The 72,089-nt window shown below is 31.7% G+C and overlaps 2 protein-coding genes and 2 non-coding genes across 5 annotated transcripts in view; all 4 read left to right on the top strand.

The window, feature by feature from the left end:
• Positions 1 to 1,876, top strand: part of LOC114181880 (phosphatidylinositol 4-phosphate 5-kinase 5-like) — a 4,420-nt gene extending 2,544 nt beyond the window's left edge. Inside the window, exons 4-8 of the mRNA XM_028068514.1 lie at positions 1 to 98; positions 318 to 511; positions 774 to 904; positions 985 to 1,072; positions 1,243 to 1,876. The exon at positions 1 to 98 is cut by the window's left edge and continues 19 nt beyond it. Coding sequence (XP_027924315.1) covers positions 1 to 98; positions 318 to 511; positions 774 to 904; positions 985 to 1,072; positions 1,243 to 1,522 — 791 coding nt within the window. The 3' untranslated portion in view covers positions 1,523 to 1,876. The remainder of the gene's footprint in view (positions 99 to 317; positions 512 to 773; positions 905 to 984; positions 1,073 to 1,242) is intronic.
• An 11,596-nt stretch (positions 1,877 to 13,472) lies between these two features.
• On the top strand, positions 13,473 to 46,541 carry LOC114186821 (ferredoxin-dependent glutamate synthase, chloroplastic). Of its 2 annotated transcripts, none has more exons than XM_028074860.1 (33): positions 13,473 to 14,009; positions 16,468 to 16,795; positions 19,896 to 20,338; positions 20,416 to 20,547; positions 21,288 to 21,386; positions 22,830 to 22,900; positions 23,347 to 23,443; positions 24,023 to 24,115; positions 26,201 to 26,346; positions 28,704 to 28,863; positions 32,511 to 32,621; positions 32,726 to 32,941; positions 35,012 to 35,169; positions 38,523 to 38,652; positions 39,372 to 39,430; positions 39,592 to 39,697; positions 40,340 to 40,436; positions 40,613 to 40,728; positions 40,813 to 41,010; positions 41,159 to 41,269; positions 41,848 to 42,087; positions 42,160 to 42,258; positions 42,371 to 42,466; positions 42,562 to 42,759; positions 42,847 to 42,921; positions 43,077 to 43,205; positions 43,303 to 43,401; positions 44,033 to 44,175; positions 44,256 to 44,349; positions 44,727 to 44,965; positions 45,197 to 45,275; positions 45,742 to 45,825; positions 45,961 to 46,541. In XM_028074860.1, the coding sequence occupies exons 1-33, from the start codon at positions 13,749 to 13,751 to the stop codon at positions 46,120 to 46,122; spliced, it is 4,869 nt and encodes a 1,622-aa protein (XP_027930661.1). In that variant the 5' UTR covers positions 13,473 to 13,748; the 3' UTR covers positions 46,123 to 46,541. The 2 variants fall into 2 exon arrangements, with proteins under 2 accessions (XP_027930661.1, XP_027930670.1); XM_028074869.1 differs by having other exon boundaries at positions 13,474 to 14,009; positions 16,483 to 16,795.
• Positions 46,542 to 60,416: 13,875 nt separating this feature from the next.
• TRNAT-AGU lies at positions 60,417 to 60,490 on the top strand. The gene has a single exon. It is a non-coding gene; the product is annotated as a tRNA-Thr (tRNA).
• Positions 60,491 to 60,560: 70 nt separating this feature from the next.
• TRNAT-AGU lies at positions 60,561 to 60,634 on the top strand. The gene has a single exon. It is a non-coding gene; the product is annotated as a tRNA-Thr (tRNA).
• The last annotated feature ends 11,455 nt before the right edge of the window (positions 60,635 to 72,089 follow it).

Consider the following 72,089-nt stretch of genomic DNA (forward strand, 5'->3'; position numbering starts at 1 on the left):
CATCCTATTACAATCACTTTCGAGACTACAAAAATACTCTTTTGACAAAGTATTATGGCCTGCATTGTGTGAAGTTAAATGGGCCTATTCAGAAGAAGGTACATTCGTAGAAGTCCCTTATAACAGAAATTTGTATGGAACAACGATGGCTCCTTTGCTTCCTTTCTAGATTGAACTTTGAATATATTTTATGTTGTACAAACTCCAAACTTTTGGCATTCACTTAACTAGTGTTTATTCTTTTAGGAAGATAGATATTTCTATGAAGTTTCTATAGTTTGAGTATAATAAGCTTCTTAATGTGTTTGGTTTTCCAGGTTCGGTTTATCATAATGGGCAACCTCTTCCGTTCTGAGTTTATCACCCATAGACGCTACGATTTGAAGGGTTCTTCACTTGGACGAACCTCAGATAAGCCTGAGACAGAAATTAGTGAAACCACTATACTTAAGGATCTTGATCTTAATTTCATATTTCAACTGGAGAAGTCCCAGTTTGAAGAGTTTTGCAGGTGATAAGGACTGTCATACCTTAATTTGTAATGTGTTTGGACTACAATTGTGGGTTTTGAAAATCAGTTATTTCAATTGTGATCAAATACACGTATATGTTTAACAAAATAATGAAGTTAAAATTCAGTCACTTGAATTTCCAATGATTGATTATAATTTTGTGTAGCATATAACTGGCTAAGTTAAACAGTTTCGCAGTTTTCATTCGTTGTCTTGTGTCAAATTAAACTAAGCATGTTAAGCATATATTTTGATCTGCAGACAAGTTGATTTGGATTGTGAGATTCTGGAACAGGAGGGAATTATGGACTATAGTCTTCTAGTGGGCATTTATTTCAAAGATATTTCGCCAGAAGGAGAAGTTATTCCTATACAATCTCGAACTCCTGCTGGTAATTTTCTTACCCTAAATTAAGTATGTCTAACCTTATATGAGCTTTGACAACCCAATGAAGACCCTTTTGCTCTCCAGCTTCAGCTTCAGGTGATTTAGAAAATGAAGAAAATCCCGACACCACAAGTGAAGCCAAAGATGAACCTCCTTCTGATCCTCCTCCTAGGTGAATGTTTATTTAAAGTTGTTTTATCACAGTGTTACATGGATTTAGCCTTATACTACGTTTCCATGTTATGTATGTGACAATTATATCCAAGAATTTATGACTCCTTCATGATGAAAATCTGAAAGCTTATTATGGTTGTTTGTGTGTGTGTATGTGGGTATGTGCAGTGTGACATTGGGTATGAACATGCCAGCAAGGGTTGAAAGGACAGTGAGAAGAAGTGGTTGTGAATTACAGCTTATAGGAGAACCAATTGGAGAGTTCTATAATGTTTCGTTGACTTTTGGCATCATAGACATACTCCAAGACTATGACATCAGCAAGAAGCTTGAGCATGCCTACAAATCCATTCAATATGACCCGACTTCAATATCAGCCGTTGATCCTATACAATATTCAAGGCGCTTTCGTGATTTCATACTTAGAGTATTCACTGAAACCTCTTGAAAGGTATACATGGTTCTTTCTATTTCCTTATCAGCATGGTTGCAAATATCCACTGCAGAAAGTGCTGCAAGTTTCACTGCTGGTTGGGAAGGGAAATTTTGGTTATACGATCGAGATTAAGATGATTTTGGACACTAATTGAACCCTATTCTTTATTGTACCTTCTTAATTTCCTACATTCTTTGTATAGTTCGGACGTACAGTATAAATAGCATAAGTGAATACATGATGGAGAACACTGTAACAAGTAGCTAGAATATATTACTGTATCGTTTATTAGTAATTCTTTTCTAAGAGAAGGGTGACATGGAATTCCTATTTCATTGGAATGTGTATACTATATAGGTGAATGGAAATGGATCAATGTATATGTTTATTATTTTTGTTCATCTCAGTTCTGTTTCATGTCATAGGATTTTTCTGTCAGAACAAGGTCCTCATACTTCTAGACCATGAATATGATATCATACCATCAACATGAAATAATAAACAATAAATTTGTAGTTCTAAAGTTTTATAGTAAATGACTATAAGTAATAAGAAACTACATTTAAATAGAGATGTTCATGCAATTATAAAAAGTAAGTTCTTGAGGAAATAATTGAATAACTAAAATTGAAAAAATGTTTTCAAATTTTTGTCTTCGATTATCTAATGACATTATTTATAAAATCATTATGTTCACCATCAAATTTTTTTCTCATATATGCATAAAGAAAGTTAACATGAAAAACAATCGCTGGTAATAAATACTTTTCTTGTGGTAGAACTTATCAATTAAAATCATTTATCCAAAACTCTCGTTAGCAACTCCTGCTTGTTATCAAAATTGGAATGATTTATGAAATAAAAATATACTGTAATATATAAGACCAAACATGTAACTTGTTCGATTAAAAATTTGAAAACAAATAATAATATGCACGACTAAAACTTGAACAATGCATTATACAACTAATCCTAACTAAAATGACATTTTACGATAGACAAATGTTTTGCACAGTAACTACAAACTTAAATATTTTTTATTCTCAGTCTCATAATAATAGATAACCAATTAACATGGATTCAATATAGATAAATCTAGTTAGAAACTCTTGTCCCGAAACTAGAGTTTGAAAAACCAAATTCGAACAACTCTTTTAACTAAAGCTTTTAAAGGTAAATCAACTTTGACATTGATTCCCGCATCCCATCAAATTTCTTTTTACACCTCCCACACTACAAAGAAAATATTTTAAAATTTAAATACTCTTTTGGTCTTTATTTTGGTTCAATTTATTCACTTTGGTACCTTTATTTGTTCTTTCAATTTGATCTGTTTTGCTAAATTATATTCAATTTTATTCTTTTAGTTGACATTGTTTAAATTAATAACTACAAAATGTATTGACATTGTTCACATTACGTGGATTGTTTTAATTATGATTGTTAATATTTTGTTCAAATAAGTTCTTATTTTAATTAAATTTGTTCAATTTAGTCTCACCATCCACTTCATTACCCTCAACTTCCACTTTTTCATGACCATCACCATCCACTCCTTCATCACCCTCTCTCTCCATTTCATGACCTTTCACCACTATCGTCGTCGCCGCTACTACTAAAATCACTACCACCACCAAACTAAACCCACAACCACTTGCAACCACCACCTCAAAAAAATCACCACTACCTCAAAAAAATCACCACTACCACCTTTACCATCACACTAAAATCACATTCACCATCATCACACTAAATCCACCAACAATAACACTCATGGTGGTAAGAGTTTTAGTGTGATGGTAGTGAATTTTATTTTAGTGTGGTAGTGATGGTGGTAATTTTAGTGTGATAGTGGTGGTTGTAAGGGGTGGTTGCGTTAGTGGTTGCAGGGTGGTTGTGGTGGTTATGGTGGTGGTGATTGTGGGTTTAGTTTTGGTGGTGGCAATGGTTTTAATGTGGTGGTGGTGGTTATAGGTTAGTAGTGGTGGTTTTAGTTTGGTGACGGTGGCAATGGTGATGGTGGTGGCAATAGTGAAAGGTCATGAAATGGAGGGTGAGGGTGATGAAGGAGTCATGGTGATGGTCATGATGAAGTGGAGGTTGATAGTAATAAAGTGGATGATGGAACTAAATTGAACACACTTAACTAAAATAGGGACTTATTTGAACAAAAACAAAAATAATCATAATTAAAACAGTCCACGTAACGTGAATAGTGTCAGGTGTTAACCTCTACACTTTGTCATTATCAATCTAAGCGACGTCAATGAAAAAGATGAAATTAAACATAATTTAGCAAAACAGTGACCAAATTAAACACAAAAAGGGGACCAAATTAAATAAACTGAACCAAAATAGAGACCAAAATAGTATTTAAACCATATTTTATATCATTTATCTTTGTATCACACCACCACCACGTCATTGTCACTGTGTTGTCACTGTTGCCACCACCATTGGGCCGCTACTACAAAGAACAAAAGGGAAAATAATAAAAGAACTCATTCTAAAAATATTTTTCCGAAAAATATTTCATGTGTTTAGAAAAAAATTTCCAAAACATATTTCATGTAGAAATATTTCGAAAAATTTATTATGGAAGATATTATATGCATTTTGGAAAGTTTGTTCAAGAAATATGTTACGAAAAATGTGTTTTGTACCTACACCGTCCGATAGATGATGTTAAGTAATGTGGTCTAATAAAATCTCATTAGCTTCATTTCCAAAAGACTACAAAATATTCTAAGATACATTTATTGGAGTAAATATTTACATATTAATAATCATTATGACAAATTTCGATAATTTGATTACGTCTTGATATTCATTGATACCAAATATTTACATAATATGTATATCGTATAAGATGTCACATTGTTATTATTTTATTTTATTGTTATCATTTATCTAAAATACCCTATTAATACACATGATATTTTGTCATTTGTTTAGGATTCGTCTCAAAATACATTAAGAATATGTTCCTTAATTATTTGATGGATTTTGAAAATTTTATTTCGAAAAATTTGTTTTCAAAAATTTTATTCCGAAAATATTATTTTAGAAATTCTGAAAATTCTGCCTGTTCCGAAATTAATAATTCGGAACTGACTTTTATAAGGATACGGATAGAATTTATTTAGAAAACTAATGGGGTGCAAAAAGAAATTGATGGAGTCTAGAAAGCAATTGTCGGCTCAACCTTTCAATGCAAAGTGTATTAACATGGGCTAGGTAACCTTATCTTATCACCACTATTTATTAAGTAAACATGAGTACATCTAACAGGTAAATCATAAGGGACAACTTTTTCCTGCACTCTATAAGCCTGATGAAAACATATTTTTGTTTTTAATAGAAAATATACTTTTTTTTTTTTATGGAATCATTATGACGCTTGGAGAGGTAGATTTCTGAAAATTTTGCAATTTTGACTTATTTTTAGGTTTATTTTCTGGATTGGATGATTCGGTAATGTTTCAGATGCACAAAAATGTGTATAAGTTTTACAATAAAAAAAAAGTAACTTTATTGTGTGAAATAAATTACAGATGTTCTCTGCAATTATCTATTTGAGTCTATTACAAACTTTCTTTACTGGTTACAATAGAAATCTTCTATATATATTGAATCCACATGTGTAATATTAATTGAGAGATTAAATTTGGCAAAAACATTGAGATAGCATGAAAATAGCATAGAGATATATAGTTCATAATCTTGATGGAAGGATATATACCTTTCAAATGTGGGTTGTGGATGAGGAAGGAATGTATTGTTATGTTCAGATATAAGCAAAGGACAAATGTGTTGGCTTTAGGATGCTGGAAAAGCCACTATATATAAACATTTTTTTGTTATCATTTCAGAAGGGAAGCCATGTCCACACATCACATAAATTGCCAAAAAAAATGTACAAAATTACATTAATTTTAAGTGTTTCACATGTATAGTTTTTTTCTTAAAAAAGATGTAACTGAGTGTACTTTGATTGCAGACTTGTTTTTTTTAGCCACAGAATATATTTATTAATGAAAAAACAAATGAAGTTTTTGGACTCCTTTAGCTAATCGTTTTGATTATTTTGAATTTTAATATGGTATATATGGTTTAAAATTATACCACTAAAATATATTATATATAAAAATATCTATAATGATAATAATTTAAACAAAATATGCTCAGTTCTTTATAATTATGATTATATGGTTTCTTTCATCACTTTTGATAAAATTGATTAGAAGATATTAATATTAAATTGAAATAACGCAAAAATAAGATTAGTAAAAATCTTTGAAAGAAAATTGTAACTAAATCATATATTATGTCTTATGGAAATTATATCAATAATTAGTTTAGTGAACTTTGCTTTTACTTATATATTATAATATGAAATTATTTTTATTTAATTGATGTGTCATATTTAACACATCTCTTTTATACAGAGATATGTAAATATTATTTCTGAGAAGTAGTTTAATAATGGACAATGGATGATACCATAAACATAAATTTTTTTGTTAAAATAAAATTTGATATTATTTTAAAAGTTAATTTTTGGTATAATTCATTTTCACAATTGAAAAAAAAAAGTTGACCCTAATATATTATAATTATCTAATGCTATATAATTGATATATTATTTTAATAATAAGTTGTGGTATGATGCACCTTTTAACAAATCAAGTCATAATAAAGTTAACTTTAGTAGCTCTTTAAGTATGATTATCTTTCATATCATATCGTCTAGCATATGAAACCTCTTCGACTCACACCACCTGAATGTCTCACTCTCTGTGAGTTAGATATTAGTTAAATCAGGATAGTCTCACTCCCCGAAATCTCCTTTAATACACTCGAACTCAAGCTAAATTAAAATTTCTCGTTAAAAATAACTAATTTGATAGCTATATGACACTAAATTTACACCAACAATCATACATTATCAAACACAACTCGATACAATCATAAATATAATTTGTAACATGCGAAGAAAAACTATTTAGTAAAATATCAACCACTTCTACTAGAAGAAGTTACATAAACTTATCATTCAGCATCCGATAACTGCCGCCTAGCGATGAAGTAGCATAAACTAATTTTAGTGCAGTGTAAGACATTTTCATCTAATTTTATGTAATTTTCATTTTCATCTGACCATCAACCACAATTTTCCAAATCATAAGTACAATCACTTTACTACATTAAAACACTTAATCAAACATTATCTAAAGAAATCATTAGTCATATAATCACATAATTCATGCTCATTCATCAAAGTTTCTACTAAAGTGACTCTTCAATGGCCACTTTCATACCAATTTCATATTAATAGTATCAACCACAATTCAACCAGTCCAATACAATAATTTTACCTACACTTTATAATTTTAGAGTAAATACCAAATTTCCTTCCTCTCAAATTTCTTAGCTTTCTTTTACAAAATGAAAATATCATAACTACTAACATTATTTCTTACACTTATCGTAAGAAATTCTCATACTTCAGCAACATTCTTTCATTATAATCATACTACCATTCTATGCTCCATTCTAGTCAGTATTAGTATTTTAATTAAAGTTAATAATTAGAAAAAAAAATTATTATTTTTAGTTTTAAAAAATAGTTAGTTATAAAAGTTTAGTAACCAAAGAATAAAGAATAAGATGGTTTAAGGGAATTGATTTGAATTAAATTTTAGTTAAAATTTTATTTTACTTTTCTAACTTATTACAAAAAAATTATTACACAAATTATTTTAACCAAATAAATATACATTTATCAAAATTAATTTTACAAAAAACAATCATAATTGTAATATTTTATTATGATAATTTTTCTATTATTACAATTATAATATATTTAAATTATCTTATATATTGTGATCATTCTTCAAAATTTGTATTCTCAGTTAATTTATAAATATTAAATGAAATATATTTTTTAAATTTATATTCACACGAATTTGTAAAAAGTTATAATTTTTAATAAAATAATTTATTATAAATAAATATATAAATCTATAAAATTAAAAAAGAAAATTGGTAAGAATTATTTCGTCAGAAAAACACAATCCTAGCCGTGTAAGATTAGTGCTATTTTTTTACTGGTATGGAAGATGAGGAATGTTAAGAGATTTGGGATCCCCTGTCTCTAAATTATGTTAAACCCATGTTTTGTGGCAGTTTATTCTTATACCCTGAAACATGTTTAGAGGGATGGTGCAGAATTAAATTGATGATTTTGATGTTTAAAATATTTCAATATAACTTCTCATCTTAGAAAGTAGCCTAAAACCATATCTGTAGCTTAGATTTTGTTGGTTTATACGGTACTACTAAAATTTGGTATATAAATTTTTGTTGGGTTTTCTATATTTTGTTTATATATATATAATTTTTTTTGTGTGGTATAAGTGATTTAAAAATATATTATTGTTTACATTTTAAATGTCAATCGTACGCAAATCTTATAGCTATGATTTCTTGATAATTTTATATAAACAAAAAGAGAAAAACGAAAAATTGGTACATGAATAATAAAGTGTACGCAAATCTTATAGCGATGATTTCTTGATAATTTTATATAAACAAAAAGAGAAAAACGAAAAATTGGTACATGAACAATAAAGTGTTTTCTTTTGCAGTGTTGTTTGTGTAAAACCATCGACGGAAAAGCTATTTTGATCTTACATGTATAGATAAAGTAGAAACAAACGAAAACCCCACTATAGTTTTTTTTTTTTTTATTACAAACACGTAATATGTACATGTCATTGATTTTCAATTTAATATTTATATATTAAAAAATTATTAAAGAAATCCTTAAATGTGTAAATCACTTTGTTTCTAGTTATGATGTCGTCATTTTCACATTTTTAGTTAAGTTTGTATTTGACTAAATTCTTATTTTTCTCCATAATTAATTTTTCTCTCTTATTTACCAAATCATTTTAGCCCTTAAAGAGAATTATTTTAGTTCCTTTTAGTGCAAAAAATAATAGAAAAAAAATAAAGTGCAAATTAATAAAAATGAACAATTTTAGAGAAGATAAAATAAAACCTTTGTCAATGACTTATATTATTATCTTGAAAGTATTCTGGTCGTGATGAACATTTTCATTTTTTTTTACTGTTAAATCAAATCATTCACAAGTATATTAATGTATAAATTAAGAAGGAACATTTCATATTCTACGCACTGACATTTTGCCGCATCAAGACCAGTTATAGAATTTAGCCAGGATTGTCCTTTTATTGGTGTTTTATAAGTTCATCAACCACTTTCAATCTTTTATTGGGTTTGAAACTACATCACATCACAACGTAACTTGTATAAAGAAACAAAAATTATTAATACTATACTAATATCACTCAAGAAATGAAAGTTACATTTTAAAAATTATATATATATATATATATATATATATATATATATATTACAAAAGTTGTAGGACCATATGTCATTAAATTAGATGTATGAGTTTCATACATTTTATGTGCTTTTCTCTTTCATACATTAAGTTATACTGGAGTTGTATTATTATTGTGAATGTGAATATTATAGTTAAGTTAATAGTGGATGATAAATAATAATTAATTTATTGAGAGAATTAGGAATAAAACATTAGTAAAACTTCAATCTGATGTTTCAAAAATTAGGAATAAAGAGTTAGTAAAATTTCAATTTGATGTTTCAAAAATGTAAAATTTGGTTACACAAGTATTAGTTTGGTTTATAAATTTGAGTTCCGTGTTGAACACAAGAACATTTTCTACTCTTTTATTAGTCTGTGTGTGTGAGATATGTAACTCAATCTTAATATTTGTTTTTTTCAAAACCTTATATATATTGAAATGTTTTAATATCTTTTTAAATAATTTTATAATTTATGTCCAATTTTGGACATAATACTTCTTAAATGTTAAATTAATTATTAATATAACTTTTGCTGTAATTAATTTTTGTTTTTGTTTCGAATCTCAGTTTTAGTTGCTTTTAACATTTTCTTTTGATATTCAATTTTCATTTTGGTTTCCCAATCTGACCCTTATAATACATAAAAATCGTTTATACGTTTTTGAAAATCTTGTTTTTCCTAAATAAAATTGTTTATATTTGTACTCATTTGGTAAGATTTGTTCGTGTATGTGGTGTGTTACTTATTTTCTAGTTGAAATATCTTAACATCTTACGTCTTAATTATATTTTCAGAAAATAATAAGTATTACTAGTTAACACTTTCATTCTAAAAATAAATAAGAAAATGTACATTACTTCTCAACCTAACTAAAATTGGTTATATATATATATATATATATATATATATATATATATATATATATATATATATATATATATATATATATGGAAGTAAGCTATTTTAAGATTCAAACACTCTGATGATCATGTTAGTTACATTTCGATATAGAGTATATATTAAAACTTAGTTAATATTAGTCCCCTTACCTTTGGACCCTGAAAGTAATTTTGTATTACCTGACTTTGGTCTTTCAGTTCCTTTTGGACCATTTTCATTCTTTTATAAATATTAATAAATATCACAAATACTCTATTGTAATTGTAATTGTCAATGCACCTTTATATTTTCATATCCCGCATGAAATTTGGGGTTCCTACCTGTATATCCTTGCACTGGGTCAAAGTGTGTTTGCCCCTCTGGACTGAGATATACTCGGCCTTCATGATCCATGATGTACTCGACCTCCTTGGATCGAGATGTTTTCAACCCTTCACCAGCCACTATCAACTTAGGTCCTCCATATGCCAAAACGGGCCACTTGTATCCTGAGCCAACTGTACCTTGAACCGACTGTACCATGTTTCATGTTTTCTCCCTACACTATTAACATCGCTTCCTCGTGTGTCATTGGGTTGAATACACCTCGACTTCCCTATACAATATATATATATATATATATATATATATATATATATTATATAAATTAAAAATCTATAAATAAACTATTATAGTGTGTTATTTATTTATTTCATTTAAAGAATTATATATTCAAGAATTTTAAATTTTAATTTATATTTCATTGAAGTTTTTGACTAAGAAATTATAAAATATATTCCTAAAGAGATAAGAGTTAATTCATCAAAATTTTGGATAAATTATTTATCAAAATAATTTCTCAATATTTTCATGTTGTTTTTTTTTAATAAAATGAAACTATGGTTCTATATAAATTAAAAAAAGAGATGAAATAGTCTAATTGGAACCTTATGGTTCTTTAGGTTTGGTGTGTCATTTCTACTGAAGGAGAGTTAATTATAATATATATTTCAATGAGATTTTGATTTAAAGATGTAATTTGTATGTAGTTCAATAGATGCACATATTTGTATTGTGGTTAATTATAATATAATTTTTAATTTATTAAATTTTTAAAAAATATACTTTTTATTTTTCATCATTTTTTTTATTTTTCTTTCCATTTATATTTCCATTCCCAGTCCAAACAATGCACATAAGATTTTATAATTTTTTTTTCTTTGTATTTTAGTCCTTACCGAAATTTTGATTCTAATATATATATATATATATATATATATATATATATATATATATATATATATATATATATATATATATATAAATTTTAAAATTACTTCTTCCGAACCCAAAACATTTTAGATAATTAGCTTAGTAGAAAAACAAATGGTTAAATTTATAGAAGATTTACTTTTGGGTAGAATTTTATTTTGAAATCAACAGTGTATTTTTTCATTCAAAATATATTAGGTAATTAACAATTATATATTGTTATTTTTAAATAAATAGTGCATTTATTTTTAATGATAATTTTAGATAGATATGTAAAATTTATTTTATAAATTTATAAATTATTTAGAAATTTATAATAGTTATTTGACTTTTCACTAAAACACATAAGTCCAGATTCAAGAATTTAAAAGTTAAAAGTTAAAGAAATAAAATTAAGATGATTTGTTATAAATACTAAAAATATAGTTTCATGTAAAAAAAAAACATATATTTATATTCCAATATATCATAAGGTAGGAAATAAAATAATTAAAATTTGTGTGTATAAACTAATTTCACACAATTTTTTTAATGAATAACTAAACACATGATTTGAAAATACTACATTTAAAACTAAAGTATTCTTTATATATATACACTTCATTCAAATATACTTAAAAATTCTTGATACACATATCACACAGACTCTGATAGGTTCAAAACTCTCATTTTTTCTCACATCCATCTAACAGTTTTTAATATAAATAAATATTTTAATAATATTTTACATCATTTTATAAATATACAATTTGTTATATACTTGTTTGTTAAAATATAAAGAATTGCTTACAACTTCTCACATAATCAACGGCTTTTTTTTATTTTGGGGTCTATTAAAAGTTAAATTTGTATAAATGGATTCCTTATTTTGTTTTTGCAAAAATGAATCAAGTCGTTGGGATGAAAGATGACATTGGAGGTGAAGTCGTCCTCCCCGACTGGTTTCTTTATTTCTTTTTAAGTTAATGTCGTCATCTAATATGATGTTTTCTTTTATTTGAAAAAAGTGAAGTCGTCCTTCACTTTTTCAATTTTTTCAATTTTTGTTTGTTTTTTTTAAAAAATAATAACTGATAAATTTTAAAAAGAATAATGAAACTAAAAAATTTTAAAAAATTAAAAACTGAAAAAAAAAAAATGAAAACTGAAAACTGAAAAAATTTGAGAAAAAAGGAAAAATAATGAAAAAATCTGAAAAAAAAGAAAAAATAAAAAACTGAGATATTTTAAAAAAAATAATGAATAGTGAAAATTTTGAAAAGAAAAATTAAAAATAAGTAAAACTGATTTGAAAAAAAAGTGAAAAGTGAAGTTGGTAATGTTAGAGGACGACTTCACTTTTTAATTTAAACAAAGTCGTTATGTCTAATGACAACATTACTTTGAAAAAAAAAAAAAATTCGGTAGGGAAAGGATGACTTCATCATGAATGTCGTTCTCCTCGTAACGGCTTGATTCAATTAAAAAAAAAAAATCCAACAGAACCTATTTTACAATTTTGTGGTGAAAGAAACCTAAAATAAAAAAAAAAATTTCATAATCACACCGTATACTTTCTCTGTTACTGTTACTCCCTTCCAGCAAACAAATTGTAATCTATGTTAACCGGGAAATGCAGGTTATTCCTGCTGTTACATTTGCCCGTGGAAGTTTAGTAGGCATCTTGTGACGTTATCTTTTTTCTTTTCAAATACAAAATTAAACAAAAAAAGGTATCCTATCATTGAATTATTATAACAAAGGAAACGTGTGATCGACAGAGATTCTCCGATCCTAAGGTCTTCCCTTAAGAAAATAATCTGGTGCATCCGATACCATATTGTGCCCATATATCAATCTTATTACAATAATTTCATTTTTTTTTTATTTTATGCCATTGCAAAGTGATTTTTTTATTGTTATCAACTGAATTCTACTTTCTTCTTTACATTTCTTTATCTTTCCATCTCCGTCGTCTTCATTAACCTTTCCAAATAAACAAGTGGTATGTATTATTTAAAAGTTGAATAAACTTACCTTATTTTTATTGTGATGATGTACACAGTTTTATGTATTTTAACAAAGAAAAACAAAATCATAATATATTTTTTTCTTATAAGATCTACAATATAAAGAAAATATTAAAAATATATTTAAAACTTTATTTGTTCATTGAATGTAATAAACTATTAATGAATATAAAGTCAAACTATACTGTGGGAGAACAACTACATTGCTTCTTGAGTTTTCTTTTGTGGGAATAAAATAAACCTCATGATTCATGATTAGGAATTTGAATATTTGAATTTAATGGCACGACAAAAAGTGAAGAAGAGGGAGAGAGAATCACGTTCCTCCAATAAGACTGGAATCTAGGAAGATGGGTATCCCACGCGCGCACTGCAGGGAACCCAGGAAGTAAGTGTGGAACGCAGCACAGAGTGCAGAAACCCAGCCGGGAGAGTGGCGCAAAGAGAGTGCGCACATTTGAGATCAGGTCCAGAGAGGAAGAGGAGAGTGAGGTTTGGAGTTGGTGTCGTGTGTGTGATTCAGACACTTCCCCTGTGACTCAGCGTCTTCCTGACCTCTCCCTCTTTTCCCTTTTATCTTAATTCTCACTCACCCACTCTATTCCATTTCTATTCTCCACACACTCACGCTCTCACTCTCATCACTCTTTCACCATGGCGCTGCACTCCGTCTCTTCCGTCCCACACGTGCTGCGCCTCTCTGAGCCATTCCCTTCCCTCCACAACGCTCATCTCCTCCTCGACCTCGTCCCTCTCCGCCGCAAACCTAAGCGTCGAACTCGCAAACTGAGAGCGTTCCCCTCGCCGTCACCGCTTCCTCGTTCAGCCGTCAAAGCTGTTCTCCATATCGACCGCACAACCGACAATCGTCTCCATGCTTCGTCTGCTTCCTCGTCTTCTGATTCCAAACCGCAGGTCTGCTTTTGCTTTCTTGTAGCATTTTTTTGATTACTTTCCTGTGTCCTACTATTTCCTGAGGAGATGAGGAGTTGTGATCGGAAGATTGAAAGGTGGAGGAAAACACTGTCAGATTTGTTCTACAGTCAATCTTGTCATCGCAATACGCAACACTGTAGAAAATCTCGCGAGAGACTGAATCTGTTAGAATCAAAATCGAAGTTGAACGAAGAAGAACTCTAAGTAACTATATACAAGCTCATTTCACTGACATGATTATTCACTATCATCTTGATATGAAGTTACTTAGTACTTTAGGCTATAAGCGGGGAGGTTTCTATAGCAGAATGCCATGGCTATTTAGTTGACTGGAGAATGTTTTGTGTAGCTAATTTCTTTGACGTAATTGCTGTTCATTTAGACGAGGAACAGTGTTTTGTAGGAGCTCTTTGATTTCTTTTTACCAAGAGATAGGTTCAGATAACTTTGGAATGAAAAGACCATTCCAAAAGTGATTTATCTTCGTCTAGAAAGAGAATTTGTATTACCTGGAAACTCGAGGCCAGAGACCTAGTCCTTAATTGAATGTTCTTAATACAATCTCCGAGGAAAACATCTTAAAGCAAACAAACAAAGAGACATCATTCATGAAGACCAAAGCAAGGAATAGAGGTTTCCTTCATCTTATTAGTCACCTTGAAATGAAGACTTTGGAGACTTTTTTTAGAACTCCAATGTCTTTATTCAATGCCAAATATGTAAGAATATTCCCCAACTTGCCTAGTCATATGTAACTCGCATCTCATAAATAGTGTGTCACCCTGTCCGACACGTAGACATGACACTCATACAAGGTGAAGTGTCTAATTTGAAGGCATATTTTTTGCCTGTGACATAATTTTGACATGGTTTCACCACCACGTTGATAATAACGACAAATATAATGATTCTCTAGAAATTCCATAAACTTGTAAATTTATTGTATAAGTCTCTAAAATGATTATGGAAATAAGGAACACATTATATTATCACTACTTTTTAGATATGTGTTTGGATTATTATTTTTGACTAATCTTGTTTGTTGATGATTTTTAGTATGTAGATACATAATGATCTAACATGTAGATCCGTTCCCTTTGTCCTAGATTTTGGAGACTACATGTGTTAGAGTGTCCATATTCGTGTCGTGTCAGTATCCGTGCTACCTTATAAGCTTTCTCAAATGCAAACCATGATGTTTTGCCCTTTCTATGTCTTCAGCCACTTTGTTAATAAGCAAGACTATATCTAAATTCTAAAATCTGCCTGCCTGCTGTGAAGACACTTTAATTGTCAGAAACTGTGTCTGGAAAAACATAGAGGACCCTGATGGTCAGTTTGTATTAGCTAGTTAGTTACATGACTAATTGACCGATTATGTTCATCCTTAACTTTGTATTATATCCTTCAGTGGAACTGAACTCATACATGTACAGTTGAATATCTGCCATTAGGTTTAAATTATCCAACTCCCAATGAAGTTGCACTTTTAAGAAATTCCAATAACGTGGGAAGAATGTAACAGTGCAGCTTCCAGGCTCTAGAGCTTACCACTGATGAAGTTTTTTTTAGTTAATTAAATTATTTTATATATATTATTATGGAATGCGTTCTACAATATCAGATTACTAGTTGCATTTTCTGGAAATGTACTGGAGATGTTAATCATATCATACATAGAATGATAGCAAGCCACCAGCCGAGTGTGCTCTTTTAAATGTATCCTTGTTTGTCCTTTCAATTTTGTTTAAATGATGCTTTAGCAAATGTACAGGAAAACAAACGTTATTGTGAGTGTCATTTTATTAATTCATGAATGTGTAAAATTCCTTATCGACTTTTTGGTCAAAATCAAATCCATGTGTACAATGGTAGCAATTGGTTGTACTTGAATGTACCCTTGTTTGTTTGTTTGCTTGTTTTTTAATGGGATATTTCTGGTATTAGACCCTTGGTTGGAAGCCACATTGGACCACACGTCTACAACTAATTTGAGTCACTTTGGCTTGACCCATTTAACAGTAAAAAGCTCTCCCAATACATATTTTGTCCACTCACAAGATACAACCAAGATCCTTATCCTTACGACTTGAACCAACATATGTTCTCCACTTTCAATTTTGTTTAAATGCTGCTTTAGCAATGGACAAGTAACAAGTATAATCTTGTTTAAGTGTGAATTTGGTTTAACTATTCTATGAATCATCATAACTTCTAAATAAACTGGAACATAGAATGAGTGTTACATCTTTTTCTTGTTGTATTATAGTTTTTAATTTGCAGTTTGTTTCTCAATTAGGTGACTCTGGCCTGATGCATAGAAGTTCCACCATTGTGGGGTCTGAGTTATTTTATAACATAATTTTTCAAATGTTTTCTAATCAACTGTTAGATATTGTGTAATGTAATCCACACGATAACATGTTGAGTATCCTAGTCACTTGTTGGACAGGTTGCAAACTTGGAGGACATACTATCAGAGAGGGGAGCCTGTGGGGTTGGATTCATTGCCAATTTGGAAAATAAGGGATCACATGAGATTGTCAAGGATGCTTTAAATGCTTTAAGTTGTATGGAACATCGTGGTGGTTGTGGAGCTGATAATGATTCTGGGGATGGTTCAGGGCTGATGACTGCAGTTCCATGGGATCTACTTGACAATTGGGCCAACAAACAAGGGATCGCTTCCTTTGATAAATTGCATACTGGTGTTGGAATGGTTTTCTTACCCAAAGATGCACAACTTCTCAATGAGGCGAAGAAAGGTTAATGTGTTACTGTTTTGAAATTTTGATGATTAGTTGAGCTCCAATAATGTCTTTTGTTTGTGGTTTACCTGAGATAAGCATGTTTAATTGTTTGTAACTTTTGTTGACTCGTGTTGCATAATGCATGCTGCATGATGTTCTCCCCTTTTTTGTGTAACGAAAATTTCCTTATTTCTTCTAGGAAAAAATCTAAGTTTCACCTCGATTATAGAGTCTATAAAGAGTATGTATGACTGTTGAAACACAGTAAGCTAATGAGTCGATTTTGTAGGGCTAAATTGTACCAAACTCATATTACAAGATGGTATCAAAGTCTATCTCATCCCTTACAAAAAAAGTTGCCTACCATATTATCCACACACATGGGCATTGATGCTGGACTGCAAGGAAATATATTGGGAAAAATCCATTGACTAGAAATAGAGCTCGAAATGAGTATACAAATAGGGGATAACCCTTATCTTATAAGTTTTTTTTGTGGGACTTATTTAGATTCAAACTCATTATAAGATTTTTCATTGATTGAGCATGCTATTCTGTAATTTACTTAGTCATTGATGACGTGTGAATGTCATACAAGCCTATTGTTAAAGATATGACTTGAATGTCAAAATAACAATCAATCTTCAATATGCTTCGTCCTTTTAAATCATATCTTTTAACACTTCCCTTCAAGCTTATGTATCATATGAGTCAAGCTTGTTAAAAATGGTCAGAGAGCATGACGGCTACTGAAAACAAAAATGGATTAATGACACAGTGGCTGCTGGAAAGTGAAAAATGCTCAGGGGACATGGTAACTTTCAGAAAGAAAAAATGACCAGAGAACGGTGCTATTTCCTGAACGTGACGTTCTCTTTGTTAAAGTGACAATCAATCTTCAATGTGCCTCATCCTTTCTAATCATATCTTCAACACCTATGAACCACAATCTTTGTAAAACTTGTAGTTGAAGCATGTTTCGATCAAGACATTGAATAAAACAAATGATAAGAGTTCATACATTGTAAAATCTTTGTTGCTGCATCATAGTTTGTGTAGTACAGCATATGCTGTTTGGTATCACTTTACTTTATGTATCTTTGTATTTCAGTATAATTACTGTATTGAAGAGGAACTGAATTTATATAGGAGCTTTATTTTCATTGTTAAACATGTAGTTGTCTTAAACCTTATATTTATCATGTGTGGTGCTTTGTAGTGCCCTTTGGCTATGGCATTATAGCATGGATTCACCAAAAATATAAGTCGTAAAATCAGTCATACCCATAGTTTAATTGAAACCATTTCAAATGATGAAACTCTCAACATCATATTTTTCAAATTCATCTGTTCATAAAAGAATTCTATTCCAACCGTATACGCTAAATAATTGTAAGTTGAGAGCCAAGAGCTTTTTGTTGTGCAGTTTTAAATCCTTCCAGATTAATGAACAAGAGCTTCTGAATATCCTTGAGACAAACCCAATATTAATTGAAAATGCCAAAGTTTTTCCAAATAATGGAAGCTTCTTAACAATGGAAGGACCTTGAGGTTAGCAATATTTGCACCTGTACCCTGCTTATTTTAGAAATAACACTCACCTCCCTTACATCTTCCTAACTTTGTTACTTTAAAAAATAAGGGACCAATGTCTAATTAAAACTATATTGGATATCCTACATCGAATTGACATATGGATAAATTATAATATATAAGTGAGTCTAAACCTCATCTTGGAACCTTATCTTGTAAGTCAGTTTTGTGCAGTTGAGTTAGATTTAAAGTCCATTTTCTAAGATCTTATTTGAACCTATCCTAGTAAGATTTGTTGGGCCTATTATGTCACTTGCTATTGGATCACCCACAAATATCCAGTCCTAAGCTCGAAATATGTGGACCATGACGCTTAGGTATGTATTGGAGATCACATGTCAAATGAAGATATAATCAAATCATAATATATAACATATAAGTAGCTGTAAATCTCATCTTATAATTAAGCTATGTGAAGTTGAGTTAAGTTTATAGTCCATTTTCTAAAATGGTATCAAAGTCTACTCTAGTATGATTTGTTGGGCTTGTTATGCCACCGATTATTTAGTCACTATCAAATAACTTACAAATATCTAGTCTCATGTTCTAGATGTCTAGTTCTTGGTGTGTGGGAGAGTTGTGTTGGAGATCCCACATAAACTAGATATAAGACCAAATTATATATAAGTTGGTGCATACTTTAACTCGTTAGTCAATTTTGTGAGGTTGAGTGAAACACAGTGAAAATCTGAACATAAGATTTTTAATAAAATAAAAATATACAAAAGCTTTTACATTAGGGCCATTATGCTAGTGTATAGTTGGAAAGGATAAAGAGGGCAAGAAAATGATAATGAGCCTTGATATAAAAGACCTGCTAGTGTATGAAAGTAGAAAGAAAAAGGTTGAACAAGAAGAATCGGTTGCGGGAGGGATACAAAGGGCAATCATGTTTATTACTCTAGTGTTATACTCCCTCTTTGCCCTATTATTTATTGCTTAAGCCCATGACTGCCTCTATATAGAATAAACAAAAGATATGAGCATGTTAAACTTCTGACTAATTAAAAAGTTGAGTTGAAAGCGTTAATGTTTTAAAAAACGATGTGGGCAAATGCTCTTTCTCACATATATTAAAGGCTATATACAGCTCATGTGAAAAATTTTCATGGAGTAAGCATATATTTGCAGACTTGGTAAATTTTCTTAACCTCTTATTTATACTAAAATGTTCAAGGTGGCCACATGAAAAAATGGTAAAGTTTAGGGATGTCTATATTAAATTTTGCTGTTTATTTTGTTTCTCTCCCTCTTTTTTTATTTTTTAATTCTGTTAGGACTTTTGCTACCCTTCATTCTTGTTATTAGTTCCTCTTTGAAGAAAAAGAAGCCTGTATATGACCATGCAAACATGCTTTGGGCAACACTAGTGGTGCATCTTGTCTTCATAAATACTTTATGTGCATGATAAGTCAATTATGATATATTAGTTTACATTCTCTTAAATTGGTCAATATGAATTTTGCACTCTAATACACCTGTTTATGTTCTGACATGTATTTTACATTTTTTTTGGGTTTAGTTATCATAAATATTTTTCGGCAAGAAGGTCTTGAGGTTCTTGGTTGGAGGCCTGTCCCTGTAAATACTTCTGTTGTTGGTTATTATGCAAAGGAGACCATGCCCAGTATACAACAGGTATTTGTTAAGATTGTGAAAGAAGAAAATGTTGATGACATTGAACGAGAACTGTACATCTGTCGGAAATTGATTGAAAAAGCAGTAAGCTCAGAAAGTTGGGGAAATGAGCTTTATTTCTGTTCTTTATCCAATCAAACCATAGTTTACAAAGGGATGCTTCGCTCAGAAGTGCTTGGGTTGTTTTATTCTGATCTTCAAAATGATCTTTACAAGTCCCCTTTTGCCATTTATCATCGAAGGTACAGCACAAATACCAGTCCCAGATGGCCTCTTGCACAACCTATGAGGCTTCTTGGTCATAATGGAGAAATCAACACCATACAGGTTGCGTTTTTTGACATTAAAACGCTATAAAATTTTTCTTTTGGTTGATTTATGAAATTGCCACATGTTTTGTGCAGGGGAACTTGAACTGGATGCAATCACGAGAACCATCATTGAAATCACCTGTATGGCGAGGCCGTGAAAATGAAATTCGTCCTTATGGAAATCCAAAGGCATCAGACTCAGCAAATCTTGACAGTGCTGCAGAAGTATGTCAATAACCGAATTTAAATTATTAATTCCTTCTGCTTGAGGATCTTGATAATAATGATTCTTTTGGAATATATTGTTGAAATTTTAATATATATGATCCTTTTACACTTATGGTTATACTTGTAATGTTATCTTTTATTTCAAATTATTTTTCATAATCCAATTTTTTAAAATTTCAATATATCAAAGTTATTTGTTAGGTAATGCTCCTATTGAAACGCTTACTTTTTGTTTGGACTAAGATGCTTAATAGGGTTGATCAAAGTGATTTTACATATTTATTGGCTTTTTGTAACTATTTCAATTTTCTTTTCATGATTTTCATAGGGACAAGGGACTAAGCTCTTTTCATATGTTTCCATGTTTTGCTTTCTCTTTTCGCTTGCTCTATGAGAGGATTTTATGCTTCTTTATTTCTATTGTTCTTTTTTCTCTTTAATGTATTTCGTCTTTTATTAAAGTAAAACATTGTTAAAAAAAAACCGAAAGAAAGAAATTGATAGTCCAAATTTCGATGGTTGCTCTGAGTTGATTGTATTGTTTCTTACGGACTCCTCTTTTTAACATATAAAATTTGTTTTGTTTTCAATATCCTCTGTTTTTTAGATTTTCTTTTGTTCTCATCATCATCATTATAATAATAATTATTTTTATTATTAATTTTTGTGTATCAAATTCTAGAATTGTTATAATAGTCATGTTTATATCTTGAGATGAATGGTCCACTATGTTTCAGTTATTGATAAGAAGTGGTCGAAGTCCCGAGGAAGCTATGATGATTCTTGTTCCAGAGGCTTATAAAAATCATCCAACTCTGACAATCAAATATCCTGAGGTATTTGTTTTATGTAACTGACTTGTCCAATCTCATGGTTATATATCCCTGCTTGTTATTGTATGTTCTGTGAACTTTATTTTTCCAAATAAGAAAAACATGTTCTGTCAGTTTATCACTTACTGTAAGTCATATAACAAAGAAGTCGTTTGAAGTCCTTTTGGGTGGTAATGACTTTGTTGTATTTTATTTTTAAAACCAAAAGCTGGTCTGTAAAGGTTAATTGTTTGGTTTATTACTTATGAAATTTAGGTGGAAGTTATTTTAACCAAATATATTTAATAAAGTAAATGGTAGGGGAAATTGTAGAAAGAGTTCGTGAGTCACTGCAGGTGGACGTCAAGTGTTTTGAGGCTGTGTGTGAAGGGGTGCCCATGGTGGCGTGGCCTCTGTATGCAGAGCAAAAGCTGAACAAGGTGATTTTGGTGGAGGAAATGAAGGTGGGTTTGGGTGTGAAGGGGAACAAAGAAGGGTTAGTGAGTATCACCGAGTTGGGTAACTGAGTGAAGGAACTGATGGACTTAGACAGAGGGAAAGAAACTAGACAAAATATTTTCAAAATGAAAGTTAGTGCCACCGAAGCAGTGGGAGAAGGTGGGTCTTCCATCATTGCTTTGAATAGGTTAGTGGAACTGTGGAAAGAGCACTAGTAGTATAGAATTAGATGAGTGAGATTGATGGAATGAATAATATTAAGTTTAGAAAAGTGTGATGCAGCATAAAAGCTGCTAAATATCTTTCTGAATAAAGAATGACTAGGTGTGGTAGTTGCAGAAAATTATCTTATGCATATTTCTCCTCAAATAGTTTTCCATTTGCTCGAATTCTAATTGGAAATACAAAATTGAAAGTTGTTATCCGCTTTCACGACTTTCTTATTTTTGAATCTTAACTGAACTCATGCACATGCACCACGGCTTCCAATTCCATGTAAAAAAATTGAAAACTGTGATGACTGAGGAATGACTTCTTCATTTTGACATTCTAACTGAACTCGTGCTGATGGGCACGACTTCCAATTTCATACATTGAAAGCCATTCTGGTGCAGCACGACTTTGCAGATACAGTGAAGTGAAGTTGTCTTTCCCTTCAGCAACTTCTGATTTTCAAAAAAAAAAAAAGAAAAGAAAAAGAGGAAGTCGTTATCCTGGATACAACTTCAGTTTTACTTTTCAGCCTAGTTTGAAATCGTGAGCATGGGGGCACGACTTCTTAGCCTAAAGTCGTCTCACTCATGTACGACCTACCCAAAAGCTGTAATAAAAATGAAATCTGCCCATTCTCGAAATTTATCTGCAAAACTACACCATTCGGGTAAAAAATCCGGAAATGCAGAGTCTGTTATGTTTGTTGCATCTTATCTTTTATTTCTTACAATCTTTTGAACCAATTCTTTTCAAATTCTGCATGAAAGTGTCCTTAATGTTGTTTTTACTTCTTAGGCGCTTGATTTCTATGACTACTACAAGGGTCAGATGGAAGCTTGGGATGGACCAGCCTTGCTTTTGTTCAGGTATAAATGCTTAAAAAGTAATCCATGGGAACATGATTGACTTGTTCGCCTGTCACTGTATCTTATTCATATCAAGTGACAAAAAAATGTTAGAGGTAACACTAGTCTGCAAAGTGTGGTTAGTATACCAAAACCAGAATTTAATGGTCCTCCTAATCCATGTAACTTGTAAGTCTTATGGAAGGGAGAGGGTTAGGTGTCCAAGAAAAAATTTCCGCGTGATTATTGTTTTACTCTCGTGTAGCAACTCTTTAATGAATTACTTGTTCTTGATTCCGTGTTGTTTTGCAATGTGATTCTTGATTGATTTTAATGGTTATTTGCTATAGTAGTATTTAATGGGATATTCAGTGTGAACATAATGTAGAAGTTAGGAAAAAACTTATTCTTTGGATCTTTCTGTTTTGCCATTTCGGTGATTGCTGGTAATCCCATTGTTGTCACAGTGATGGGAAAACTGTTGGTGCATGCCTTGATCGTAATGGACTTAGACCTGCAAGGTATTGGCGAACATCAGACAATATGGTCTATGTTGCCTCAGAGGTGAAGTCCCAAACTTTTATCCCCTGTAATTAATATAATGTTATATGATGTCTCTGTTTAGATGACAGTCTTACTCTATTGTTTAAGTTGAGAAATTTTGGGTGAATATGTGTTTTGGCTCCATTTGAACTGGGAAAAGCCAAGATTTGTTCAACTTCATCTCACTAAATCTTCTATTATCTCACCTCGTGTCATTTTCTTTGGTACATTAAAATTAAACTGTTACGTCCCTTTTGCTGGTGGCTTTCCAATTAATACCGCATTAAGTTTTTAAATTAAACAGAGATGAACAGTATTTCAGATATTAGTATCTGACCTTTCTTCTATTGATTTCTTTGTGCACGTCCTGTGAATATGATCTTGCTTTGCTTATGATGTTTTTACTTTATTTTATGATTCTTACTTAAAAGATAATGATGAATATAGAACAATTTGGTTTGTTTAAAGCATTTTTTTGAAAATTGGCATCTCCTGAACTTATTTGCAGGATAACAATCACAGTTCTGAAACCAAAAGTTCAGTTTCATGACTTTCAATTATTGTATTTAAGATATTTTACCTTGTGTTGTTCACTTTTAGGTTGGTGTTGTGCCAGTGGATGAATCAAAGGTTGTCTTGAAAGGCCGCTTAGGTCCAGGCATGATGATAACGGTTGATTTAACTGGTGGTCAGGTTTGTATTGGAGTCTTTTCTTATTTCACTTGTTCTACTCCTGAACTTGTTGTTGCATTATTAATATTGATTTAAATATTTGTCCAACTTAGAAATTTTCTTTTATTTGATGCAACTTCCATGTTCCCAAGTGACATAAAGTCATTCATTGAATAACATTCCACTTGGCCTTTTCTATTGATTCTGAAATTTTGTGTATGAAGCTAAACTTTATTCTCCTTATTCTGTTGGATTTAGAGAGGCAGAGCTTAGGGAGAAAGAGAGAACTTGAAATGAAAACACTTATTCAAGAGAACATAGTAGTGTGTACAGGTTCTGCATACCATCCATGTGAAATACACACAGACAGACACACTCTCTCACAGTGGAGACTGTTTCCTAGGCCATTATTTAGATGCATTTATCACGGGATATATGAACATACTATTTCCTAGCTTAGTGCATTAACTATTATTATTTCCAGCACATTTAACAAAAACCTGGGGGTTTGTTTGTAGCCCTACAAAGAATGGAGAAAACATATACTTATTAATAGCATCCTAGCCTTGGGATGCTATAGGATACAAACAACGGAGCTGTTTTTTTAAGCAACCATTGGAGCTAAAATCGCATTATTTTGCATGCTATAGCAGAGTGACTCATGACTTTCACAAACCTTGTTTGAAGCTTAATTCATGCAACATGCATTGCTCTCACCTGTTTTGTAACAAACCATGACTTCCCTATGCTTAGCAGTGTTGTTTCTGACCAGGCCCAGTTCTTTTGGCCAAGGCCTAGACATACTCAAATCTTACTCGTCTTAAAGCAAGTAGATGCATTTTGGAGGATAAAGTAATCTCACAATCATTGATTATAAAATTAACACTTGAAAATCGTGATAAGATCAAATACATATATACATAAACATACATATCATAGAATTGTATATGTTCTGAATGTATTGTGTGTCTAATGCAGACCACACAATATGTATTTATACTATTGAATAGAATAAATTTCAATAAAAACATCGACTAATTAGGAATCAATCACACTAATTTATGAGATTATGCAATAATTAATTTCCTAGAAATCTGTAACAGCTGATTATATTCTAACACACATAAATACACACACACACATAACCAACTCTAAAGTTAGTTACAATCTCAATTTATTGAATTTATAATTAATGGTTTAGTAAAATCTCCAATCCACCTTCTCTCTTTGCATACTTTGTTCTGTCGATTATTTGCATATCCTCTGTTCTATTTAGTTCAATGGAAGTCTTGTGAAAGGTTTGTGTTCTTCGTCCGCCTTTATTCTGTTACCGTAGGTCCTCATTCTGTTCTGCTGACACCATCTGTTCAATATGTATGTTCTGTTCTGATGTTTTCTCCCAAATTTCATTCGATTGGATCTCCTAACACAGTTGTAGCATCCCACTTGGATGCTTTCACTTAATTTCATGATTTTTGTTCTATGGTTACATATGAAATTCAGTTGTATAAGAGATTTAAGAATTTCCTGTCAAAACAAATGAATTAGTTTTTCAAGTTTTCAAGAAATATCACGTGAGTGTATCTTCTGTTTGACGATGTTATTGGCTGTTTATGTTTTTACAACTCAATTTGTGTTTTGTTTAAGTGTGATTGTTTGCGAGACAGTTACTATAGTTTGTTTCCTGTGTTTTTAGTATAACTGTTTTAGTTAGTTATAACTAACTTATCTCGTAACTGAGCTTTGTTAGATATAGTTTTCTATAAACAGAGATTTAGTATTCTTTTTGTATCTTTGAACTTTATATACTAAAATTATCATATCAAGGTTTTCTATCATTCTACTTCTGAGAACTTCACTAACATCGTTTTGTAATACTTATATATAGCTGGTTGATTAAGAAAATCAATTTATAATTTTATATCAGTTATGATAAAATCATATTATATGGGGTGGGAGGTCATGGTCTGTGAATTAGAAATTGTGGTTGCACATCCCTGTGTTCTTATAGTAATTTTGTTAAATAGTTAATGTTTTGTTTTCCTGTAAAAAGTAGTATATACTTTCTTGTGGCATATTTTACATTCCTAATGTTTTTTGTGGTAGGTCTATGAGAATACAGAGGTCAAAAAACGAGTAGCTTTATCAAACCCATACGGGAAGTGGATCCAGGAAAATTTGCGCTCCTTGAAGCCTGGGAACTTCCTTTCAGCCTCTCTGATGGACAATGAGGCAGTATTAAGAAACCAACAGTGAGAGTTCTATGCAAACATTACTTAGCTTTTATCCTTTATGACAAAATGCTTGTTTTTAAGTGTGTATATTTATAAATCCTATCAAACCCCGTTGCTTTACACACTGCTATTGCTGATGCATTCTATGTGATGTGGTTCTCTGTTTTTCTTACTATTCGTGAGGATCATGAATTGTGATTTAAACTCTTAGAATTTGGGCTTAGATCTAAACCAAACCTCACAAAATTGACCTGTAAGGTGAGTACCATTTGGGTTTTATAACTTCTATGTTAGCCACATATATAGTTGATGTGAGACTAGCGCCCTAAAGAGGCTGCAGCAAAGGCAAGTTAGGTGTCTTCAGCAAAGTTATGGAGGATGGTGTGGGGAAGCCTTAGGAAATACTTATACATGGGACAAAATCGCTAAAGGGATTCAGGAAGGTGGCTAAAGAGACCCTTGGTGAAGAAAAAAGGCTGAGGACCTATGGTAAAGAATCTTGGTGGTGGTATGTAGGTGTGCTAGATAAAGTGCAGGTAAATAGAAATTGTCATGAAGCATTGTTTGTGTAAGAATGAAAAAATATTGGGGGGACATGTTGTAGCCAAGAGAGATACCAAAAGGCTGTGAGCTAGAGCTTTGATGGGTTATGCCAATCCTTGGGCGCTAGAGATGTGAGGGGTAATTGTAGGCTCACTTATTTTAGGGAAAGAAAGTAGAATTGAGTGAAGTGTGACGCAATAAGGATGAAGAAGTCAAAGTCTTGGAACAAAGCAAGGTGTTAAGGGTGCCAAACAGAAAAGTAGTTAAATCAAATAACTTATTCATTGAGGTATGGAGGGATTTGGGTGAGAAAGGTATTAGTTTGCTGACAAATGTAGATAATGGAATTGTAGTCTAAGAAAATGTTGGAAGAGTGGAGGAGTAGTGTTCTTGATCTCTATTTGTAAGAACAAGGGATAAATACAACAATTGGCGAAATTACAAGGGGATAAAGTTGATGACTTATAATTTGAACTTATGAAAAAATATAATCTAGTAGAGATAAAGATAGTGGGCTCACATTGTGGGAAGTCCCTTCTCTAGCGGCAGAGTGTGGAATGTTTAAGCATTTCGACATTCCTAACTTAAAAAGTAAAATTTAAGAAACATACTTTACTAGAAGTTACACAGTTTTAAGTATACGGGGGCTTGTTGGAAGTTCCACATCGACTAAAGATAAGACCAATTTAGAGTATATAAGTGAGTGCAAACCTCACCTTACAAGCTAGTTTTGTAGGGTTGAATTCGGCTTAAAGTCCACTTCTTAATATGGTATCATAGCCTAGTTAGAGCCTATCCTAGCGAGATTTGTTGTTTGTTGGACATATTGTACCACCCATTAAATGTTTAGTTCCACGTTCGAGATGTCTATACCTCGGCGTGAGAGGGGTGTGTTGGAAGTCCCACATCGAGCATGAGGGGACTAGAGATAAGATCAATTTAGAGTATATAAGTCGGTGCAAACCTCATCTTACAAGTCGGATTTATGGGGTTGAATTAGGTTTAAAGTCCGCTTAACAGTTCCATATAGAGAACGACGTAGAAGTAGAGGCAGATTTAAACCTTAGGGTTCAAGTGGATGGGTTGAATGGAGGGGTGCTTTGGGAGCTATGTGACAAAAATGTCTATTTCTCAAGTTTAAAAGAAAAACTTAATTGTGTTTTATAAGACTAACAATGTTGTATGGATGAGTGTTGGGTAATGAAAAGCCATAAGAGAAGAAACTTAATGTTGCAAACATGAGAATGTTGTTGCTTTTGATGATTGGGCTTACTAGACAAGACATAATTTGGAATGAACGAAATGGAGAAAAAAATGGTGTAGGACCTTTGGTAGAAAAGATGGTTGAGACTTGCCTTAAGTGATTTAGGCGTGTGCGTAGAAGACTCATAGAATACCTAGTGAGGAGAGTAGATCAAATTGTGGGTAGATCCTTCTATACAGCTGAGGGAGAATGAGAAAACCTGCAAGTGAAACTGTTAAGATTTAGAAGTCAGTAGTTTGTCTATAGACATGACTTATTATTTATTGATAGGGCATTATGGTATTGCCTAAATTCATATGAAAAACCTCACCCAGTGGTATTATTGTTGTTGCTATTGTCTTTTGTTTTATCAGGATCAACATTAGTAGATTGTGTTGTTGCTATTGTCTTTTGTTTTATCAGGATCAACATTAGTAGATTGTGGCTGGTTTCCATAAGCTAATGCTGAATGTCCTACCAGCTAATGTTCTATAGCATGTTGATAAGAGAGTGTTTGCTTTTTTATTGATGCTTAGAATACAACATCCCATATTGCTATTACTTTTCTCATCTTTTGTGCTACCACCAGGGCATTTGGCTACTCTAGTGAAGATGTCCAAATGGTGATTGAAAGTATGGCTTCTCAAGGAAAGGAGCCCACATTTTGTATGGGAGATGATATTCCCCTGGCAGCATTGTCTCAGAAACCTCACATGCTTTTTGATTATTTCAAGCAACGGTTTGCACAGGTAAGCCAGAGTACTTTCCTACAATTTCTTTTATAAATTGATTTGCTTTGTTCTCTGACAAAGTTTTGCTATGGTAGTGGAAAGTTACTTATCTCATTTGTCTTGATCATGTTTGATGTAAAATGTGTTATTGTTTTTTCACAATGTCATGGGATTTTTGTCATTGCATGATACTGTTGTTTGTCTATGATTCATTGTGTATCACTGCGCAGGCTCTCTGCATATCCCTATCTATTTGTGTGTTTCTATATTTCTGAACTAATTCACTAATGGTTTAGTCCAATGCCAGATGAGCTGAGGTATTGTGTTGGTGGGCATTCTTGCACTCAGATTTTTACATCTGCTTCTCCCATTTTCTGTGCATTTGTTTTGAAAATGGCTATTCTTTTCATTCTTATTTTGTTTTTTGGGGGTGGGATGTGGACACATGGAAAACTGTTTTGATGAAAGAGCTTGCTAATATGCATCACTTAAGTCATGTTAGATGATCTTGTTGAAGTGAATTATGAACTAAGAAAGCCATGGACATCACTGGGATTTGGGTGCCTTGACCCTAGAAGACTTCAGCACAATAGGAGAGTCCAACCCAAAAAAGACTAGGCTATTAGGTGGGAGAACCTCTATGTGTGGAACTCGTAATTGACATTCAGGTATAGATTGTGTAGTGGAGTATGTCTTTTGCAGTGTCAAAGAATTATGATTGGTTGCATTCCAAATGCATGTACCCATACAGATGACTTGGACAAATTTCATATGCTTTATTGATGCAGCCTAGCTTATATATATATATATATATATATATATATATATATATATATATATATATATATATATATATATATATATATATAATCCGAGTTGGATTGTAAGGGGAAAGTTGGTAATGGGTTGGGTAGGTGTTTGGGATAAAGGGTATGTGGGAGATGTGTTCATGTGGAATGAAAGTGCCTTGAGAGCTTTTGAAGAGTTGAAGAAAAAAATTACAACTGCACCGCTATTAAGGCTACCCAATTTTGAGAAAGAATTTGAATTAGAATGTGATGCATTCGGGACTGGAATTGGAGCCATCCTAATGCAAAATTGTCAACCAGTGGCTTACTATAGCAAAGTCTTGGGGTCAAGAAACTTATCTAAGTCTGCGTATGAGAAGGAGTTGATGGCATTGGTTCTAGCTATCCAACACCGGAGGCCTTACTTGCTAGGGAGGGCATTTAAGGTATTTTCTGATCAAAAGAGCTTGAAATAATTGTTACAGCAAAGGATAACTAATGGGGATCAACAAAATTGGGTGGCTAAATTATTGGGGTACAATTTTGAGATTATTTATAAACCAGGACAAGAGAACAAAGGTGCAGATGCTCTCTCGAGAAGCAAAGAAGGATTGGAACTGAATAGTATGATCTATATTCCTGTTTGGTTGGATTATCAAGCATTAATGGCCGATGTGCATGACAGTGATAAATGGAAAAAAATATCAGAATTGCAAAGGGGAACATAAGCCTATCTTGGATTTACATACAAGCAAGGAGTGTTACTATTTAAGGACAAATTAGTCATTGATGAAAAGTCCTCGTGGATTCCTAAGTTATTAGAGGAATTCCACGCAACCCCACAAGCAGGGCAGTCAGGGTTTTATAGAACCTATAGGCGTGTGGCAACCAACTTATATTGGGAAGGAATGAAAAATGATGTATTGAAGTTTGTTCGAACTTGTGACACATGTCAACGCCAAAAATATATGATGACATCACCTGGAGGATTGTTGCATCCACTTCCAATTCCAAAAAGAATTTGGGAGGACATTAGCCTTGACTTCAAGAGGGTTCGAAGCCATTATTGTTGTTGTGGACAGATTAACAAAGTACAGCCATTTTGTGCCCTTGAAACATCCGTATACAGCTAGGGGAATAGTAGAAATTTTTGTAAGAGAGGTGGTAAGACTCCACGGCCTCCCAAATTCTATTGTTAGTGACAGGGATTCAATATTTATGAGCGGATTTTGGAAAGAATTTTTCAGGATACAAGGAACAACATTGCAAATGAGTACCGCATACCATCCCCAATCAGATGGCCAGACTGAGGTTGTTAATCGATGTTTGGAAACATATTTACGTTGTTTCATAACTGACCAACCGAAAGGGTGGGCTTTATGGCTTCCATGGGCAGAATATTGGTTCAACACGACATATCATGAGTCAACAGGTACTACCCCATTTGAAGCGGTGTACGGATGTAGGCCTCCCCTAATTGTGCGGAGTGTACCGGGGGAAGTCAGAGTAAAAGGAGTGCAGAGGGAGTTATTGGATCGGGATGAGGCTTTAAAGCAGCTAAAGAATCACTTGTTGAGAGCTCAAGGTCGAATGAAGGCTCAAGCTGATAAACATAGAACAAATATAAGCTTCGAGGTAGGAGAAATGGTATTTTTGAAGCTCAAGCCACATAGACAGAATTCGATGGTGGCCAAGATATGCCCGAAGCTGAGTGCTAGGTATTATGGTCCTTTTCAAATTATGGAAAGGATAGGTGAGGTTGCTTATCATTTAAAGTTGCCTCCATCATCAAGGATACATCTTGTTTTTCATGTGTCCCTCCTCAAGAAAGCAGTGGGGGACTATAAGACAAGGGAAGAATTACCTACCGGGTTAGAGGATGATGATGCTGAAATAATTGAACCGCTATCGATTCTAGCTTCCCACAGTGTTATGAAGAAGAGAGATTGAATGAATCAATGGCTCATCCATTGGAAGGGGAAAACAACAGAGGAGGCTACATGGGAAGATGAAGTTTCAATTAGAAGTCAATTTCCTGAACTCAGTCTTGAGGACAAGACAATTCTTCAAGAGGAGAGTATTGATAAGGCCCAAAGAATGAGTGGGCTCCCTCAACCTCAAGCCCACGATGGTACCAAGGCATGGTGGGGAAAAGTGTATGTGAGAAAGAAGGATCCAAGGGTTGAGGTGGCAGGTAGTTAGAGGAGAGAGAAATCAGGAGGGGAATGGGGGAGATTCTATTTGATATTCAATTTTGTAAAGTGTGGGGGAGAGGTGTTTTTTGGGCTGAGAGAGGAGAGGAACCATTGGTGTTACTCTAGAGAGGAGCATAGCTCTGGGTGGGATTTGTTATCCTTCTATTTCACGATTTCGTTTACAGTATAATAAATACATCAGTGTGTTTTTTCTTCCTTTGATTCCTTTTTCTAAACTTTTAAGGAGTGGGTCTTTATCATCATGAAATACAGAAAACCATATACTCTTTAGCAGTTCTAGGCATAAGTACATTTACTTGACTTGATAAATTATCAGTAGCGCTTGATAATTATTTTTCTGCATCATTCCTGGACCTATAGAATCTCCAAATTAGTGACTAGTGTTGACTGTATTTGTTTAAAAAGACAAGTCTTTTGCATCCTGATTTTTGTTGCTTCTGTATACTTTATTCACCGTGACTGACTAAAGAAAGATGGCACTGCTGAGATGGGGTTTAATATGCATATTTACAGAACCATATTGGGAAGTTATGTTTGATGTTGTATAAGTTTTTGGTTTGGATTTACTATTCTTATTGATATTTGCATGTAAAATTTCTTGATAATGTTCTTTAATTCACTCTGATGCCACCACCCCAATTTTCTGTTTTCCAAAGTACAGGTTACGAATCCTGCAATTGATCCTCTTCGAGAAGGATTGGTTATGTCTCTTGAAGTGAATATAGGGAAAAGAGGGAATTTATTGGAAGTTGGGCCAGATAATGCTTCACAGGTATCTTAGCATGCATCTGTAATATTTAGTTTGCCATTGCCGAGTAACACATTTGATTTTGTTATCTTTTCTTGCCCACGAGATGATGGTGTGTTTTGGAGCAGGTTATGTTGTCCAGTCCAGTATTGAACGAAGGGGAGCTTGAATCATTACTAAAAGATTCCCAGTTAAAACCACAAGTGTTACCTGCATTTTTTGATATAACTAAGGGCATTGAAGGTTCTTTGGAGAAAGCATTAAATAAGCTTTGCGAGGCTGCAGATGAAGCTGTCAGAAACGGTTCCCAGTTGCTTGTTCTATCAGACCGTTCAGAGACACTGGTATGGACCGTCTAAGGGCACCTACTTCTTTCCACAGAATGTTTGTTATATACACACACACACACACACAGACACATATAAGCAGTGATGTTTTTCTCTTTTTGGTGAATAATAAAGGGTTAAGTATGTTTTTAGTCCTTGAACTTTGACTCAAAATTGGAATTCGTCCCTGGTCAAAACTTTGATAAATTTTGGTCCCTAAACTTTAAAAATCAATGAATATAGTCCTTTTAACCCAATTTTATTAACTTTTTCTTACGTTTCGAACACATTTCTCAGTAAATATTGACTCGAGAATGTGTCAGACGGCGTAAACAACTCCAATATTTACTGAGAAATGCGTTCGAAACTTAAAAAAGAGTTAACAAAATTGGGTTAAAAGAACTATATTCATTCATTTTTAAAGTTTAGGAACCAAAATTTATCAAAGTTTCGACGAGGGACGAATTCCAATTTTGGACCAAAGTTTAGGGACTAAAAACATACTTAACCCAATAATAAAAGCAATAATTTGGTACATGTGTAATTAGATGAGACATGATATGCTTTTTTGTCTGCAAAAGATGATGACAAGAAGTCCTCCTCGTTTTTTAATTTGACACCTACTTCTTTCCACAGAATGTTAGTTATACACACACACACACATATAAGCAGTGCTGAATTTCTCTTTTTGATGATAGAAAAAGCAATAATTTGGTACATGTGTAATTAGATGAGACATGATATACTATTTTCTCTGCAAATGATGATGACAAGTCCTCCTCATTTTTTAATTTGATTATCAATTCAAATTTGTTTAAAGTGAAAATGTTCTGGAGCTATTTTTTTTTTTTTTCTACATATGAATTGATAAAGACTGTTGAATTTGTGATATCAAGTGAAGTTATTTACAAATAGGAGTGCTAGGCATTCCCCTTATAGTTATGAATCCTCACTTAACATTCCTTGTCTAGGCACCTACCTAAAAGAACTCATCTGTACCTGAGTGCTATGAGGTGCAAAGTCTCCCATCCAGTAAGTAAGGGATGCTGGGTGGGTTATTCAATCACCGGGGAACTCATCCTCAAAAGCTAGCTATTTAGGGGGAAAAACTAAACATTTAAATATATTACCGAACATCCCTTACTGCTCGATGTGGGACTTAGGTATCCCATAACACCTAAGTTCCTATTAGAATTCCATGATTCCTATCAATCTTGCTCCTATAAATAGTCTCCCAAGCCAATCTCGTAACATTCATTAGAAATACCATATGCGACATATTTCCTCTTTCATTACAAACATTTCATCCAAACACACTAATGTTTATACTATTACCGGCAAGTACAGAACCAAGCTGCTTCCGCACATGATAACTTCGTTTTCTTCATCATTCCTTTTCATTTCACCTTAAAACTTATTCCTCTGCTATAACCTTATAAAACCCTTAACCTGACTTTTACCTCCCACAACTTTAAGTTCTCTTGCTGCTTCACAATTGAAGTGCTATTAATCTCACATGAGGCAGAGTCATGGCCTAAACGATGCCTAAACCAAAGATAATTTACTTGGCAACTTGAGTTGTCCAGCCCAATGATTGTTCATCCTTCTCTGATGGCTAGACCCTTAGCATATATTTTTTCCATGCACAAACAAACCATTATAAATCGAGAAGGAATATAATGAATTCCGTGTGTTGGATACACATGTGTATTCTTATTTATAATGAAAAAGAGATACAATAATAAGGAACAAAATCAATATCTAATAATGAGAAATATCTGATATATCATTTAGCTGGCAAGTAGTTTTATTCATTTAGATTCCCTTTGAGCAGTTGGCTCTTTAGTTGACTTCATTTACACAAACATAAGGCATATGTAGTGATAAGAGAAAATCTTGGCTATGCATTCATGGTCAAGATTGTTTTATTTTTAAGTCTAAGTTTAACCCTCCATTATGATTGTGTGGTCAAGATTAGCACCTCTCATGCGAGCATGAATTCTTATATGCTTCCTATATGGTACATATAATACGTTTTTGGATTTGTGTATCTGAACTAATAATGTATTCCCTTCTTTTTGGTCCTAGGAACCAACACATCCGGCAATTCCAATTCTTCTTGCTGTTGGTACTGTTCATCAGCATCTTATCTTGAATGGCCTGCGGACATCAGCTTCAATTATAGCAGATACTGCCCAGTGCTTTAGCACTCATCAGTTTGCATGCTTAATAGGATATGGTGCAAGGTTATTTAATGTCCTCACTCAAGTCTCTGTTAGACGTAGTGTTTTCATTTGTGGTTTCTTCGTGATTGTTATTTTATATTTGGAGTATGTTAGGCGATCTAATTTTCATTTACTAGTCTCAATGTTACTTGGCCTAGTATAGGTTGACGAATTTTATTTTCTGTTTCTTTGACAATGTACAAATATCGTGTGCCCACATATATAATTCATTATTTATAATCCAATACTGGTACAACCAGGGATATAGTTAAGGAAATAAAATGCAAGGAAATCCATAATCACTAGAAATAAATTTCTATATTTAACTCTTTACATATAATTAAAGCATGTCTATAATTCATTATTTGACAATGTACAAATGTCCTGTGCCCACATATATAATTCATTATTTATAATCCAATACTGGTACAACCAGGGATATAATTAAGGAAATAAAATGTAAGGAAATCCATAATCACTAGAAATAAAATTTGTCTATATTTAAATTTTTACATATAATTAAAGCATATGTCTAACACTCCCCCTCAAGCCTAAGAATATATGTCATTTGAGCCAAACTTGTTACTAATGTATTCAACATGTGAGATTTTGACAGCTTTAGTGAACATGTCTCTTATTTGGTCTATGGAGCTAACAAAATGATTGGTGGTGATTTCCTCTGAGATCACCTTCTCTCTAACCAAGTGTAAATTAATGTATTTGGTCCACCCATGGAAGATCGAATATGAGGCAATGCGGATAATAAAGTGATTTACAATGTCTCCATGATTCCCTATGAGATCATATTCCCTCCAATAGGAACACTAAATCCAAAAGTTGAGCTCATATCTAAGCTTAGTCCTTTCCAATCAGCATTAGAATTGGAGACAACTATTGCATTGCCTTTGTTTTCATATAATGATCCTCAATCGAAAGCACTATTGTAAATATCATGTCAATAACTCAAGTAGCGTTAAGGAGTTGACTCACCATGCTAACAACAAAGGTGATGTTTGGTCTAGTAAGGGTAAGGAAATGTATGCCTCCAAGACATTGATGTCCTTCTAGTTCTTCCAAGGGCTCCCCTTGATTTGAAAGAAGCTTCACATTGACATCCATAGGAGTATCACTACAATAAAGCATGTTGGTCTCAATCAAGATGTTCAATGCACGCTTTCATTAGGAAATAACAATACCATATGGAGATTGAGCAAGACTAAAAAGTTTAAGCCCCCTTTATATGAAAAAGCTTCACATTGGCATCCATAGGGGTATAACTACAACAAAGCATTTCAATCTTAGTCAATATATTCAATGCATGCTTTCAAAGGGAGATTGAGCAACTTTAAGAAGTTTTAGTAGACTCAACAAGTCTTTCATATGAAATAGATTCTATTGGCAATAATGACAATGTCATCAACATAGATAAGTATATAAATGCATAGGCCAGATAAAAAGTGGATGGATATTATTGAGTGATTAGCTTCACAATGAGTCATGCTAAAATGATGTAAGATAGTGTTCAAGTAGTCAACCAAGACATGAGGATGCAACTTCGAACCATATAGGGAACATTAGAGTTGATAGGCAAGAGTCACCTAAAGTTGAAAAACCTTGGGGCTCATCTATATCAACCTCTGGCAACTCAACATGAAAGATAACCCATAGCAAGAAATAGCCAACCAGAGGTGATGTTGGCCACAAGGACAAGATGTCTTTGTCAAAAGAGGGGATGAATTTTTTGCCCAAAAGGAATAGGCTGACTTCTATAGACTTTAGAGGAGACAAAAAAAATCTAAAGTTGAGATTAACGAGTGTTTGAGATCCCACAATTCAACTTGAGATATGACTAAATTATAGTATATAAGGATATGCAAATCTCATCTTTACAAGCTAGTTTTACGAGGTTATAAGCCATTTTTATAAAGTTAAGTTAGGCTTAAAATTCACGTTTTAAAATGGTATCAGAGTCTATCCTACTGAGATTTGTTAAGCCTACTACGCCACTTGTTGGACTACCTACGAATATCTAATCTCACACTCCAGATGTCTAGTTTGGCTAAGTGGGTTTGTTGGGTGCAAACCCCACTTTACAAGTTGGTTTTTGTGAGATTGAATTGGGTTTAAAATCCACTTCTTAAGGAGAAATAAGACAAAGATCAATAATCATAATTAAGGGTGAACTCTTCTAAAGGGTTATAATTACAAGGAAATCAAATACCTCTGCAAAGGACTATAGAAAGGTTAGGTGGAAGTAACATTGTTGAAAGGGCATCTGGAACAGAAAATGATGATGTAGGATCAATAGGTGAGACTATTGATGAGTATTATGCCCACCTATGGTAGGCGATTTGTGGAGGTGGATTAGAGGCAATACTTGAGTTTGAACAATGGGGATAGCATTTAGAGAACCTTCTTTAATGGTGCAAATAGAAAGAAACAGGTTGGCCTTGAAGATGATAACTCTAGCAAAGACGGTAACACTAGCAAAGACATTAGCACACTGTACGAAGTACATCACCGTAGAAGCAAAGAGGAACATTCTAGGGAAGGAGGGTCATGAGTTGTTTCAACCAAATGGCAGTTATTGCATTGGAAACTCATTTCTTTATGGTGTTTGGGTGTTTAATGAAAGATACCCTACGAGCTTAGAAATTATGCAACTGGGAAGACATATGTTGGTAGGTATTGTTAACATGCAAAATTTTAATTCAAGAGACGAACTAATTATGAATTCCATTAATTTGAAAGAAACATCAAAATGGTTTTTCAATAGAAAATAAAAAATACGCAACCACAACGAGAATACTCATTGGAAAAGGTACTAAATACAAAAAACCATAGGTTGGACAAACTCAAATAGGACCTCAAATATCACCAAATAAAGGTGACACAATAAAAGAAAACACTGATGATATTGATAAAATAAAACAACCCAGGGTTTATGTTGCAGTTGTATTCTTACACTTGTCCAGAAGTCATTTTTTCATTTAAACTTGAATAAATCTAATTCTTTTCCCTATACTGAACAATTGTTTACTGGTGTTATTGAAATGAGCTCAAATAGGACCTCAAATATCATCAAATAAAGGTGAGAAAATAAAACAAAAAACTAAAGATGACATTGACAAAATAATAACAACCCAGGGTTTATGTTACAGACGTATTCACACGTTTTTGAAGAAGCCACATTTTCATTTAAACTTGAATAAATCTAATTGTTTCCCCACACGAAGCAATTGTGTACTGGTGTTATTGAAATTAATTCTACCTCGCATAAGTTGGTGGCAGCAATGGAAGATGGGAATAATGCGTATATAATCCATTTACCTTTTCTTATGCATAGTCTGATATATTTGTTTTGTTTGTTTCAGTGCTGTGTCTCCATACTTGGCATTGGAGACATGTCGGCAGTGGCGTTTGAGTAATAAAACTGTTAATTTGATGAGGAATGGAAAGATGCCCACTGTATCAATTGAACAGGCCCAAAAGAACTATTGCAAAGTTAGTCCTCAAATTCAAACCACTCTTTTTGCTTTATTTCAGATATGAAAGTAATAAAGTTAATTCTTTTTCATTCGTTTTTAGTGTATCTATTTGAAATTATGATGGCTATGTATATTCCCTGGGTATTTAATTTTTATTTTAAATATGGCAAACATGGGAGACCTGCGTAGTTTAAAAATGATTGACTAATACATGAAAAATGAGTTTCATTCTATAACTTTGAATGAGATAACTCATTTTTACAGAAGGGAAAAGTGAATCAAGATTATGTGAGATTGAAGGGAAATTGAAGATAAATATCAAAGAAACCGAGAAAGACCTGGTTACATTCCTCTGCAATAGAACCTAAACGACAGAAGAACATGAAATAATTTGGTGGATTTGCAGTACAAACACTAACCACCAATAACCACCCTTACTCTTGGTCTTTTATACGAAATAGTGAAAATCTGAACATATTACGGAAAATAGAGTAAGTAGGATACGGAATGAATTTTCCCTAATAATGACAAAGAAAAAGGGAGATTCTATTTTTAAATTTGACATTAGTAAACGTGGGAAAATAAAAATGTGAAAAGTGGGTCTCTGATGATTAATCTTATTTGACAATTCACTAATCTCATACATCTGTTTTTTATGCTAATAATATAGGTCAAATATAGTATATAGTATTCGGAATACTAGCATGTTTTAATGTGTTTTTCCATGCATTTCAGGCTGTCAAAGCTGGTCTTCTTAAAATTCTTTCCAAAATGGGCATCTCATTGCTTTCAAGGTAAGTGATAAATGAAATAGAGGGCAACTAATGCCAGATACTGCTGGTATAATAATTTGTTATTTTGATACGTAGCTTATCTAATATTTTAATGATTTATTTTCTTTCCTTTCCTTGGTGATTTGCTTTTGGAATTTTTTTTTTCAATTCCTTGTTTATAGTTACTGTGGTGCACAAATATTTGAAGTCTATGGATTAGGAAAGGAAGTTGTTGATCTTGCATTCAGAGGAAGTGTGTCGAAAATTGGTGGATTGACTTTTGATGAGGTGAGGAACATTACTGACTAAAGCCTGAGAATGAAAATTCAAATTTTTATAACTGGTAATATGAATTAGTTCACTGTGCCTGAGAACACTAGATTATCGTAGTTGTACAGCTAGCTACACATTGCCAATTTCATTAGACCTTTCTTTTTTTATTTCAACATATTTGTTGTTTGAAATTTTTAACTTATGTATCATTTTGTGAATTTATCAATGTTACCGAAAAAGGACATAGTCACAAATTTTTATGCCGTGCATTTTTGACCTGCTTTGTAGACACAAATCTGGATATGCTTCAGTTTCCTTTGTATTCCTTTACTGAACATATTCACAAACTATTGAAAATTGGACGGTACAGTGTACAGTTACATGTACAGTACGAGGAAAAAATGAACCGACTTCTGTATTGCTTACATGCAGTAGTTACTTTCACAGCTACATTTTTAATAATTGTACTGCATCTTCTTCGAGCTTATAAAATCTTATGTTAGTCAACACCCTTGCACAATTGTGAACTGTTTCTTTTGCGCAAGTGTTTGTGACTGTGTTCATGTACAGAGCATCAATGCAAGCGTGGACTTGTATTTGTGAATTTTCATTGTGATGAATATCACTCTGAAACTTTGCCCTTCTGATGCGGTGCAGGTGGCAAGAGAGACTTTGTCTTTCTGGGTGAAGGCATTCTCTGAAGATACAGCTAAAAGGTTGGAAAATTTTGGATTTATACAGTCCAGACCAGGAGGTATGAGTTCAGTGCTGATTCCCATTTAAATTTAAGGAATCAGTTGTCCTTTTGTTTTATGCTTTTGAACAAAACTGAAAGAGTGTCATTTCTTTATCAATGGAGTTGCATTCTTTCACCACACTCTTGTTCTGGGTGCTATATATATTGACTGTTTTTGTTTTACATTCTCAAAGGGGAGTATCATGCAAATAACCCAGAAATGTCAAAGTTGCTCCACAAAGCTGTTCGTCAGAAAAGTCAAAGCGCCTTTTCAGTTTATCAGCAATATTTGGCTAATCGACCTGTGAATGTGATTCCTGGAGATCCTACTTTCATACTGTTAAAATACATTTTATTAAACAGGTTAATGTAAGATATCCATTGTTCATTTCAGGTTCTCCGTGATCTTCTTGAATTCAAGAGTGATCGTGCTGCAATTCCTGTGGGGAAGGTTGAACCTGCTTCGTCTATTGTGCAAAGGTTTTGCACTGGGGGAATGTCACTTGGAGCTATTTCCAGAGAAACTCATGAAGCAATCGCAGTTGCCATGAACAGATTAGGTGGAAAATCAAATTCAGGGGAAGGTGGCGAGGTAATATAATAACTTTTGTTCCAGTATAACTATTGGTGTTGATACATTAATATTCAGCAACAAGCAATTTATTTTATTCTTTTACATTTTTTTTCTGAACTAATTTGCATTTCAGCTATGATCCAATGTATTTATGTATTGCATTCAGGATCCTATTCGCTGGAAACCACTTACAGATGTTGTTGATGGTTACTCTCCCACACTTCCACACCTTAAGGGTCTTCAAAATGGGGATATTGCTACTAGTGCCATAAAGCAGGTTAGTTCACTGAAAATTAAAGCATCTTCAATGACTTTTTTTTTTTTTTACTATAGTAATGTTATTATTCCAGTTGTGTAATGCTGGGAAATTCGTTGGATGGACGAACTAAGTCCTTTGGTTCTTTCTATAGTTAAATATTTTACAATTTTACAAGATCTTTATAGCATACAGCTATATGGAAACTGTTATTCCCTGCTGAATGTTGACATTTAGTCAACCTAATTATATACATTGATCTGATTTGTTTAGCTCATGCCTTGCATGTATGTGATTTTAATTTAATGGTCATGAATTGTAAAATCACGAGAGCGAGAGAAAGGAGACATATGTTTAACAGAACTGAATTTATTGAATTATCAAAAGTGTCATACAAGAGTTCTGTGCATCTATATATTTATACTGCAAGATGCAGAGAGTACAACTACACAGGAATATAACACTAATAATGATTGACTATGGTCAACCATTGACTTTGGTTGACCATTGACCATAATTGACCACTAACTATTAGATGTACACTAACAACTATTAATTGTACACTAACAACCTCCCTCAAACGTATTGTGTTTTTCCAGGTTGCTTCAGGAAGGTTTGGTGTCACTCCAACATTCTTGGCAAATGCTGATCAGTTAGAAATCAAGATTGCACAAGGTGCAAAACCCGGTGAAGGTGGACAATTGCCTGGAAAAAAAGTTAGCATGTATATTGCAAGGTTGAGAAATTCTAAACCGGGAGTTCCTCTTATATCTCCACCTCCTCATCATGACATTTATTCTATTGAGGACCTTGCTCAATTGATCTTTGATCTTCATCAGGTGACACTCTTGCTTTCTTTACTCATTGGAATTTAGTAATTAGGTGCTGAAGAAAAATCTATGGTTGAACAGGTGAATCCAAAGGCAAAGGTGTCCGTAAAACTGGTGGCTGAAGCTGGAATTGGCACTGTTGCATCTGGAGTTGCAAAGGGCAATGCTGACATTATACAGGTGTCTACTTTGACCTGTAATTCAATACATTTTTTTACCTTCAATTTATGTTTCTTGGATATGCATTTCTCCTTTGTGAATCATAACATATCATAATGTGATCAATTTACAGATTTCAGGACATGATGGGGGAACTGGAGCAAGCCCTATAAGTTCCATCAAGCATGCAGGAGGTCCTTGGGAACTTGGTCTTACAGAATCTCACCAGGTCATAATTGAATCACGAAATTGTGTGATTAAAATATATTTTCATTATGTCCGCCTTTTTATGTGCTAATTGATTGAGAATGATTTTTCTTGCAGACACTGATTGAAAATGGACTTAGAGAAAGGGTTATTCTCAGAGTTGATGGTGGATTTAGAAGCGGAGTTGATGTCATGATGGCAGCAATAATGGGTGCTGATGAATATGGCTTTGGTTCTGTTGCAATGATCGCTACTGGATGTGTTATGGCCCGCATTTGCCACACCAATAATTGCCCAGTTGGTGTTGCTAGTCAGGTACTTATAAGACTGATTTGTTATTTGATGCTTAAATATAATCATTACTGGTCATTTGTCCAATATGAATTTACCATTGCATTTCAGAGGGAAGAATTGCGGGCTCGCTTTCCTGGTGTACCTGGTGATCTTGTCAACTACTTTTTGTATGTAGCTGAGGAGGTATTTTGGGGCACTTTTGATATCTTTCAAGTTCATCTTAGTTTTTCTTGTTTCGGACTTGCTGTTATTGATTTAATTTTCGTTTAACACTTTGAAATTTGGATTATGTAATGATTTCCTCATCCTTTCTAGAATAAATATTGTTTTCTTATCAGGTAAGAGGCATATTGGCACAACTAGGGTATGATAAATTGGATGATGTTATTGGCCGGACTGATTTGTTGCAACCAAGAGACATATCTCTAGCAAAAACTCAGCATCTAGATCTGAGTTATATTCTCTCTGTACGAATTGCCTATGTCATATATATCTTTTCATTAATTTCCTTTGATTTGAATTGTCTGCATCACTACTTTTGTGTGATTAACCTTTCATTTTCAGAGTGCTGGATTATCTAAATGGAGCAGTACAGAAATTAGGAACCAGGAGCCTCATACCAATGGTCCTGTTCTGGATGATGGTTTGCTAGCAGATCCAGAGGTAAAACAACTATAGATGTTATTAAAATTTAAAACTATTATTGACGTCCTTTAGGCAATATTTCTTCTTTAGATCAGTTTGTATGTCAATCACATTCAGTGCTCAAATGCTAGGACTCCTGTGCTCAAGATTGTGGACAGGATGATGACTTTCCAGAGTTTGCACTTGCCATCATTCTAAAATTTACTTAATACAAATTTTGTTTTCTCTTATATTTCTATCTTATTAAAGTAGTATTACACGTGGAAGAAGTGCTAGTTATCTAATTTCCCTGGAGTTGATTTCATAGTTCTCAAAAAAATTTATTGAAACAAATGTTATTCTTTGATTAAAATAACACTTAACAATTTAACAATCTATGTCTCGTGAAGTTAATTTAATTCATTAAAAGGGTAAAAAAGTGAAAATTGAGAGTCTGAAGTGTTGAATGGGGAAAGTATTCCTACTTGACTTTCTCATGGAGCCAAATTCCTAACACCTATAATTCTGAAACGTGCCTGTTTTTCTCTTTTTAATTAACTATGTCTTTTTCTTTTTGAGAAAATATGGGAATGAGATGAGGAAAATGGTTGTCTGTGCTTTATAAGAAAAAGTCACACAAGCCAGAAATATTAAATACGTTATTTTCCAGGTTGCAGATGCCATTCAAAATGAAAAGGTGGTTAATAAGACTGTAAAAATATACAACATTGATCGAGCTGTTTGTGGGCGTATAGCTGGTGTCATTGCAAAGAAGTATGGTGACACTGGTTTTGCAGGACAGTTGAATATAACGTAAGATGTCTAAATTTACAGCTTAAGATCCAATATTTGTATTTAAATTAAAGTTAACAAAGATGTTTTCCCTGTTCCAGTTTTACAGGAAGTGCTGGGCAGTCATTTGCTTGCTTTCTGACACCTGGAATGAACATTCGACTGGTAGGAGAGGCTAATGATTATGTTGGGAAGGTATCTTACTACAACTCTGCTGCTTTGGGTTGCCTAAGATCTGGTTTAGTAAATTAAACATGAAATTTGTGCCTATGATTCATTTATTTGGTGGAGAGTATGGGGCCTAGTTACTTAATTATTGTATCCTAGTTGTGTACTGTACTCAATCAGTAAAATTCTTGACAAATTTCTTTATTAAAGCGAGGATTTGATGATATAGTTTTTTGACAAATGTAATTTAGTTGTGCACTATAGGTTTATCTTGAATTAAGAACCCTTTTTGTGACCATAATGAATGAAATGGATGCTTTTCTTTTGAGGTATCTGTTCTGAATTTTTAGTTAGATACGAAATTCAGGCATAATGTTCTGATGTTTATTTGTGACTATTGCCAGGGCATTGCTGGAGGTGAGTTGGTTATCACTCCTGTTGACAAGACGGGGTTTGAACCTGAGGATGCAGCTATTGTAGGGAACACTTGCTTGTATGGGGCAACTGGTGGACAGGTCTTCGTCAGAGGGAAAGCTGGGGAAAGATTTGCTGTCAGAAACTCTCTTGCTGAAGCTGTGGTTGAAGGCACAGGAGATCATTGCTGTGAGTACATGACAGGTGGTTGTGTGGTTGTCTTGGGAAAGTGAGTAATATTTCTTATCCAAGCTGTACCACTCTTTTCCTCTTCCCCAACCCGCTTTGTGTAACTTAGTAAAAAATTTTATATGTTTGGGTAAACATTTAAAAATGCAGTTTGCTTTTTTTCGGCTTCTGTTTCTCTTCAATCACTTTTTAAGCACAAACAAAATAAATCTGTTATTTTGGAAAAAAATTGTGGTATACTGAGCCTATCACATATTTTATACCTTAACAGAGTGGGTAGAAATGTGGCTGCTGGAATGACGGGAGGATTGGCTTACATTCTTGATGAGGACGACACTCTCATTCCCAAGGTTTGCGCGAGACCAATTTCACTTTACTTTCTGTTTCCTCTTTTTTTCTTTTTACAAATGAGTGCATGCGTGGCTATTAAAATTCTTGTTCTTATCTGGATTCGCTTGTTCCCCCCTCTAATGTGAGATAATAATAAATCAATGGGTTTGGGAAGCATTTTCAACTGTTTATGAAAACCTTATACTGTACTACTGCTTGAAGATCTTCCCAAATCTCACTAAGTGCCTTTTCATGGAACACCAAAACTTCCTTTAAAACTTTGCTTGTAAGTTCTAACAAATCTTGTAGCATTAGTTATTTAGTTTACCTGAATTTTTCTGAATCACAAACGATTTTAGACTACCCCTCCCCCTTGAAAGAAAATGCTTCTAGAACATAATAATATCTAGAAAGCCTTTTATTTATGCTGCTTGAAAGAAACCATGGTATTGTTTTGTTATGCTTATATCTAAGATCAATTCACAGGTAAACAGAGAAATTGTAAAAATCCAACGGGTATCAGCCCCTGTTGGGCAGATGCAACTGAAGAGCCTGATTGAAGCTCATGTTGTAAGTCCTCCTATTTACAAACAAGAATTTAACATGTACACTCATGTAGTAGGCAGAAATGTATTCTTGTTTTTAGAATTTGATATCAATTGATTATGATAATGCACAATTAAATTTTATTATTTCTGTATGAAGGAAAAAACCGGTAGTACCAAAGGTGCGGCTATTCTGAAGGATTGGGACAAGTATTTAGCACTGTTTTGGCAGCTGGTTCCACCTAGTGAAGAGGATACGCCTGAGGCAAATGCCAAGTATGACACAACTACCGCAGAGCAGGTGACTTTTCAGTCTGCTTAGGGTAGCAATGACAAGGTTGGATTGATTACGATAGAGGCCATGTCCCTACTGTGTACAGGAAAGGGAGAGGCTATCAATAAGGTGGAAATGGTAGCCAAATTATGGGATTCAACTATCGCTTGAAATCATGCTGCTGCATTGATTCTCAAGATCATTTTTGCCTAAAAGGCCCCCTATACACATCCATCTCAACCATTGGTCTTCTTTTACCTTAGTTTTTGTATAGCCGTGTGAAAGAAAACCTGTAAATAAAATGCACTTGATTCGAGTCTGACTGACGCTGAAAATAAGTTAGTTGGGGCCTGATACGCCTTGTCATCTTTGTTCTCTTGCGCTCATGTCAAAACTTTGTTTTCTCCTTGCACCATCAAAATGCGTTCCTTCTCTGCATTTAATAAAATAGGATAATATTGATAAAATATGCATTGCTGACACAATACTTGACATGAATTTTCAATCGCTGAAGACCAACAGGTATTGCATGTCGACAATTTAAAATTTTGTAATCTTCACTTTTTAAGAGGTTTTATAGTGTTATTATTTCCCCACATTATATCAACAATTGTTCCTCAATTATAAAAATAATATTAAATATGGTTTAACCTATTAGCAAAACAAGCAAAGAAGTAATTGGAGGTAGCACACCAATCAGAAAGCAAGATATATAAATGATCAACAAAGGTATTGTATTATTATGAATGAGTAATGGTATATATACTCAATAAACACAAGCCATATGCGTAATTGATTAAGACGGACAACTAATAAAAAGTTACATTGAGACTAACAAAAAATAACAAACTGCTAACAATATATAGGTTAAGAACCACTCTTAAGTTTGGAAAGGATATCAAGCATTCCCAGCTTGTTACATATAGCCTGAAAGAGAGTTGAAGATAAAGCTTTTATATATACATTAGCAAGTTGTACAGAATAAGAAATTGGCAAAAGCTTGATTAAACCGTTGGTTACTTAATCTCAGACAATGTCACAATCAATTTTGATATGCTTAGTGTGTTAATGAAAAATTGGATTAAAGGCAATTGGTATTGCAGATTGATTGTGATAATATATCAACGCTAGTTGAATGTAAGGAAGACAAAAACTCTTTAAGTAGAAAAGACAACTACTGAATTTTGCCTAAGGCACGATATTCTGCCTCTGAAGAACTATGAGAAATAGTTGATTGCTTCTTATAATGCTAAGAAATTAAAAAAGAAGCAAGACATACTGAAAAACTAGTGATGGAGTATTTAGAATCAATACATCGGGCCCAATCAAGTCATTAAAAGCCTTTAGTTGAAGGGTACTGTTTGCAACAAGAAATATGCCAGGCCTCGATACCTTTCAAATGGTGAAGAATACAAAAAGCAGTTTGATGATGATATGCTCTTAGAGTAGAAATGAACTGACTGAGATGTTGGATCGCATAAGCTATATCAAAGCGAGTATTAGTTAAGTAGATAAGACAACCATTAAGCGCCTATAAATAGATGGATCCGAAAGAATAGTCCTCAAGCGGAATGAAGACGAGTATGATAGTCTATAGGAGTCGAAATAGGACAAGAAAACAAGCATACCATTATCAGAAAGCAGATCCAATATATACCTTTGTTGACAAAAATGTATTCCGGAAGCATTATAAGCAATTTCAAGCCCAAGGAAATATCTTAAATGTCCAAGATCTTTGATTTTAGAAGTAGAATCAAGACAAGATGTAACATAATTAATTTCAGCAGTATCATCACCAACTAAGACTATTATCAACATAAATGAGAAGGGTTGTGGTGTGAGATTAAGATAATTTGAGGAAAAGAGAATGATTAGATGTAGAATGGTGATATCCATTGGACAAGAATACAGAAGAAAGGCATGCATATCATTGACAAATCGCCTGTTTAAGGCCATAAAGGGATCACTGTAATCGAAATACTTGTCCAGATTTAGGAACATGCAGGCCAACTGGGGGTTGTATGTGCACTTCTTCATTAAGGTCTCCATGAAAAATGCATTATTCACATCAAGTTGCTTGAGATGTCAGTTAGGAATAGTAGCCAAAGCTAAAAGAAAATAAATTGTGATCAGTTTTGCTACAAGGTATAAAAAAAATAGAGATCTTCCATTTTTGTATATCCCTTAGCAATTAAGCGGGCTTTGTAACACTTTATAGTACCATTAACATTATGCTTGAACTTGTAAACCTAGTGGCAATCGATTGCTACTTTATGAGGAGGTAAATTAGTGCTAGGTATTATTCGCTTCAAAAGCAGCAATTCAAACGTGTATAGAAGCAACCAATTAGATTTGGAAGCTTCAACGTATGACTTGGGTTCATATATGAACAAAACAGACATCATATAGTGATGAAAAGAAGGATAAATGTTTATAAGAAAGAAAAATTTAAATAGGATGACAAATACCTGTAGAAGGGGTGTCAATTAATGTAAATGTACTATGATAATCCTAAAGCTAAATGGGAGGTTGGCGAGGATGAGTGGAACGTCTAGGAGCAAGGGGCGGTGATGTTGGAGGGTCAGAAAAACTATTGTTGGTGTCTTCGAGGTCAGAAGGATCATTGTGCTGTGGAGTAAAATAAAAAAAAGTCAACTAAAGTTGGAAAAGAAATAGGAATAGGTAGGGAAAGGGATGGAAAAGACACGAGGAAAGAGCAATGTATGTAAGGAAAATGGTCTTCATAAAAAATTACTCTCTTGAAAAAGTGAGTTTAGGAGAATGTAAATTGTAAAGAAGATAACCTCTAATATGTGGTTTAAATCCTAAAAACATTGAGGGATGTGCAAGATAATCAAATTTCTTGCGTTGTGCATTGATAGTGCTTGCATAATATAAGCAGCCAAACACATAAATTAGAGATGTAACAGCTGTGTTGATGAATTTTTCTGAAAATGTTGATGTACTATGCAAAAAAGATGTAGGAATGCAATTAATAAGATATGTGACATGTTTTAATGCCAACCACAAAAAATTTAATGGAGATGAGATTGAAAAAGTAATGCTCGGGTTACATTGAGAAGACGTTGATGCTTACATTTGACAATGTCATTTTGTTCGAGAGTTTCTATACATGTGGTTTGATGAATGATGTCTCTAGAAAAAAAATAATCATGTTTGGAAAATTTGACACCATTATCAATGCAAATGGTTTTAGAAAAGGTATTAAAATGTTTTTCTACTTGAGTAACAAAGTGAATTATATGAGAACGTGTTTCAGTTTTCAAAATCATAAGAATAGTCCATATATAACGTGTGGGATTGTCAACTATGGTTAAAAAATATTTATGATCCTGCATGGAAATAGTGGAATAGGATCTCCAAATATCCATATGTAAAAGTTCAAAAGAATGACTAACATTAGAATTACTTAAAGGAAAAGATAACTTCTTTTGTTTAGCATGATGCATGTATTGCAAGCAAAAGTCTGACCACTATACATGCAAGAATAAGTTAGTTTCATGGTTTGTAAGCATTGCTAGGAAGGATGAGCTAAGCAAAAATGCCACAAGTCTATGGGTATTTTATTACAAGAAGGTTAAATAAGGGTAGAATGTGTAAAACTATTTGCACTAGAAGGAAGATCAATGGTGTATAGCCCAACATTTACATTAATTGTACTAATCTTTTGCTTGGTGTTTGTGTCCAGAAGAAAAAATGTGATCACAATTAAGTAACGAGACAAAGTCCAGAAATTGAAATAAGATTGAACATGAAGTTAGGGATATACAGGACATATTTAAGACAAAAAGAATAAGAAAAATGTACATTTCCATGTGTAGCAAAAACTTGTTAACCAATGGGTAATTTGACAAATATATGCTTAATGATGTGAAAAGAGGAAGAGACGTGGTGAGTAGCACTTGAATCTAAGATCCAAGTAGCGGTGGATTGTGTGTGAATATTACTTGAAGAAAAATAGTCATGCATGGAAAATTCTACAACAACATAAGCGCGAATGATTTTAACAGAGGTATTTGGTTTACACTAGAAAGAAAAGTTGAAGAACCACTGTTTGGTTGTTGAAAGTGCTGAGGTGAAAAGTGAAATTCCTGATTCTTAATAGGCTGTTGTTGATCACTTCATGACTTCACCATTTTCAGTCACAGTGTTATTAACCACAATGTGCTTAACATTAGAAAATTTATATCTGGGAGGAAAACCTTCCGATAACAAAGATAAATGTATGACCCGTACATTCACGATAAGTGCAAATCTTACCGTAACAAACAAACAAAGAAAGTAAGATAATAGAAATGATCAACAAAAGCTTTGTAGTATTATAAATGAGAATAATGACACATATATACAATACACACAAGCTATGTACGTAACTGATTTAGACGATTAACTACTGGTGTAAATGACGAAGAGAAAAAATAACAAAATGCTAACCATATACATGTTAAGACCTATATGAACATAACGTCTTTCAATATTTGTTTTATTAACTTTATTATTCGAAGAATTTAAAAGTTCTGAAAATTGCCTCTTAGTACTATTTAGAAATGATGTATTATCTATTTAAATTTATCACATATAATATAATATAATGGTAAATAATATTTATATATACACCTATATACGTATTCTTGCCATTTATACGTAAAAGTTGATAAATAACAAATATATGTAATTTATATGTAATTTAGTATGAAAAAGTTGTTTTGTATTTTTTGAATTATGTAAGGATGGAAAAAGTAGAGTAATAAGTATTTGTTATATAACAATTTTCTAAAACATTATCATTGATAATTCTAAAAGTAAAATTTATTGTCTCACCACATTTTGTCTTTAGAAATAAAATCATTCACATATTAAAAATAAATCATAAAACAATATTCAATCTTATCATATCAAAACTAATATATAGAAAATCAATTATAAGTATTTGAGTAAATCATAATTATTTTAAAAAAATGCAACATCAAACATAAATTATTGAATGAAAAGTAAGAACACTATGCATAATTTTATATTAAATAATAAATATATTACTTAATTGAAATATGTACTTAAAATATATTATAAAAAGAATATAACGAAGTATATTTGCATAGCTATAAGTATATTTAAGTTATAAATACTAAATAAAATTCTAAATATATATATATATATATATATATATATATATATATATATATATATATAAAGTGAGTAAAACTTAGGTGTGGATTGACTCTTCACGGGTTGAGCTAAAATAGGATTAGTTCAACTCGACTCACTTTTTAGTGAATGAGAAATTTTATAACTTAGTCCGATTAATCACGGATTGAGTGGGTTAGTGTGTTGGGTTAATTACAAGTTTTTCTTTCAATTGATTTTATATATTTATTTTATTACAATAAAAATGAATTAACTCAATTTATTTTTGTGATTGTGTAATCAAAATGTTCATTTAATTCTCGAAATATTATTATCAAGATATCCGTTAAAGATTAAAGTATCAATATATATAACTTGATAAATAAATAACTTAAACATTTAAATTATTAAAATATTATTGAGTAATATTTTAGTATTTAAAATTATTAAATTCTGAATCTATATAATTAAAAATATTAAATAATTGAAATTTAAAAATTTAAAAATTGAATAAAAAATTAATAATATTATTGTTAGTGGATTGCGGGTGTACCCACCATCAACTTAAATAAAACCCATTTAATCCGTAAATCAAATAAATTGAATCATATTAAATCTATTTTCTTAAAAATTACAAAAATTTCAACGAACTCGATCCGAACATTTCAAACCTAAGATAAGCCGACAGTAAGCTAAAATCTTACGAGGACAATCCAGAAGTAGATCCTCTTGTTCACGTGGACGCTTAACATTCTGAGAGTACGGAAAATTGTTCACCAAATTCTTTGTCCTTTATTTCATATCAAAAAGAAACTTCGGCTCTTTTTCTTCTGGGATTCGGAGAAACATCGTTTATGTTTTCCACACCCTATATATTCCATGTTACTTTGTTCAAGTTTCAAAATTGACGTCTACAATCAAAACTATGATGGCCCATTTTTGGTGTTTCTACTCAATTCATCACCGAATCACTTATGTTCCAATTGCCGAAGCTTCCTAGTTCGCTCCAATTATGACAAAACTTAGCTTCATGGAACCAAAACCAAGATGTTTTACGGTGTAACAAAATTGTCACTTCCTCTAGTTGTTTCCTTCAAGTTTCACCAAATGAATTTTAAACGTGAAAAATGATCCTGGGTCACACCAGTTAAAATAAAATCGAGAAAAAAATAAGGCATAATGAATTTGTCGTTTTCGCTACTTTCTCCCCATCTGTGCTTTACCAACCGAATATAATAAACCATTTTCACCAACCCAAATACTATCCCACCCAGCCATCATCTTTTTCAATTTTAACTTCCTTTCCACAGGAAAATTCCAATTACCTCAATTTAATCATCCTAGTTTTCTGCTTTGCATGCATTTTTCTTATCCTCCCCACAGAGAAAACTTATGCAAAATAAATCATTAAATTTAACTAATAAAAGATAGCACGTACCAACTGTGTTATTACCTGTTATGGAATACGATGAATACTGTAAGGGAAATTGCTGAAAATGACAGAGTCAAATTAAGGTGTTAGACTTTAAGGAAAGGAAAGAAGAAGATGATGATGATGAATGATAGATAAGAAGGGTAAATGTGTGTAGTTGCAATCACGCCTCAATTGCTTTTGTTTTCCTTTTTCTTTGAAAACAAAACAAAGCAACCAAATTCTATGTATACCCACCAAATGTCGGCGTATGGTGTTGAAATCCGAATAACAAATGTTAAACAATGAATTCTCAAAGTGCTTCTCTCTCTTTCTCTTTTTTTTTTTTAATTAGATAGAACTAATCTTCTACCTATATTGTCTATTCTTTTTATTCATTTCCAATCATAAAAATCTACACACTTTATTGAAAGATTCTAATACGACAAGATGAAGCTATCGACACATTTTCTTTTTATTAGATAAAGTTTACGACGAGTTTCACTAAAAAGAAGAATTATATGAACAATAAAAGTAATTATAGGCTGTATATTGCATAGTGTCAAATATTTCAGATACTGATACTACAACTTATTCTAATTTTAGTGAGAGTTAAAGGCAATTTCAATAACAAGAAGATATACATTATCATATTCCTTATACTTGTTCTTCCATTTCATGTCCACACAAATTTACAATCTTCTTTGTCTGGATTAACACATTATATATGTATGAACATATCCCATACATAACTGTATATAACATTATGAAACAAATGCTGTTTTCTTTCTGGGTAAATTTACTCACATTGCTCTGATTTCTGGGTTAAAGGTCGACTAATGAAAGAAAAAACGTTCCGGACTCACATTCATCAGTTATCACTAAGCATGCATGCAAAATTATGCAGAAGACAATAAATACAGAAGCATGCCTTAGCATATAGAGAGAATTGCATACATAGGTATACGTAGCTACCAAGTAAAATTACACAGATGAATCACTCCTGGGTCATGTTTTGAAGACACAGCCAACATCACCAGAAGCAGCATTATCACGACAGGCACCAACATCAGAATCATTGGCGGCGGCGGCAGAGGTGGCAGAACCAGTGGCAGAACCATGAGTGCTATGGTCAGCACCACCATGAACATGATCGACCCAAACCCGTAAAGCCTTCTCATAAATGCTAATGAGAAGCTTATGAAACTGCTGTTGCACTGAACCAACCAAATGCTCATCGATCTGCAAACCTTTGATCTCCCTCCTTCGTTGTGATCACAACCCTCTTGGTGTTTTATTGCTTTGAATTTGAAAAGACAAAAAAGATGAGATTTTGTCACTGCCTCTCTCTTTTATTTTCCTTTGTAGCACCGTCAGAGACGTACTTTTGTAGTTATGGCAAAAGATAGCAGACATCAATTTTCTTTTCTTTTCTCAGACTTTCCTACTTTTCTGGCATTCTCCAATATGGCAACCGAGCTCCCTTTGATGGCAAAACTACTATCATGTGGATTTTCTTTTGACTCTATTAGTAGAAACTGCGAGTGTGCATCATATCAATTAATTTCTTGTCAGTGTGCAAGTGCATGCATCGATTAATGACGAATACGATCACCGATTTAACACAATTTATACATTTAGCAGTTACCAAAATTATGGTGTTATAACTTATATGAGACTTGAGAGATACATTGCACCATCCAATAGAATGAATTCACCTACCTGTTTCGTTTCATACCATGCCGCTCCAGTAAAACAAAATTATACGTTGTTAAACATTAATTATTTTCTTTGAGGTAATCAAATTTTGTATTAGAAAGACAAGAAAGGAAAAACATGAAGAAAGAAAGTGATTTTCGCCTTCCCCATTATTATATTCATATTTATTGTTTTTTTTTACTTTTTATATATGTCAAAATTCAGTTCTTAATTACTAAACAAATGAGAATGACAATAAAGTTAGTGCTCCCGTTGTCTTTGTACACACGTTACGACGAGAACAACGTAAACAAGAATTTATAAACACTTTTATACATACTTCTGCAGTTCCATTCCATATGCTTCGTATATACGTACGTACGTACGTGTATATATATATATATATATATATATATATATATATATATATATATATATATATATATATATTTATTGATAATTTTTTTTATCAACAATAAAAAAATATATAAAATAGAGAAACATTTGAGGGTGCTCTAACCCTTTTACACATAAAATAAAGCAAAGATCAAAATTGTAGAAAACTAAAAAAGAATATAACATCTATAACTTATCATAAAAGAGGATATAACAATTTATCATAACTATTCTACAAGAAAAAATAGGGTAGATCTTTAAAAACAATAGAAACATATGTATGTTGAGAATTTCACAAGTTCAATTGTCATTATTACAACTAATTTGATATCAAGTTTCTCTTCTTTTTTTTTCTATGCATATTCATCGGATCAATTTCTTTTTTTTATGAAAGTATAGACATTGATCAACTTATTTAATTATGAATATTGATAAACACAATTTCTCATTTTACTAAGCTATTGCTAGTCCTTGACATTAGAAAATGATACGAGAAAGGTATTCCATAATTTTTTACGTACTAAGTGCGAATTTTTTACTTTAAACATCATGAATTTCGGAAGCAAGAATGTGGGTGTTCTAGATTAGATAAACTATGGGAAGAAAAACAACCCACCCCTTGTCAACAACATGAAATAGGTATTTTAGAACGAAGGGGTAGTCATTAATTATAAGTTTTGGAATAAGTAATGTTTAATGTTTTCTGCTCTGGAAATACATCTCCACAATGTGACAGAAAAAACGTTTTACATTCTTTTTCTTTTTTTTTGGAAACCTCGAAAATTGTTTTCCTTGCATAAGTTTAACTCTTTTCACATAGTTGTGGTAGATAAGGAGTATTGGAGGAAGTTATCAAATGAAGTGGGTATGTTTCTCATAATAGACGTTGTTGGTGGAGCTAAGCATTGTGTAACTTCTGATTTTCTACATATGAAATAATAAAAAGGGGATTGTAGAGATGATTTAACAATAAATGAAACAATTGTTATAAAACAATGTAATAAAGAGAGAAGAGAGAATACAGGATAACTTTTTTATTATTATTAGTGATAGGAAGATTCGTATTTATAATCATTCATTAATTTCATAACATTCATCATTGGGTGTCCATTGGGTGTCCATCTAGTTAAAATCTTACTAGGAAAAAACCTTTTAGGATGAAAATCTAGCGAAAGAAGTACATCATTTTTTATTCATCACATATTTTATTTCTCTTCCTCGTGTAAACTTACATCATTACGATGATGGAGTCTAATCTTGTGAACCAATTGCTCAAAAGTTCTCTTTGATAAAGACTTTGTAAATAAATATTTAATATATCCTTCTTTTGATTGAGAAATACATGCTCTATTGTCTTCATATATGGTTGTTGATTCCATTTTTTCCAAAAATAGACCACAAGTTTGTCACTCATGTTGAACTATAAACCTTAACCAAATACATTCACGAATTGCCTCATGTAATGATAAAAATTCTACATGATTTGACGATGTTGTTGTTATGGTTTGTTTCACAGACCGCCATGAAATTGTTGTGCCATTACATGTGAACAAATATCTTGTTTATAACCTATTAGATCTGATTTTGAATCATTTGGATAAAATAAGCACATATTTGTAGTACCTTTAAAATAACGAAGTATAAGTTTTATTCCAATCCAATGTGTTCTTGTAAGTGAAGAATTCGTTAGGTCTATAGAGGGGGTTTCACTGGGGAGATACAACACTAATGAGACTTGAGTCCAACCACATAAGGCATTGATACCACTTTCTTAACCCAAAACCTTAAGGCAATGGGTTTATGGGTCTTTAACCTTATATAGTGCTCTACTTTATCATTTTTAGCCAATGTGAGACTTAGACTCACACTTGGATTCCTAACAATCTCCCCTTCAAGTGTGAGTCCTTTCAACCACATTGATACACTAGGAAGAGAAAAAGAAACCAAATTTTTTCTGATGTGGAAGATCAGACAATGCTGCAACCACAGATCATACTAAGAAAAATGGCTCTTCATACCAATTGTTAGGAACAAGGCAATAAAGGAAAGAATAAGGAGAAAAAAATAAACAACACAATAATTTAACGTGATTCAGCGTACAATGTATATGTCTACGTCCATCATTACACTAGGAAGTATTTTTATTTTTATTTTTGGTGTATTTCAAACTTTACATAGGGTCTCTCATATAGTAAAATAGAGAACCACATCTCACAATTCTAAGCGATATGAGACTAAATCAAATACCATAATACTAACAGAATTATGTCTTGCTTAACCAATTTTACAACAAATGCAATATCAGATTGAGTATAATTAGCAAGATACATTTGTGCTCTTATAACACTAAGATATGATACTTCTAAACCAAAAAGTTCTTCATCATTTTCTTGATGTCTAAAAGAGCCTTTATTAACATCTAATGACCTCACAACCATTGAAGTACATAATGGATATGACTTGTCCATTTAGAACCTTTTAAGCACCTTCATTATATAAGCTTCTTGATGTACAAAAACACCTTTATTTAAATAATAAATTTATAATCTCAAACAAAACTTTGTCCTTTTCTTCATCTAAAATTCTTTCTTTAAGCAATCAATTGTCTTTGTGAACTCATTAGGAGTTCCAACGATGTTTATGTCATCTAAACAAACAACAATTATGGCAAATTCGTTTTCTAATATTTTCATAAACACAGATAAATTAGATCATTTCTATACTTTTAAAAAGTAGTCACATAGGTTCTGATTGTTTTAATCATTAAAGAGACTTGTTCAATTTTATTTAATAATCCTCTTTAAAATATGTCTTGTTGGGCAAATTAAATCCTTTAGGAACTTTCATGAAAATATCATTCTTAATAGAATCATACAAATAGGCCGTAAGATCATCCTTTAGATGTAAATGCAACCCTTCTTGTCAAATATCAAAATTTTGTTGCATTCAATACTAGTGAATGTCTTTTCTCAAATTAAGATCAGTTTTTTTTGTGAAAAAATATTGAGTAACTGACCATGTTTTGTATCTAACAATTTCATGATTCTTATTTTGTTTTTACGCAAAAATCCATATGTATCCCATGGATTTACACCCTTAGGTGTGCGAACTATAGGTCCAAAAACCTTTCATTTAGCAAGCAAATCTAATTACTCTTGTATTGCATCTTTTCAATTTGGCCAATCATTTCTTTGTCGACAATCTTCAATGATCATTAGTTCTTGATACTCATTTTCACTCATAACATTCATCGTTATATTATATGCAAAAGTCTCGTCAATGTTGACTTAATTTTGGTTTCATATTATCTTATTTAGAACATAATTTATTGAGATCTCACCATTTTCAACAATTTCATGTACATGAGGTTCTTTTGGAACTGAATCATTAATTATGTAAATAAATCATTTGGGATTTTCACTTTTTTGATTAGGTCATGCATTTTAATTCATTTTCTCATTCACGAGTTTTAATCTTTGGAACCAAAAGACCTACCGCACTCCAAGCGTGCCTTTGCAACCAACAGACCTACCACACTTCAGGTGTGTTATAAATTAATATCACTTCTAATTGGACCATTAACAGCTGATATATATATATATATATATATATATATATATATGTGTATATATATATATATATATATATATATATATACATATATATATATATATATATATATATATATATATATGTATACATATATATATATATGTATATATGTGTGTATATATATACATATATATATATATATATATATGTATATATATATATATACATATATATATATGTATATATATATATATATTTTAGTTACTATTTTTATGTTAGTGAAAACAATTGCTAATTGATTGACTGAAAATAGATTATCCTTTAAACTTTTAGTTTACATTCTTTTGTACGAGAATCAAGACGAGATAATGATAATTCAGTCTAACCAATAACTTTTTCCAATTATTTTCTTTCTCCCCCTAATATTGGAAAAACTTATTCATCAAAATGACAGTCAACAAATCAAACTATAAATAAGTCATGTTGATAGTTCAAGATATTTTATTGTTGGTAGAGAATCAAATCCAACATATATTCTCAATCGTCTGTGAAAACCCATCATAATTCCTTTTGGTAGGGAAATTGGAACATATACACCACACCTAAAAATTCTTAAATCAAAAATATTAGGTTACTAATAAAAAATAATTGTATAATATAGTATATGTGATAACTTATTGGCTTGATGAGAATAAATAATGTAGCATTAAAAATTACATATCCCCAAGTAGTCATTGGAAGATTAGCTCTCATAAGTAATAATCTTACAACTAGTTTTATACGTTTTATTAATGATTCTACAAGTCCAGTTTGATTATGAACATGTGCTATTGGATGTTCAAATTCAATTCCAATTAATATACAATGTTCATGAATAACATGAGATATAAATTAACTAGTCGATTTTCTTAATTGGATAATTTGGAAAGTGAACTCTTTCTTAACTTGAGTAATTGAGCTAATAACATTGTAAATGCCTAATTGCGAGTTGATAATAAACAAACACGTGATCATCTAGTTATGCATCAATTAAAACCATGAAATATCTAAATTATCAACATGATGGATGTATTAGACCACAAATATCACCATGCTTTTGTTCTAAAAATGAGATTGACTCATTTCTAATTTTTCTGGTAATGGTCTTATTATCAACTTTCCTTTGTGAACGTGTAGTACATGAAAACTCATTGGACTGAAAAAGTTTTTCGCTCTTAAGTGGGTGCCCATATGAGTTTATCAACTGTTTTTCCCATCATAATAGATTCAGGATGACCCAACTAATCATGCCAAACAAGGAATTCATTTTTATTCAGAAGTTTCTGCCCTCTAATGACATGTGTTTCAATTGCACTAATATATGTGTAGTACAAGCCATAAGAGAAGGTTGATAATTTCTCCAATACACATTTTTTTATTCGGTAGATATTTCATATCTCTTTTATTGTTTATGTCAATATCATATCCATTTAGACAAATGTCCTTGAAACATAATAAGTTTCTATTAAACTTCTTGGTAGAAGTATAATAGCTCTTCTGAAGCCTTCAAATATATTTGTAGTACAATAAATAATGATAAAATTGACTTCTCGCATAACCAAAAGAGAAAAAAAATTATTATTGTTAAGAATTATATTTATTAGTCTATACAACACTATTGCATATCAAGTGATTACACATATAAATAAAATTTTAATGAACTTAATAACCTCAACTCGTTGCAGGTACCACCTAAAATTAAACAACTATGCAATTAATATCAAATAAAACTAAGTATAACAAAAGAAATATAGTATAACAAAAGAACCTTTATACCCATACATAATATCAATATTAGACATGTATATTTTAAATCAATATAGTAAAAATACAAAAGAAAATTTACCTTAAATTAAATTATAATAAAAAGAAGTTAAAAACTTCATCACGTAGAGACTTCTTCTATCATTTTATAAAAAGAAAAAAAAAATCTTAAGTCTCATAACCAATGAAGTGATCAATGCTTAAGATCACCATCTTCATAAGCAAAATGTGTTTTATGGTTATTCGTAGCTTAGTTGGTTAAAGTGTTTATTCTGACTATAGATATAAATGTTATGGATTGCTTTCATAGCTCAATTGGTTAAAAATCTTATATGTTGCTTTCATAGCTCAGTTGGTTAGAGCACCCGTTTAGTAGGCGGGAGGTCTTGAGTTCAAATCTCAATGAAAGCATGGTTTTTTTTTAGTATAACTTAAATTACCTTTACCACTACAATGATAACTTATATAAATGTTATAGGTTGTTTTCATAGCTCAGTTGGTTAGAGCACCTGTTTAGTAAGTGGGAGGTCTTGAGTTCAACTCTCAATGAAAGCACATTATAAATGTTTTTTTCTCTAGTTAGAATTGTGTTTCTTCAGACAATCAACCTTTTATGTTACAAATTGAGAGATGTGGGAGTATTTGATGGGAAAATGTTATGAATTACCCCAAGTATGGATGTTTTTTAACAATTCTTACTACATTTGAAGTAATTTGTTCACCATGGCTTTATATTTAGTAATTATGTGTATGACATGGGTAACTTCATACAAGAAAAAGTTTGGAGTGATAAGAAAATGCACTTAGGGAACAAAACAAGTAACATGTATGTTAATTCACATCAAACTCATTTATTTAATTACAAAGAATTATTGATCTTTGGTTTAATATGTAAGGTTATGGTTGTCCACTAAAGCCTACCAATATTGTTTCAAAGTAGTCAAGAGACTTGTGTAATTGTTGGAATGCAAAACAATATTATAGGTTACTTTCATAGTTTAGTTGGTTAAAGCACCCGTTTAGTAAGTGGGAGGTCTTGAGTTCAACTCTCAATGAAAGCACATTATAAATATATTTTTTTCTCTATAAGTATGGATGTCTTTTAGCAATTCTTACTACATTTGAAGTAATTTGTTCACCATGGCTTTATATTTAGTGATTATGTGTATGACATGGGTAACTTCGTACAAGAAAAAGTTTGTTAAGGCTTGGAGTGATAAGGAAATGCACTTAGGGAACAAAACAAGTAACATGTATGTTAATTCACATCAAACTCATTTATTTGATTACAAAGAATTATTGATCTTTGGTTTAATATAATGAAATTAAATTATCATTTCAAAAGAGTTTTCATGTTGTGAGATATACTTTTAACATCACATTGTACTAAAAGTTGTAGGACTTTGTCTCAAAATATAAATTAATCACATTATAGAACAGTATGACTAAGTTAAGTATGTCAAGATTAATAATGGTCATTGTGATTGCACATTGAAATGTACCCATGATCTTCGTTATGCTTGTGAATTAGCTAAATATGGTATGAATAGCATACCTCTTAAGTGTACATACTCTAGACAAGACTAGATATTTCTTGATATCTCAATATTTTGTGCCTGTTTAAAAAGGTAGACAATATAAGAAAGGTAAAAATAAAATACAAGCTTTGTAAAATTGCATATGTAGATTTGAAATCATCATATGCAACTTTGGGCAAAGTTAAAACAAAAGAGGCATGGTAATAAATTTGCAAAACCTACCAAGTGTGAACCTTATCATTTTAAGCATGTTGGCATGTTGCTTTATACGCATAAAAGTTAATCTAGTTAGAGTTCAAGTAAGGGATAACATCAACACAACTTGGGAAGGAAACAAGTTTCCATGTTATCAATTTTAGGTTAACTTCCATCTTTATATATTTCACATCTTTGATATCAAGGTCAATGGCATGTCTAGCTATATTGTTTGGCATGGACAAATAGTCATGTCCTCTCATATGAATTATGTTAAATAAACTGGACAATGACATGATGAATGTGCCACAAATTGGAGGTCTCAAACAATTAGGATAGTTGAAAGTTAGACATATTATGCTCAATTTAAAAAACATAGAAATTTTATAAAATCATGCAACTTATTCTTGCCTTCTATGACCATTACATGTTCTCTAGATGTACATGACTCCCTCTTCTTTTACCCCACAGTTAAAAAATAGGGCTAAATGTTCCTTATTCCATTCCTTGATTATTTTATTATCATGACCTAATTCAATCATCTTTTGAAACATCAATGAGAACACAATATTTTCTACAATGATTATGATTTTCATAGTTAATTTTAAAAAGTTAAACCAACATAAGACACTTTGAGTCATAATGATAAGAAATATGTTAGCTCTAAAAGGATATGGTTGAATAGAGCATTAAAAATGTTTCACTAGATGGTTGTTAGCAAACAATCTTAAGATAATTATCTATTACAGTTAAAAAGGTTTCCAAAAGATTTTCATAAACAATTTGTAAAAGATAGTCAAAGTTGGTACAACTATAATAGATGAAGTAAAAAAACACTTAATTTTTGTACTAGTTCATCTCAACTAGCCTACGTCCAAATCTACTTTATAAAGCATAAAAGGTTTTACTAATAAAAGATTTGTTGTCAGATGCTTCTACAAGAGGATTAATGATGACAAAGAACGTTGAGGAGGTTAAGCCCTTTAATAAACCTAAACCCTTTAAATTTATTTTGGCTATAATCATCGGCAATATTGGTTTGTTTGGTAACTTATCAAATGGATAATTGTATTAGGGATTTCACCATTTTAAAGCATTTCAACGTCATTGGTCATATTTTGAAAACCCTAACATAATCTTAGTTATTTGAAAATTTCTTGGTATTGACACTGTGAAACGTAACATTGTTGTGTATGGAGGGGTTTTCAAAACGAGAGTTGGGGATTTATATAGGAAGCTTCTCATCCTTTTCTGGTATTGTTATAGCCTTGAAAATGGAGCATATGAGAACCATTATTGTTATTAAATTGACGGTGTCTAAATAGTGGTCTTCTCTTTGTTAGAGTGTAACTCAATCATTGCTATACCCGGAAATCCTTCCATTATTCCTTAGTGTAGTAGTGGGAGGGGGGTTATTGTTTAACAATGTGTAGGATTATTATTTTTTTTCTATCTCATGTTTACAAGGAGGATAACAAATGTGTTGATAGGTTAACAAACATGGGGCTTGATTCTAGGATTGACTTTATTTGACGTGATAGATTACCAATTTGTATGGGGAAGATTTTTTTTTAGGAATTGGTTTGGGTCATGAATCTAGATTTTCTTGATTAGTGCATGGTTTTGGTGTGGTTCCATCATTTTAAATATATATTTTTTTTGATTTTTTCTTTATAAACTTTTTCTCTTGAAGAAACTAAATGATAGATGACTTCGGATTATAACCTTATTAAGATGTCAAATTTATAATAATGTTTTCATAAAGATAACCTTTTTATTTTAGAGAAAAAATAATTTAACGTGTAACACTCTTAAAAATATAAAACATGTGAAATAAATGTATAAAAAAAGGTAATTGGCATAACATTAATTTATAATTGAAAAAAAACTTAGGAAATGAAGATTAAATTTGACTCAATCCCACAAATTTAGTATGTAAAATAAAGTTTATATTCCAAGTTATATATTATGAAATTATCTAATTTTTAGTCAATGTGTCACTTTCAACATCTCTTCTTATTTCTTTAATTTCTTTTAATTTGGCAAATAAATTAATAGTATAGAACTCTTAACCTTAAGTATAAATGGAAAGACTAAAATATATATGTGTTTTAAATAACTTCTATATTTGAGTTATAAGATGGAGGACCATCTTATCTGGCGTTTGTGATTGGAAGTTTTGATGATTTATAAGATTTTACAATTGACATTCTAAATATTATTATTTTGTGGTACTTAGCACTATCTAATTTATCTTCTCTGTATCAGGTGACAACCCTCTCATTCCTCACACAAACATTGCTCCTTATCCACAACTTATAATCAATCATGCACACCTACCACTCATCAAATCACACATAATTTTTATTATTTTATATTCTTTTTCATCTTTTATTATATTAACTTAATTTAATTATTAAATTTTTATTTGTGTACCATACACATATATACCCTGTTGATATTATTATATTATGTGTCATATCTTTATCTATATTATATCATATAAAATTAATTATTTTAAAAAAATAGTGTTATGATAAGCTTTTTGTATCATGGACGTGTGGATTCAAAAAGCAACTCAAAAATTTATTTGAGTTCGATCGAGTCCATTTATGTTCACCTTATAAGGGAGTTTGTATACGAGTTGACCCACAATTAGAAAATAGACTTGTAAACTCGTTGGAGTATAATTTGAAAACAAAAACTCTTATCACTGAAATTTTTGACAAATTAAAAGTAAAACTAAACTATTTTATTTTTAACTTGAGAAAATAAAATATTTTGTAACTGAAGAATTAAAAATAAAATTAATATTATATCATTTCTCTGTTTAATAAAAAAGAAGTGAATTTAAAAGAAAAATGAGTTCGTGGGTCAATGGACCAGCATCGTAGCTGGATAATGTTTGGAAATTATTAATTGTGGGCTTTTACTTCATGCACCCCTCAAATGTTTAAAAGAACCATTTTGTTTTATGGAAAAGTGACTTTCGAACTATATATTTCAGAAACTTTTTAGAATTTTTTTTTTCTAAATTTTCAGAACAAGATTCTCGGAACGAAATCTCTAAAATATAACTTTTAGAATGAAATTTCTATACTAAAATTTTCAAAACGAGATTTATGAACTATAATTTTCTGAACATATGAAATATATCTTGGAATAAGTTTCCTGTAATGAAATTTCTAAAATAAAATTTATGAAATACATATCTTTTCGAATGAGTTTTTGGAACATCTCTACACGAAAGGTGTTTTGGAAAGACTTCTCGGAAACACATGATATACATTTCGAAATGAGTTTTTTTCTGCATTGTTTTTGTCTTCATTTCTTGTATTGTTCTCTTAATCTTCTTTCTCTACAACAGTAGTGATGATGACAACAACAATGAAGGATATTTGAGTTTTTTCCTCTTATTTTGGAGATGGAATTAGTAATTGTAGGGCGCAAGAAGGACTAGGGCCATTTCTTCCTGCACCTTCTTTTTTTAACTAAACCTTTCTAACTTTTATAATTCTCCTTTTGTCCTCACTCAAATCAAAAACCCTACTCAATTTCCCTCTCCTATCTTTCCCTTTTGTCTCCCCAGCCCTTTTCTTCTCCCGAGTTGCCAGTGCACCATATTCATAGTTTTCCTCTAACAAACAACACCAACACAGTTATAAATTATCAGATTCGAGAAGTACACTCCGGATTGTAGAATCCGAAACTAGAGGGGTGCGCGTTCTTCAACTTCTCCCAAGTACAGAGCATCGGTGGCGGCTCTGGTCAGGTGTTAAGACGATGGTAGTGGCGGCCTAGACTGGTTGATGTCGTTTGTCGCCAGCGTCACTGCTAGGAGCATCACGATCACTTGCAGCTTCTACTAACTGTGCGTGTCCCTGCAACACAACGCATCAGCATTGACGAACCGAACCAAATATATGCAATATGCCGGAAAACAAATGCCCCCTTTAGTGACACCGGTTTTGTCTCCGACGATAGCAAGTGGGGCCTGATTGAGAAAGAGGTGCGACGTTGTCTCTGGAGGTGAAAATGGAAAGCATGAAGAAAGGGTTTGATGAGAAGAAGAAAGTGGAGAAGTTGGAACTGCTTATTGCAAAATTGTAGGAGGGAGCGGTGATAGAGATAAGCCGGTTGAGAATGAAACCTATGCAAAACAAACGCCAAAAAACAAAATCGCATGAACTTTCAAATTGGTTACCAAATTGGGCAATCTAGAAAGCACCCATTGTTGTGGTTATATATATATAATTAGTTTTATATATATAAATCACATCACTTTTAACTCAAAATTTGAAATAGGGTTATGGGATTTTTATCTCATATAGTATATTTAACTTTGTCTATTCTATCCATTGTGAGACTTTTACTCACACTTGGACTATTTCCAACAATTTTTCCTCAATGGTGAGTTCTTTTGTTTTTCATATGGTATATTTCTCATCAGGTGTATAATAACCCATTTTTTATTATGGTTATGTGATCAATAAGTCCAAATCAATGATGGAACTTCGATCAAAATTTAAGGGGAGCCAGGTTATATTTTTTATTTATAAATTATTTTTTTTAATTAAAAAACAAAGGTTTTCATTTTCTCATCATTTTCTATACACAAAACAAACACACATGATAGTAGAATCCAACAAAATATGAGAATAGTATATATGAAAGTGAAACATAAAGTTTATCATCAACAATAATATATAACAAAAAGAAAAAATCACCTTTAGTCACAGTGTTGGTCTATGCTATTTCAATTACTTAAAATCTTCAATAATTAAATCAGAACTAAAGTTTATTGCAATATCCTTTTCAATATAGATTATCATATACTTGTTAAGAATTCAGCCCCCATTTTTTTCTCAATCTGTTCTTGATTATTTTCATTATAAAAAAATATCTTCTAGTTGTAGCTATAGAAATTGGAGGAGTCATGATATGGACCCTATTTTATACAAGTCTTTCGTACCTCGTCAATTTGATTTAGTGGGTATTGTCAAATTTGAGGACGTTTTCCCAAATCACATTCTAAAGAATTTTCAAATTCATTATATGTAACTTTATGAACTTAGTTTTTTCCAATTTCTTCGATTCTTGGATTTCCTCGAAGTTTCTCAAGTTTAGTTGACGTAGATACATTTTTTTCATCTTCATCGCAAGTCTTCCTCTTGAAAAAAAAAATAATTTTTTTACTCTTTATCATAATTTTTCTAATAAAAATTTGACACCTCTTTCTTACCTAATTAGGAAAATAAAAAATTTTGAATACCCCAACCTAAATCTCAAAACCAAAACTCAATATTTTAAGAAAATTAACAACTTCTAAATGATTAACTTCCCTTACCTTGTTCTTCCCTTACACAAGCTCTTCTCTTACACAACTTCAAAGCCTAAAATAACTTCATCTACACAAAAAAGAGTTTAATCAATATAATTAGATCATGATTTTATTATCTGTAACAAATAGATATTTGCATACAATGTAGAAAAGCCAGATACAAGAGGAAAACATATTGTTTCGAAAAAAATAAGGGTAAAAATCAACCTACACAAAGGAAGAAATTGTTCGATCCAAAATATTTCTTAGCTCCTTAATTTTTTTTTATTTAATTTGATTTTGAAAATGATGAAAGATTGAGGGTGAAAATTGAGATAGAAAGAAGATGTGAGAAAGAGAGGTACAGAGAAGAGAAAAACCAAATAAAAGAAAACAAGAATAATAAAAGAGGATAAAAACATACTTTTCAAATTTTGAAGAAATGCTTGGGAATTAGTTTTAAAGTAACTTGACAACTTAAAGGGAATTTCTCCACATGTTTTGAAAAGTCCCATAAGGAAGTAGGTGTTAGTGACTATATAATGGATTCTAAGTCCATGGTGTTCCTTGTCCCGAGTCAAAGATACTTTAAGTTTGTATTTGACTCTTTGTATGAGGTTTGAGTTAAATTATTACTTTAGAGTGTATGGGTACTCGGGGTCAAAGAACATGAGGGAATTGTTTATGTATTTTCTTGTATTTATCTTATTTCTCTAATAATAAAGTGATTCTTGGAGATTTTTCCCAACATTGTTAAATAGAAAGGATAAAAGTCAAAAGTTATTTTGAAAATTTTCAAAAAGTTGGGAGGTGTTGAAGAAATACTTGGGGTGGAGGAAGAAGCCCCCAACTTAAATAGTATGGTTCCTTTTTTTGAGGTAGCGCAGCCCAACTACAGATATCTGTAGCTTCTGTAAATGGTGGTAAACTCTTACCTTGAACCATTTGCTAAGTTGGTTAATCTATTCCTTTACATAACTTCGTTAAGAATTAATATATTATACACAAATATTTGTAGGTTTTATAAATTTCAATAATTTCATCGAGTAACATTTTCAGAAATTATATTTTATTTAATTAATATCATACATTAATTTAATTAAATATTCATATAGGCGAGAGGTTTGATATTAGAGATAGCTTACCTGTAGTTTTACTATTATATATAGATGGTATTGCTTTTTAATTAGAATTAGAATTTTACCTCGGTAATCTGCATTAATATTTAACAAAATTCTTCATTATATATATATATATATATATATATATATATATATATATATATATATATATATATATATATATATATATATATATATATATATATATATATATATATATATATACTATTGGGTATATATATATATATATATATATATACTATTGGGATGACAAATTTTTAATTGGAAAACAATAATAATATCCGTAGAGTTTTTTTACAATTTTTTTCCAATGTATTCCTAATAAACTCAAATAGTAATTATCAGATACAAAATAATATATTACAATTTTAATTTAATATTTAATATTCAGAACATATAAAATTTTAGTACGTACATATTTTCTAAATAAATTTTTTGCAAGATATATTTTATAATTATTATTAATAAATAGTATATACAAATTTCTGTTAAAAGCATTTTATATAATCATTCGATTATAAATAGAATCTTTTTTTAGCTTTTATAATATCACCTCACAATACTAATGATAATTTCTCATTAGTTAATATTTGTGTTTTAGTTTTGATTGTGTTTGTCACTTTGTCTATTAAACCCTACTTATATTTACATTTGGCCTTTTACTTTTATATCTTTTGAAATAATTTGTCTCAACACAATGTTTTTTATTATTTCAAATTAATCATATTTACGTCCAAATTGCTAATGAAAAATAGGAAAAGTAGTTGTAGTCGTCATATGCCAGTGTATATTAATTTGTGTATTAAGAAAAGTTGAACACAAGTAAAAACAAATATAACAATTGACATACCTCAATCAACTTAACTGCATTGAATAGTTTTAACCAACATGTATTAAATATATGTACATAATAAAATATTTACAGATAACCTAATTATATTTGTACATATACTAAGTTAAGAGCAAAAAAATAATTAACATGGTGTATACTACAATAGTTATGTTCATGTCAAACAGAAGCTTCCAATCTATTAATTTCCTAGTTTGATATTTAAAACGTTTTATGAATCAGAGTACTATATATAATTAATAATATCCATGTTTTTGTTTTATGACAAACAAGGCCATGCCTACACAAACACTCAATTCAAGTAGTGATGGCATCATTTAGATGTCATCAAAAGTGACAAGAAATACCAGATAAAAGTAATTGCTGTAGTGTCGTGGTATTCTAGATAACACGATTCATAGTAAAGGAGACTTGTTTGACCTCAAAAGCTGTTTGTGCTGGGAAAGTGCATGCAGACAAAAGGATGAACACACACACACACACACTCTATTTTATATATGTGTGAGAGGAAGGTGCAGGTGGAAGAATTAAGCTTGTGCAGATAGATAAAGAGAAGGAAGAGAAGTTTAATAATAAGTTGTCCCATAAAGGAATATGAAGTTGATATGATATGATACAGAAGAGGGCAACAAGGTAAAAGAAAGAGCCATAGCAACGTAAGCAAGACTTTGTAACATATAAATGGGAGACAAAATCGAAGGTGACAAGACAAGACAACACCGTCCATGTCTCCCCAGTACACAATCCTCTCTGCCATCCCATGCCATGCATTCTTTCAACTAATATTATATATATATATATATATATATATATATATATATATATATATATGTAATACCATTATATCTATATAATGCATGGTACTGCTTTTTGTCATCTGCATCTTCTGCAATAGGTTTATTTTTTTATTTCTTTTTCCCGTTGAAGGGTTTTAAGGATTCAGTACTTCTGCCTGTGTTGTCCATTGTCACCACACATGAGGAAACACAACTACTTCCCTCCTTCTATTGTTAAATCTGTGATGGTTTATATGGCAATCACATGAGGTCAGAAGCAAGAAAACATGATCACTGTATCTGCATGCATGTATGTGTGTTGTGTGTGTTCATCAGATCATGCTTGACTTGACTACTCATCATTGTGTACAAATATTTCTGGATTTTCGCGCGTGAGGAATTCAATTCCATCGTGCTCATCAATTTCGTGATCCATTGGATTTGCCCATGCTCCTTTATAATTCTTCTTACCTGTTTTCATAATCAATAACTCTAAAACCCAGATTTTTTTGAAAGAAGAAAAAAGCCTTCCATGTCCAACATTTGAAGCTTGGAACTCTCATCTCTGATTCATATATGGAGATAGTCAGAGTATCTTTCAATGTGTGTCCACAACCAGCCATTTCTTGTTTCTGTACACTTTGGTGAAAAATGAGGCCTATGTATAGAGTAAATATCACTTGTTATCATTACTGAATCATTCTTTTGCACTCACTATTGCAGAATCATAAATAATGACCTTTTAAATAGATAAAACGAAACATACCAATTCCATTTGATCAGGAAAAGGGTTAAATATGTTTATCTTCTTCTACAATTGCAGTGAAAATGGAAATTAGTTCTACTTTAAAAGTTTAATTAAATTTAATTCATCAATTTTAGAAATGTATTGATTTAGTCATTTTAATTAAATTTTGTTAAATTTATTTGGTATTTCAAATACATTTCATAATAGCATTTGAGTTATTTATACCGTTTGAGATATTTCTATTTCAATATTAGTAAAAAAACGCATTTGAAACTTTAAATAAATTTAAAAAATGTTAAGAAAACTAAATTGATCAAAATTTTAAAGAATTTACTAATTTTAATTTTCACTACAAATTAAAAGATTAAAAATATATTTAACTCTTAAAAAAATGAAAATATAATACTTTACTAAAACCAAAAATATCAATCAATTTTAAAATTGTAATATTAAAATTATAGTGGAGATGAAGGACATTGTCATTAAATAAAAAATATTATCAATGTTTGCTTTCACATTCTTATAGCTATTAGATTTTGATGCAAAATGTAAAAGAATCAATATTTATGTATTCATCAATTAAATAAATAACATTAAAATTGTGTGTACATGTGTATACGTGTATATTACTGTGTGCAATACCCCACTTGCTAATTTAGTTAATTCTTGCTTTACTTTCATGATTTCATCTAAAGTCAAATATTTCCTCTTTGGGGACATCTAATAAAAGGGTTGTGCTTTGCAAAAGAGATGGTGGGAAAGATAATATAATTAATTATTTATAATAAGTTGCAAAGAAAAGATTCATTATTGTGATATGTGTTAGGCAAAGAAAGGCCCACTGTCAACTCAGCAATATATTGGGATCTCATAATAAATATACTATAATTAAAATGCAGTACAACATTCTCCTTTTAACTATATATATAACTTTTATCAATACTTTATATATACAAAACATTTAGAGGGATAAAATAATTTTTTTTCCAAATATTTAATAATAATTTTAATAAAATCAGTAGATATAAGTCTTTCACCGGTTGTAAAGCTTTTAATATGATTCTAATATGGGTTCGTGCCGGTATCATTACAATATATATGAATTACTAACAATTTCGTCACAAACATAGAAACTAAAACTAATTATTATTTGTAAAAATAGTAATTCACTATTAACCGAAATAATAATAAAAGTTTAACAAGAAAGTATAATTACAAATTAAGGGACTGTATAAAGAAAAAACCTTTCTGGTATAGTATTAATTTACTATATATTTTTTTCACCTCTTTGGTGCACTCATTACTTTCATGAAATATATTGTTTTGTCCCAAATTTACACAAGTATAAAATATTTAAACAAAAAAAAATCTCATTGATTAGAGGTAAGATTGAATTGTGTGCATGAATAATCATTAACATCTTTATCCTTTCTCTCAAAAT

This window comes from Vigna unguiculata, chromosome 1 (genome assembly GCF_004118075.2).
Source record: "Vigna unguiculata cultivar IT97K-499-35 chromosome 1, ASM411807v1, whole genome shotgun sequence".
In the NCBI taxonomy this organism is placed as follows: Eukaryota; Viridiplantae; Streptophyta; class Magnoliopsida; order Fabales; family Fabaceae; genus Vigna; species Vigna unguiculata.

Coding starts and splice junctions, on each gene's coding strand:
- LOC114186821 (XM_028074860.1), top strand. CDS start 13,749: ATGGCGCTGCACTCCGTCTCTTCCGTCCCACACGTGCTGCGCCTCTCT. Junction 38,653..39,371: donor CCCAAAAGAACTATTGCAAA/GTTAGTCCTCAA, acceptor CATGCATTTCAG/GCTGTCAAAGCTGGTCTTCT. Junction 44,966..45,196: donor TGTGTGGTTGTCTTGGGAAA/GTGAGTAATATT, acceptor ATACCTTAACAG/AGTGGGTAGAAATGTGGCTG.